This window comes from Lagenorhynchus albirostris, chromosome 15, assembly GCF_949774975.1.
Source record: "Lagenorhynchus albirostris chromosome 15, mLagAlb1.1, whole genome shotgun sequence".
NCBI classification, from domain to species: domain Eukaryota; kingdom Metazoa; phylum Chordata; class Mammalia; order Artiodactyla; family Delphinidae; genus Lagenorhynchus; species Lagenorhynchus albirostris.
In genome coordinates, this window is record NC_083109.1 from 304,551 (window position 1) to 373,126 (window position 68,576).

At 47.3% G+C, this 68,576-nt stretch overlaps 1 protein-coding gene across 4 annotated transcripts; it reads right to left on the reverse strand.

The window, feature by feature from the left end:
- Positions 1–24,387: 24,387 nt before the first annotated feature.
- On the reverse strand, positions 24,388–48,418 carry PCMTD2 (protein-L-isoaspartate (D-aspartate) O-methyltransferase domain containing 2). Of its 4 annotated transcripts, none has more exons than XM_060123211.1 (6): positions 48,300–48,418; positions 44,548–44,884; positions 39,939–40,041; positions 38,393–38,564; positions 36,502–36,620; positions 24,388–24,971 (listed from the first exon to the last, which is right to left on the reverse strand). In XM_060123211.1, exons 2-6 carry the CDS (start codon positions 44,852–44,854, stop codon positions 24,863–24,865), a joined length of 810 nt encoding a protein of 269 aa, XP_059979194.1. In that variant the 5' UTR covers positions 44,855–44,884; positions 48,300–48,418; the 3' UTR covers positions 24,388–24,862. The 4 variants fall into 4 exon arrangements, with proteins under 4 accessions (XP_059979194.1, XP_059979196.1, XP_059979193.1 ...); XM_060123213.1 differs by having other exon boundaries at positions 24,389–24,971; positions 36,497–36,620; XM_060123210.1 differs by lacking the exon at positions 24,388–24,971 and adding an exon at positions 32,930–33,809 and having other exon boundaries at positions 36,497–36,620.
- Positions 48,419–68,576: the final 20,158 nt, after the last annotated feature.

The window sequence follows — 68,576 nt, forward strand, 5'->3', positions numbered from 1 at the left end:
TGGAGAAGTGTATGGTGTTTCCTGAAACCTCTAAAAAACAAAGCTACAGAGACTCGGGCACTTCCACCTATGGCCCTATAGCTTAGGAAAATTAAAATCAACAAGACACAGCCACCCCAAAGTTTAGGGCTGCTGTGTTTACAAGAACCTCGACAACGGAACAACTTAAATATCCCAGAAAGAGAAAAATGGATAAAGAAGTTGTGGTACTTACATACAATGGAATATCACTCCACAATGAAATCAATGTCATCAGGCCCATAGCAGCATAATGAGTGGATTTAGGTACGATGATTCTGAGTGAAATAAGTCACACAGAAAAAGAAACTAGTCATAAGATAACACTTATAGAGGGAATGTAAACTTGGCTACACAGGAACTGAATTACAAAACAGAACAGAGTCTCACATTTAGAAAACAAACTTTTGCTTGCTTAAGGGGAAAGGTGAGTTGGGGTGCTGCATAAAACCAGAGATTGAAATTAGCACAGATACCGTTCCATAAGCCAGTAATAGACAAGACCTACTCCTTGCTCAACGAAGTGGACTCAACACCCCCTATTCACCGCAGAGGAATACATCTGACTAGTAAGAATCTTAAAACCTATGTATTTATAGGTCTCCGTAAGAGGATCAAGTGTGCATCGAGCGGCATAAACACAGCAGTGTAAATCAGCTAAACCCCATTATAAAAATAAATTTCAAAATCAAAACACAAAGACAGTGAAAGAGAGAGAAATTCTTAAATAATTCGTTCAGGGCTTGTGATGAAACCTGGATTTACCACATCTACACCCACAGCTGGGTGAGACATAAGGCTGGACACTTGGGGCTGTGAGGATTGGTGAGGTTCGGTGAGCAAATGCAGACCCTTTGAAGTAGTACTACGTGCTACCCATTCCATGGGTCCCAACTCTCCAGGTTTAAGGGATTCTTCCTACAGCTAAAACATGCGTGGGAAACCCAGAGGATGGTCCACAGTGTGATCGGGCAAGGTTTCTAAAACGCATCTCATTATTCGTCCTCTGGTACTCGGGTTCGCCATTCCAGACGCTTTACTAACAATCTCCCCACTTGGAGAGTCAGTGCTTGTAACCTCCTGTTTGGCACACTCTGCAACTTCTGCGGAGGATGAACGGGAATAGGGAGAACCAATGAGAGACTAGCTGTAGGTGTTTGGACGGGCACATTTCACTCTAATTTCCCACCAGGATGTAGAATTAACCAAAGACTCAGCGTGCCATGCCGGAACCAGAATAGGGCCTGAAGCAATCCTGTTGATTTGCGGCCAGCTCACAGAAAGCGAGTTGAAAAAAGGAGCTCAGGGTCACTGCAATTCACAAACCTGCAGAGTTATAAAGGACAACTATCGTCCAAAAATATATTGAGGTAAGGCTGCCAAGAGGACTTGAAAGCAAGGCACAATTGCAGGAAACAGATTTCAGGAGGTAGATTGGAATTGCATTTAAAGCATATGAAAAGCGGCAGATCTTCGGCAACGATGCACTTGGCCAAAAAGGGCGTATGCGTTTTTTCCTGAATATATTCAGGATAAAACGCATACGCCCTTTTTGGCCAACGAAGCAAGCAGGAAATTCAAATCTGCACTACAAAGAAGTCTCATCCTAACACGTACCCTAACCCTATCCCGCTACCGTACCCTAACCTGTACCTGAGACCATACCCGTTCCCTAACCCTAACCCTCACCCTAAGCTGTACACGAACACTAACCCGTACGCTAACATGTACCCTAACAGTAACACATAGCCATACACTAAACTTTATCCTAACCCTACCCCGTATCCTAACCCTTTCCCTAAACCGTACCATAACCCGTACCCTAATCCTAACCCATCCCCTAGCACTAACCCATAACCTAACCCGTACCCTAATCCTAACCCATACACTAACACGTACCCTAACCCTAACCCGTTGTCATACCCTAACCTGTAACCTAATCCGTACCCATTCCCTAACCCTAACCCTAACCCTTACACTATCCCGTACCATAATCCTAACCTGTACACTAACACTAAACCGTACCCTAACACTTACCCTACTCCTAACCCGTGGTCATACCCTAAACTGTACCCCAAACCATACCCGTTCCCTAACCGTAACCCTAAACCTTACCCTAAACCATACCTTAATCCTAACCCGTACACTAACACTAAACTGTACCCTAACACGTACCCTAACCCTAACCCTTTGTTGTTCCCTATACTGTACCCTAAACTGTACCCCTTCCTTAACACTAAACCTAACCCTAACCCTTACCCTAACCCGTACCTAACACTAACCCATACACTAAACCTAACCATAACCCTGAACGTAAACCGTACCCTAATCCTAACCCATACCCTAACACTAACCCATACCTTAACCCGTACCCTAACACTAAACCATAGCCATACCCTAAACTGTACCCTAACACTAACCCGTACCATAACCCTAACCCTAAACCAAACTCTAAGCCGTACAATAATCCTAACCCGTATCCTAACCCTAAACCTTACCCTAAACCCTAATCCTTATCCCTAGCTTAATTTTGTTTTTTTGTATTTAAAAAAATATTTTCTTGGGTTAAAACAAACTAGCAGAACAACAAAATAGGGGGCTTCGCTGGTGGTGCGGTGGTTAGAATCTGCCTGCTAATGCAGGGGACACAGGTTCGAGCCCTGGTCTGGGAGGATCCCACATGCCATGGAGCAACTAGGCCCATAAGCCACAACCAGTGAGCCCTCGCATCTGGAGCCTGTGCTCTGCAACAAGAGAGGCCGCAATAGTGAGAGGCCCGCGCACCGAGATGAAGAGTGGCCCCCCACTTGCCACAACTAGAGAAAGCCCTCACACGGAAACTCAGACCCAACACAACAAAAATAAATAAATAAATAATAAACTCCTACCCCCCCCCAAAAAAAGAACAACAAAATAAAACAGAAAGTAACCTGAGTGTCCCTCAAAAAGCTAAGTCTGAAATAGTTGGTACTTCTGTTCTATGGACTGTTATGTAGCCTATAAAAAGTGTGAGAGCTAAATCTGTTTTTCTACAGTGAGAAGCATGATATTCCAGATGTATAGAACACCTGGATAAAATGAGAAATTTACACATTATGCTGGTCGTTTCAGTAAATGGGAAAGGATGGCAAGTGGTAAAATATTATCTTTTCCTTTAATTTTTTAAATTTCACTTGTTACAAAGAACTTCAATTATAATTGTACTTTAAAAAAGTAACAATGGAAATTTAAAAGAAAAAATATATATTGTGTGTTCAGTTACGTTTCATAGAATTATGAAATGCTCCACCCTCTGGCCATTACCTGAAAAAGCAGCTTTAAAACTTATGCTAATTGTCACTTCATATGAACAAGTCCTGCAGGGCTGTAAAGGACACCTGCCTTCATCATGTCTTGCGGGAGGTAAAGGCCAAAGTATTTCAAAATGTGGCACATATTTCAAGAAAACCATTTGAAGAACTAAGCTGTAATAACCGTTTGAAAAATAAAAGGACATGCCTGAAAGCTCAATTTCAAAGGATTATGAGACACATGCAAATCCAACCACACAGAGGTATCAGCTCACACCATTCAGAATAACCATCAGGAAAGAAACTACAAACGATCAATGCTGAAGAGGTTGTGGAGAAATGCGTACCCTTAATTTGAAGTGGGACGTAACCTGGTAAGAGTCACTAATGGGAACAGGGTGGAGGTGCCTTTAAAAGGTAAACATTGAGCTACTATATGATCCAGCAGGCCCACTCCTGGGCCTATAACATAAGAAGACATAATTGGAAAGACACAGGCAGGCAAATCTGCACTGCAGCAGTATTACAATAGCCAAGACATGGAAGCAACCAAAAGTCCATCAACAGATGGGTGAACAAAGAGGAACTGTTACATGTAGAGATGGAATATTAGCTCGGGAAAAAAATGAAACAATGCCATTTGCAGCACCATAGATGAGTCTAGAGGTAACCATGCAACTTGTAGTAAGTGAGAAAGTGAAAGACACCTAACGTATATCACTTATAGGTGTTACCTGAAAATTGATAACAATGAAGATATTTCCACAGAGAAAGGCAATCACAGATTCATTGAACAAACTTATGGTTCCCCAAATCGAAAGGTGTGAGGATTGGATACATTACGATATTGGGGTTAACATAGATATAGAAACACATGTGAAATATATAATCACCAAAGACCTACGGAATGCCAAGAGAAGACTACTCAACATTGTGTCATAACCTACCTGGGAAAAGGTTCCAAAGAAGAAGAGATATATGTATGTGTGTGAAAGAACCACATCTTGCACACCTAGAACAACAACAAAAAAAAAGATTGTAATCAAATTTGCTGCGATAAAAAATAAAAAATTAAATTAAAAATATGAACAAGAAATAATGAGACATAAACTGAAAGGAATTTTTCCTGGCACATCCCATTCTAATTTTCAACCTAGAACAGGACTTCCATTAAGGCTCTGTTGCCCTGGTAACCAGATTTGGTAAAGGAGAAATGCTGCCGCCTTGTGGCTGTTTCACACAACAGCAGCTTTAAACCAAGAGGTAATGGTCACTTAATATTCAAAATATGTGCAGCACTGTAAAGGACATCGGGCCTCAAAAAATGTCCTGGGGTCGTAATCGACCAGAAAATTCAAAAGACGTCAACATTTCAAGAAGACAATGTCAAGAGGCATATTTTACGCACATTTTGTCTTTTCTTTTTTTTTCTCTTTAAAATAAAAGGGAATTGAAAAATGCGCAACATCAGCAATGAATAAAGCCATGCGAATCCAATTACAGAAATGTTCACCTCACAGCCGTCAGAATGTTCTTCAGCAAAAAGTCTACAAAGAATAAATGCTGAAGGAGTTTCAGAGAACTGTGTACCCTCCAGCTGCTGGGGGGATGTAAACTGGTAACAGCCAGTAGTGAGAACATAATGGAGGTGCGTTTAAGGGTAAAAATTGAGCTACCATGTGATCTGGTAGGTCCTTTGATGTGCCTATCACCTGAGCAGAGCAGAATGGAAAAGACACAGGCTGGCAATCCTGCACTGCAGGAATATTTAACATAGCCAAGACTTGGAAGAAACCAAAATGTCCATCAACAGAAAAATGCACAAAGAGGAAGTGGTCCATGTAAACAATGGAATATTAGCCATGGAAAACAATGAAACAGTGCCGTTTGCACCACCATATAAGGACCTAGAGATAATCACTCAAATTAAAGAAAGAAAGTGAAAGACAGATATCCTATGACATCACTTCTAGGTGTTACCTAAAAGTTGATACTCATGAACTTATTTCCAAGAGAAGGAAACGCATGGATTAAGAAAAAAAAATTATGTTTAACCAAATGGAAAAGTGTAAGGAATGTGTGAATTAGGATATGAGGGTTAACAGACATGTACTAATACATATGAAATATATAATCACAAAATACCTATGGAATACCAAGAGAGGTCTAGGCAACACTCTGTAATAACCTACACGGTAAAGAATGCAAAGATAAATGACAGATACATTGATATAATGAACCAGATTCTGTACACCTAGGAGAAACAAAATATTTTTATCAAGTTTGCTCTGATAATTAATAAAAATTAACTTTATAAAACAAACAAGAAGTCAGGAGATGTAAGCTCTTGGGGATGTGCCCTGGCACATTCCACGCTAATTTGCCGCCTACTAACACGACTTCCAGGAAGGCTCTGCTGCCCAAAAACCCAGAGTTGGAAATGTAGAAATGCTGCCGCCTTGTGGCCGTTTTCCGCAAGAGCGGCGTTAAGCCCACAGCTAAAGTTCTCTTAACATTCACAAGGACTCAGGGCTGCAAAGGACAGCTGCCCTAAACAACTGTGCTGAGGTAGGGAATGGACAATAAAATTCAAAACTGGCAAAATTTTCAAGACGATAGTATGAAGAGGTAAGCTTGACTCACTCTCTTGTTTAAAAAAAGGAAAATGGGTGAAAGCTCAACCTCAGGAATTATTAGACTCATGCAAATCTAATGTACAAAAAGGTTTCAACTCACACCGGTCGACTGACCATCAGCAAAAGGTCTACAAACAATAAATTCTGAGGAGGTTTTAGAGAACTGTGTACCCTCTAGCTGCTGGTGAGATGTAACGTGGTAAGAGCCAATAATGAGAACAGAAAGGAGCTACGATTAAAAGTAAAGCTGAGATACCATTCGATGCAGCGGTCACACCACTGGGCCTCTCACCTGAGAAGACCAGAATCGAGAAGACGCGGGCTGCAAAAGCTGCACTGCAGCCTTATTCACAATAGCCAAGACAGTGAAGCCACCAAAATGCCCATCAACAGATGTATGGGTGAAGAAGAAGTGGTCCACGTTCACAATAGAATATTAGCCATGGAAAACAATGAAACACTGCTATTTGAGGTGCCATAGATGAGCTTGGAGATAATCACAGAATATGAGGTAAGTCAGAAAGCAAAAGACCTATATCCTATGATATCACTTATAGGCGTTATCTAATAACTAACACAAATGAACATATTTCCACAGAGAAAGACACTCACAGACTTAGAAATTAAGTATGCTTATCTAAAAGGAAAGGTGGGCAGAATGGATAAATTAAGATTAACGTTACCATACATATACAAATACATATAATAAACATATATCAAAAAGACGGACCATATAGCAAGGGAGGTCTATGGAACACTGTAATATTTTACATGGGAAGAGGATCTGAACATGAATAGACATACATATTGTACAAATGAACCAGATTGTGTACATCTTGACAAACAATATCTAATCATTACCCCGATTAAATAAATTTTAAAAACCAAGATGTAATGACACATAAACTTATGGGCGTTCCTCCTGGCACATTCCATTCTAACTTAAAACCTAGGACCACGACTTCCAGAAAGGCTCTGCTGCCCTATTACCCAGATTTGGGAAAGGACAAATGCTGCCTCCTTGTGGCCGTTTCCCACAACAGCAGCTTTAAACCCAGTGCTAATGGTCACTAAATATTCACCAAACTTGCAGTTCTGTAATGACATCCGCCCTCCAAAAAAATTCTGGGGTCGAATATCCACCAAAAATTCAAAAGAGGGCAACCTTCCAAGAAGACAGCTTCAAGAGATATATTGTACTCACACTTGATTTTTAACAGAAAGGAAAAAGGCGTGGAAAATGATGAATTTTAGGAATTTTTAAAGTCATGCAAACCCAAATTACAAAAACCTATCAGGTCACAGCAGTCAGATTGGCCATTAGCAAAAATGCTGCAAACTATAAATGCTGAAGGGATTGTGGAGAAGTTCGTACCCTCGGATCTAAGGGAGACATGGTAAAAGCCACTAATGAAAACACAATGGAGGTGCTTTGAAAAGGTCAACATTGAGCTACTAGTCAATCAGTCACACCCACTACTGGGCCTATCACCTGAGAAAATGAGAATCAAAAAGTCACAGGCTGGCAATCTTGCACTCCAGCAATCTTTAATATAGCCAACACTTGGAAGCAACGAAAATGTCCCTCAACAGAGCAATGCACCAAGAAGTGATCCATATACACAATGGAATATTACTCCGATAAAAATATAAATTAAATTAAAAAAACAAACAAAAGTAAGGAGACATCAGCCTTTGGGGGTTTATCCGGGCACATTCCACTCTAATTTATAACCGAGGAAGACCACTGGCCGGAAGCTCTGTTTCCCTAGTACCAGCATGGGGAACAAAGAAAGGCTGCCGCAATCTGGCCGTTACCTGCAAAAGCAGCTTTAAAGCCTGTGCTAATGGTCACTTCATGTGAAGAAGTACTGTAGGGCTGTAAATGAAACATGCCCTCAAAATGTTTTGAGGGAGGTAATGGCCAATAAATTTCAAAATGTAACACATACTTTAGAAAACACTTTGAAGAGCTAAGCTGTAATCACAGTTTGAAAAATAAAAAGGACATGCCTTAAAGCTCAATTTCAAAGGATTATGAGTCATATGCAAATTCAACCACAAAGAGGTATCAGCTCACACCAGTCAGAATATCCATCAGCAAGAAAACTACAAACAATAAATGCTGAAGCCATAAAAAGAAACGAAACTGAGCTATTTGTAATGAGGTGGATAGACCTAGAGTCTGTCATACACAGTGAAGTAAGTCAGAAAGAGAGAGACAAATACCGTATGCTAACACATATACCTGGAATTTAAGGGAAAAAAATGTCATGAAGAACCTAGGGGTAAAACAGGAATAAAGACAGAGACCTACTAGAGAATGGACTTGAGGATATGGGGAGGGGGAAGGGTAAGCTGTGACAAAGGGAGAGAGAGGCATGAACGTATATACACTACCAAACGTAAGGTAGATAGCTAGTGGGAAGCAGCAGCATGGCACAGGGAGATCAGCTCGGTGCTTTGTGACCGCCTGGAGGGGTGGGCTAGGGAGGGTGGGAGGGAGGGAGATGCAAGAGGGAAGTGATATGGAAACATAAGTATATGTATAACTGATTCATTTTGTTGTAAAGCACAAGCTAGCACACCATTGTAAAGCAATTATACTCCAATAAAGATGTTAAAAATAAATAAATAAATAAATAAATGCTGAAGGTGTTGTGGAGAAATGCATACCCTCAACTTTAAGTGGGATGTAACCTGGAAAGAGCCACTAATGAGCACAGAATCGTGGTGCATTTAAACGGTAAACCCCGAGATACCATATGATACAGGAGGCCCACTCCTGGGCCTATAACATAAGAAGACAGAATTGTAAAGACACAGGCAGGCAAATGTGCAGTGCAGCAGTATTACAATAGCCAAGACATGGAGGCAACCAAAAAGTCCATCAAGAGGTGAGTGGACAAAGAAGAACTGGTACATGTACAGATGGAATGTTAGCTAGGGAAAAAAATGAAACAATGCCATTTGCAGCACCGTAGATGATTCTAGAGGTAATCAGGCAAATTGTACTAAGTCAGACAGCAAAAGACACATATCCTATAATATCACTTATAGGTGTTAGCTAAAAATTGATACCAATGAAGATATTTCCACAGAGAAAGGCAATCACAGATTCATTAAACAAACTTATGGTTCCCCAAATCGAAAGGTGTGAGGACTGGATACATTAGGATATTGGGGTTAACATAGATATAGAAACACATGTGAAATATATAATCACCAAAGACCTACGGAATACCAAGAGAAGACTACTCAACATTGTGTCATAACTTACATGAGAAAACGATCTGAAGAAGTATAGATACACGTATATGTGTAAAAGAACCACATCTTACACACCTAGAACAAACAAAACATTTTAATCAAATTTGCTCTGATAAAAAATAAAAATTAAAAAAAGAACAAGAAAAAAAAAGAGAGAAAAAAGAAAAAAAAAGAACAAGAAGTAATGAGACATACACTTAAGGGGCTTTTTGCTGGCACATTGCATTCTAGTTTACAACCAGAACACGACTTCCCTTAAAGCTCTGTCATCACTAATAAAGCAGCTTTATAAGCAATGTTGAAGGTAGCTTAAAAGAATTCTCACTAATTATTGACAGTAACAAGAAAACAAACAAAAGTAAAAATCTCACGGCAAAAAGTATACATAGAGTAAGGGTAGTAGATCAAACACTTATTAAACTTCTGTAAAGAATAAAAGACAACAGTAGTATTTTTTTTTTAAGAGAGGGCCCAAATAAATCAGAACTGAAAGAGATGATGTTACAAGAGCCACCACAGAAATACAAAGTATCCTAAGATACACACAGGGTAACTCAGGGCTCAGACTGGACAGAGCCCACTCTCCATTCCCCTGTACATGACTTACAGGAGCCTCAGGAACTGAGGAGGGGGTCCTTGAGGAGAGGCACAAGATAGAAGATGTTAGGCATTAACATGACTGCATTCATTTTAAACGTGCCTGAACTACATTCACATGAGATGATTTTGTCCTGTTTGAACATCAGCACCTCTAGTCGGAACTGCAGGTCTTTGGCTTCACCACCTCTATGACAGCATTAGCTTCACCTGCTGTGGACCGTCTCCTATAGGATTTCTAGAACCACAAAACATCGAAGCTTCACAGGACCCAGAGTCTGTGCGACTCCACTCAGAATCTCAACTGCACTCAGAGACTCAGAGTCTCAACAGAGACTCCACTCTTGGAGGACACACACAAAGTAGTGTGCACATCAGGACCCAGGGGAAGGAGCAGTCACCCCGTAGGTGAATGATCATACCTAGCTGCTAGTTTTAGAGGGTCTCCTGCAGAGGTGGGGTGTGGCTGCGGCTCACCATGGGGACAACGACACTGACAGCAGAAGTTCTGGGAAATACTCCTTGGCGTGAACTCTCCCAGAGTCCACCATTAGCCCCACCAAGAGCAAGGTAGGCTCCAGTGCTGGGTCGCTTCAGTCCAAACAACCAACAGGGAGGGAACCCAGCCCCATGCATCAGCAGACAAGCGGATTAAACTTTTTATTAAACTTTTATTTAATCCACAGACAAGCAGATTAAAGCTCTGCCCACCAGAGCAACACCCAGCTCTACCCACCACCAGTCCCTCGCATAAGGAAGCTTGCACAAGCCTCTCAGATAGACTCAATCACTGGAGAGCAGACAGCAGAAGCAAGAAGAACTATAATTCTGCAGCCTGTGGAAGGAAAACCACATTCACAGAAAGATAGAGAAAATGAAAAGGCAGAGGACTTTATACCAGATCAAGGAACAAGATAAATCCTCAGAAAAACAACGAAATGAAGTGGGGATAGGTAACCTTCCAGTAAAAGAATTCAGAATAATGATAGTGAAGATGATCCAAGACCTTAGAAAAATAATGGAGGCAAAGATCGAGAAGATGCAAGAAATGCTTAACAAAGACCTAGAAGAATTAAGGAACAAACACCTAGAAGAATTAAAGAACAAACAAACAGAGATGAACAATACAATAACTGAAATGAAAAATACACTAGAAGGAATCAGTAGCAGAATAACTGTGACAGAAGAACGGATAAGTGACCTGGAAGACAGAAAGGTGGAAATCACTGCCATGGAACAGAATAAAGAAAAAGAATGAAAATAAATGAAGACAACCTAAGAGACTTCTGGGACAACATTAAATGCAACAACATTCGCATTATAGGGGTCCCAGATGGAGAACAGAGAGAGAAAGGACTCGAGAAAATATCTGAAGAGATTATAGTTGAAAACTTCCCTAGCATGGGAAAAGAAATAGCCACCGAAGTCCACGAAGCGCAGAGAGTCCCAGGCAGGATAAACCAAAGGAGAAAAATGCCGAGACACACAGTAATCAAATTGAAAAAATTAAAGACAAAGAAAAATTATTGAAAGCAACAAGGGAAAAATGACAACATACAACGGAACTCCCATAAGGTTAACAGCTGATTTCTCAGCAGAAAATCTACAAGCCAGAAGGGAGTGGCATGATAAATTTAACGTGATGAAAGGGAAGAACCTACCACCAAGAGTACTCCACCCAGCAAGTATCTCATTCAGATTTGATGGAGAAATCAAAAGCTTTACAGACAAGCAAAAGCTGAGAGAATTCAGCACCACCAAACCAGCTCTACAACAAATGCTAAAGGAACTTCTCTAAGTGGGAAACACAAGAGAAGAAAAGGACCCACTAAGACAAACCCATAACAATTAAGAAAATAATAATAGGAACATACATATTGATAATTACCTTAAATGTGAATGGATTAAATGCTCCAACCAAATGACACAGGCTCACTGAATGGATACAAAAACAAGACCCATATATATGCTGTCTACAAGAGACCCATTTCAGACCTAGGGACACATACAGACTGAAAGTGAGGGGATGGAAAAATATATTCCATGCAAATGAAAATCAAAAGAAAGCTGGAGTAGCAATACTCATATCAGATAAAATAGATTTTAAAATAAAGAATGTTACAAGAGACAAGGAAGGACACTACATAATGATCAAGGGATCAATCCAAGATATAACAATTATAAATATATATGTACCCAACACAGGAACACCTCAATATATAAGGCAACTGCTAACAGCTATAAAAGAGGAAATCAACAGTAACACAATAATAGCAAGGGGCTTTAACACCTCACTTACACCAATGGAGATCATCCAGACAGAAAATTAATAAGGAAACACAAGCTTTAAATGACACAATAGACCAGATAGATTTAATGGATATTTATAGGACATTCCATCCAAAAACAGCAGACTACAAGTTCTTCTCAATGGCACACGGAACATTCTCTGGGATAGATCACATCTTGGGTCACAAATAAAGCCTCAGTAAATTTAAGAAAACTGAAATCATATCAAGCAGCTGTTCCGACCACAATGCTATGAGATTAGAAATCAATTACAGGGAAGATAACGTAAAAAACAAACACATGGAGGCTAACCAATACATTTCTAAATAACCAAGAGATCACTGAAGAAATAAAAGAGGAAATCAAAAACTACCTAGAGACAAATGACAACAAAAACACGATGATCCAAAACCTATGGGATGCAGCAAAAACAGTTCTAAGAAGGAAGTTTATAGCAATAAAAGCCTACCTCAAGAAACCAGAAAAATCTCAAATAAACAATCTAACCCTACACCTAAAGGAACTAGAGAACGAAGAACAAAACCCAAAGTTAATAGAAGAAAAGAAATCATAAAGATCAGAGCAGAAATAAATGAAATAAAAACAATAGCAAAGATCAATAAAACTAAAAGCTGGTTCTTTGAGAAGATAAACAAAAATGATAAACCTTTAGCCAGACTCAAGTAAAAGAGGGAGAGGACTCAAATCAATAAAATTAGAAATGAAAAAGGAGAAGTTGTAACAGACACCACAGAAATACAAAGCATCCTAAGAGACCTCTACAAGCAACTCTATGCCAATCAAATGGACAACCTGGAAGAAATGGACAAATTCTTAGAAAGGTATAACCTTCCAAGACTGAACCAGGAAGAAATAGAAAATATGAACAGACCGATCACAAGTAACGGAATTGAAAGTGTGATTAAAAATCTTCCAACAAACAAAAGTCCAGAACTAGATGGCATCAGAGGTGAATTCTATCAAACATTTAGACAAGAGTTAACACCCAATCTTCTCAAACTCTTCAGAACTTTTCAGGGGAAGGAACACTCCCAAACTCATTCTATGAGGCCACCATCACCCTGATACCAAAACCAGACAAAGATACTACAGAAAAAGAAAACTAGAGACCAATATCACTGATTAATATAGATGTAAAAATCCTCAACAAAATACTAGGAAACAGAATTGAACAACACATTAAAAGGATCATGCACCATGATCAGGTGGGGTTTATCCCAGGGATGCAAGAATTCTTCAATATACACAAATCAATCAATGTGATACACCATATTAACAAATTGTAGAATAAAAATATGATCATCCCAATAGATGCAGGAAAAGCTTTCGACAAAATTCAACACGATTTATGATTAAAAGTCTCCAAAAAGTGGGCATAGAGGGAATCTACCTCAACATAATAAAGGCAGTATATGACAAACCCACAGCAAACATCATTCTCAATAGTGAAAAACTAAAAGCATTTCCTCTAAGATCAGGAACAAGACAAGGATGTCCACTCTCACCACTATTACTCAACATAGTTTTGGAAGTCCTAGGCACAGTAATCAGAGAAGAAAAAGAAATAAAAGGAATACAAGTTGGAAAAGAAGAAGTAAAATTGTCACTGTTTGCAAATGACACGATACTACACATAGTGAATCCTAAAGATGCCACCAGAAAACTACTAGAGCTAATCAATGAATTTGATAAAGTTGCAGGATACAAAATTAATGCACAGAAATCTCTTGCATTCCTATACACTAACAATGAAAGATCAGAAAGAGAAATTAAGGAAACAATCTCATTCACCATTGCAACAAAAAGAATAAAATACATAAGAATGAACCTACATAAGGAGGTAAAAGACCTGCACTCAGAAAAGTATAAGACACTGCTGAAAGAAATCAAAGATGATATAAACAGATGGAGAGATATACCATGTTCTTGGGTTGGAAGAATCAATATTGTGAAAATGACTATAGTACCCAAAGCAAGCTACAGATTCAATGCAATCCCTATCAAATTACCACTGGCATTTTCTACAGAACTAGAACAAAAAAATCTTAAAATTTGTATGGAGACACAAAAGACCCCGAATAGCCAAAGCAGTCTTGAGGGAAATTAAAAGAGCTGGAGGAATCAGACTCCCTGACTTCAGACTATACTACAAAGCTACAGTAATCAAGACTGTATGGTACTGGCACAAAAACAGAAATATAGATCAATGGAACAAGATAGAAAGCCCAGAGATAAACCTACGTACCTATGCTAACTCATCTATGACAAAGGAGGCAAAGATATACAATGAAGAAAAGACAGTCTCTTCAGTAAGTGGTGCTGGGAAAACTGGACAACTACACGTAAAAGAATGAAATTAGAACACTCCATAACATCATACACAAAAATAAACTCAAAATGGATTAGAGATCTAAATGTTAGACCAGACACTATAAAATTATTAGAGGAAAACAGGCAGAACACTCTATGACATAAATCACAGCAAGATCCTTTTTGACCCACCTCCTAGAGAAGTGGAAATAAAAACAAAAACTAAACATATGGGACCTAATGAAACTTCAAAGCTTTTGCACAGCAAAGGAAAACATAAACAAGATGAAAAGACAACGCTCAGAATGGGAGAAAATGTTTTCAAATGAAGCAAATGACAAAAGATTAATCTCCAAAATTTACAAGCAGCTCATGTAGCTCAATATCACAAAAACAAACAACACAATCCAAAAATGGGCAGAAGACCTAAATAGACATTTCTCCACAGAAGATATGCAGATTGCCAACAAACACATGAAAGGATGCTGAATATCACTAATCATTAGAGAAATGCAAATCAAAACTACAGTGAGGTATCACCTCCCAGCAGTCAGAATGGCAATCATCAAAACATCTACAAACAATAAATGCTGGAGAGGCATTTACTGGAGAAAAGGGAACGCTCTTGCACTGTTGCTGGGAATGTAAATTGCTATAGCCACTAGGGATAACAGTATAGAGGTTCCTTAAAAAACTAAAAATAGAACTACCATACGACCCAGCAATCCAACTACTGGGCATTTGCCCTGAGAAAACCATAATTCAAAAAGAGTTATATACAACAATGTTCACTGCAGTTCTACTTACAATAGCCAGGACATGGAAGCAACCTAAGTGTCCATCGACAGATGAATGGATAAAGAATATCTGGCACATACTTACAATGGAGTATTCCTCAGCCATAAAAAGAAACAAAACTGAGTTATTTGTAGTGAGGGGGATGGACTTAGAGTCTGTCCTACACAGTGAAGTAAGTCAGAAAGAGAAAAATAAATACTGTATGCTAACAGAGATATATGGAATCTAAAGAAAAAAAGTTTATGAAGAACCTAGGGGCAGGACAGGATTAAGGACACAGACATAGAGAAAGGACTTGAGGACACGGGGAGGGGGAAGGGTAAGCTGGGACGAAGTGAGAGAGTGGCACTGACATATATACACTACCAAATGTAAAATAGATAGCTACTGGGAAGCAGCCACATAGCACAGGGAGATCAGCTCGGTGCTTTGTGACCACCTAAAGGGGTGGGATATGGAGGGTGGGAGGGAGATGCAAGAGGGAGGGGATATGGTGATATATGTATATGTATAATTGATTCACTTTGTTATAGAGCAGAAACTAACACTCCATTGTAAAGCAATTATACTCCAATAAAGGTGTAAAAGGAAAAAAAAAAAAGAAAGAAAGAAAGCCCAGAGATAAACCTACACACCTATGGTCAACTAATCTATGACAAAGTAGGCAAGACTATACAATGGAGAAAAGACAGTGTCTTCAATCAGTGGTGCTGGGAAAAATGGACAGCTACATGTAAAAGAATGAAATTAGAACACCCCCTAACACCATACACAAAAATAAACTCAAAATGGATTAGAGACCTTAATGTAAGACCGGACAGTATAAAACTCTTAGAGGAAAACATAGGAAGAATACTCTAACATAAATCACAGAAAGATCTTTTTTGATCCACCTCCTAGAGTAATGCCATAAAAAAGAAAACTAAACAAATGGGACCAAATGAAACGTAAAAGCTTTTGCAAAACAATGGAAACTACAAACAAGACAAAAAGACAACCCTCAGAATGGGAGAATATATTTGCAAATGAATCAATGGACAAAGGATTAATCTCCAATATATATAAACAGCTCATGCAGCTCAATATTAAAAAAAAAAACAACCCAATACAAAAATGGGCAGAAGATCTAAATAGACATTTCTTCCAAGAAGACATAGAGATGGCCAAGGAGCATATGAAAAGCTGCTCTACATCACTAATTATTAGAGAAATGCAAATCAAAACTACAATGAGGTATCACCTCACACCTATTAGAATGGGCATCATCAGAAAATCTACAAACAACAAATGCTGGAGAGGGTGTGGAGAAAAGGAACCCTTTTCCACGATTGGTGGGAATGTAAATTGATACACTCACTATGGAAACAGTATGGAGGCTCCTTAAAAAACTAAAAATAGAATTACCATATGATCCAGCAACCCACTACTGGGCATATACCCAGAGAAAACCATAAATCAAAAAGACACATTCACCACAATGTTCATTGCAGCACTATTTACAATAGCCAGGTCATGGAAGCAACCTAAATGCCCACAGACAGACGAATGGATAAAGATGTGGTACATATATAAACTGGAATATTACTCAGCCATAAAAAGGAATGAAATTGGGTCATTTGTAGAGACGTCGATGGATCTAGAGACTATCCTACAGAGTGAAGTCAGAAAGAGGAAAACAAATATTGTATATTAATGCATATATGTGGAACCTAGAAAAATGGTACAGACGAACCGGTTTGAAGGGCAGAAATAGAGACACAGATGTAGAGAACAAATGTATGGACACCAAGAGGGGAAAGCCGTGGAGGGGTGGCGGTGGGAGGAGTTGGGAGATTGGGATTGACATGTATACATTTATATGTATAAAATAGATAACCAATAAGAACCTGCTGTATAAAAAATAAATAAAATAAAATGAAAAATAAAATTTTTTAAAAAACGGAAAAAAGTTGTTCCCTTCACATACATGTATTTATATGAATGAATTATTTCCATGCTTATATCTATAAGTACAAAAAAGAGGAATAAAACCTACCTTGAACCAAAAAAGAAAAAAAAAGCAGAACCCACCAGTTATACAGATGAAAACCCTATCAGGGCACTTGCTCCAGTGGTAAACAATTCTGAAGTTGGTCAGAGGTGGGGAATCGTCTCGCATGCAACCAGCAGCCCCCCCGCAAGTAGTGTCCTCATCGCAAGGCTGGGGGGCGGTGCCGAGGCGTCTGTGAGTAAACGTGAGCTGAGCCCCAGGCCAGCTGCTGCTGAACTGTTCCCACCCTTCCCGGGTAAAACACCTGAATATATACAAGGACTTGGAAGCCTAGAGGAAGGGCCATGGAGCCACACGAGCGACAGCATGCTGGCCGACTTGGTGCCTGCAGGCCAGCCAGGATGGTCCAGGCCCCGGGCGCTCTTCTGGAAGCTTTCCATTTCCCTGCCTGAGGCACCCCTCCTGTCCCGGCCCCCACTGCTTTTCTCCTTCCTCACCTCTGCCTGGGGAGAAATTCCAGCGGCAGTTACGGGTGACACATCCTCTTCTTTAGCAGGTAGCAGCTTGGCAACTCCTGCAGAAAGTCCAGCAGAGCCCACTCACACCGGGCCACCCACAGAGCCGTGGCCCCTCACCCCCACCCACCAGCCCAGCCCCGACACTGCTGACGGGGCAGAGAATATGGCGTCAGGCACAGCTGCAGGGGCTCTTGCTGCCTGGAGCGCTGTTTATATTGACCTCAACCCAGGCACACCTGAGGAGGGCTGGCCGGCACGGTAAGGCTGCCCAGGTCAGCCAATCATCACCCCTCAGGGACTCACAGTTGCAGAAAATGGACCTTGCTGAACCGGCCAGGTCCAAGGAACAGGTGTGGGCTCCTGCCAGTCAGGATAGACAAGGGGCTGCAGCTCTGGCTTGTTTTCTAATCATTTTATCTGGCCCGTGAGTGGGAGACAACTTCAAGAAGACCCTCTCCTAATGAGAGGAACCCAGGAGTCAGGGAGAGGAGGGGTGGTGGGTGGAGACAGAGGCCTGGTGCCCCGGCTGCAGTGGAAGCCTCTGGAAGACCAGGCGGAAGGAGACCACACAGAGTGAAGCCCAGGGTCACAGACGTGACCCGGAGCTGCTGTTTGTTAGTTCAGGTCCTGCTCTGAGGTGCTCTGTGTCAGCTCTGACCGACAGGTGGGCTGGGGGTGCTCTGCAATGAGGGCTACGTGCACGGTTCCTGTGGGTCCAGCCCTGCCAGGGTACCTGCCCAGGGGAGCTCCGTATCCTGGGAGGGGCCGGACCACGAGGGCCCCGGGGGCTGCTGGGGGACCTGCTCAGATGAGCTCCATATCCTGGGAGGGGCCTGACCACGAGGGCCCGGGGTGGGGGGGGCGGGCTGCTGGGGACCTGCTCAGGTGAGCTCCACATCCTGGGAGGGGCCTGGCCACGAGAGCCCTGTGTGCTGGGGTGGGAGGGGGTGCGTGTGTATGAGCGTCCTCTCTGTGCAGCCGGTACAGAGTTGCTTAGCAACTTCCCTGTGGGCAGTGCTGGGATGAAATGAGAACCGGGAGATGCCACGGGCCCCCTGAACCCCTGTCCATCTAGAGTGATGAGGTCAGTAGGCAGGTGCTGGCCACTGTGCTGCATGAGGGAGGCCCCACGGGTACCTCTTGTGTCTTCCACCTGACACCACGGAGGCTTCCCCAGGACAGAGCAGACAGCCTGTCTGGGGCAGGTGGGAGCTCCTGGTGACGCTGCAGGGGACATGAGAGGGACGGACCAGGCAGGAGGGGGTGGGAGCCCAGGCAGAGCCATGGGGCTCGGGGCCGAGGGGGCCTTTCTGGGTCTGAGCTGGGAGTGGACGTGCAGGTGGTGAGTGTGATCCAGGAAAGCTGCCCTGGTGACGTGAGGCTGATCGTGCTTCGGTGACAAGCTTCCAGGTGATCCCAGAACAGGATAGTGAGACGGATCCTGTTAGAAGACGGTAAGTGAATCCCCCCGAGAGGAGGCTCTGTGAGCTGGCCCCGGGAGGGGGTGAAGGGAGCAGGCGTGGAAGCTGTGGGGAGTGGGCAGTCCCCCTGGGCGGGCGGCGGGTGCAGACCCCACCCCGTGTCCCACAGCTGTGCTTCCGGCCGGATTACCTGGCTTCTCGGAGCCTCAGCTTCCTGGTCTGCTCCTGGGGTGATGGTAGCATGGACTGACTAGTAATTCACTCAGAACAGGGTAGGAAGGGGTCTAGTGGAAATTCAACAGAACACCGTCAGTATGGGAATCGCAGGCCCTGTTTCCCGCAGGTCTGTCTTCAGGATGGGGAGAGCAAAGCCGAGCAGACTTGCAGCAGAGCCTGGGGACGGGCTCCGTTTGGTGGGTCCCCCTGTTTCCTGAGTCTTGGAAGAGGCAGCTCCAGCGGGCAGTGGCAGGTTCACCCCACACCTGGGAGCATCCAGACCTCAAGGCCCAGCAGCCCCCGAGCCCTGTGTCTGGGCCCCCGGGAGGCAGACGGGACAGGCCGGCGTCCTCCTCAGCCCTTTTCCTGCCCAGAACATTCGGGGTCCAGGCCCTCATTAGGGAGAAGCAGGGATGGGGGTGTCCCATGCGGGAACAGGACACGGGGCAGCTTGTGCACGTGGACGTCCACACCGGGAATGTGGGTCGGTGGGACGCGGGCACCGGGAGGGGCAGGCGGGGGCCTGAGGAAGTAGGGCGGGGCTGGGGGTCCCGGGGGGGGGCGGTACGAGCTTCGCCTGTGCCGGGCCTCAGACTCCACGGGGCTTCCCTCCCCTGGACACTGGGCAGGAGGGGCCGAGCAGCGTTGGTGGAGGGACCCCTCGCGTCCCCAGGCCCTGGCAGCATCAGCCCTCCAGGTTCTGGGTCGGGGAGCCTGAGGGGCGCAGGCCCAGCTGTGCCCACAGGGAGGCCTGGAGGGGTCGGGCAGGAAGCACGGGTGTGGTCTCGCCTGTGCGGAAGCTCCCGAGCCAGTGTCCAGTGGGAGCCCTCACCGCACACGTGGGTTTCAAGTCCACGGCTCAGATCACCTTCTGGCCGCTTGGTTTGTTTTCTAGACACAAAGTCCTAATATCTCCTATGTCCCCTGCCCGTGAAAAGGCACGTCTCACCTGGCACCAGGTGCTGCCTCTGGTCCCCCCTGACTGGACGCCCAGCAGCCAGTGTCACCACGTCACGACTGTCAGGGGTGTGAGGCGTGGGGGGTCGAGAGCACACGGTCCAGGCCCACGAGGGGCCGTGCCGTCCACGGAGCCGGTGCTGTGGCTGTAGGTGTTCCCTCCCCCACCCCGCGGGCAGAGACCACCGTCCCCTTACAGACTGTTACCAGGTGAAGTCATGTGGACCCTGCTCGGGCCCCAGCCTGCGAGGCACTCTGCCTCAGCGGGGGAGGTTTCCTTTTCCCACGTGGGTTCCAGTAGGCAAAGAACAGAACCAAAGCCGAGACCAACACAGCACAGGCTCTACCCAGTGGCCAAAGAATGGAGAAGCGGGAACTGAGTTCACAGATCACCTTCTCGCCCTCCTGGAGAGAGTGGTTTAATTTTAAAGAGTAAAGACAAAGGGAGGAGGAGGGAGGCTAGTGATGGGATGAAGAGGCCTTCCGGGGAAGGGGCGGGGCTTCTTCCAAGGCGCTGGGGTACCACCTCCTTTTACCCGTTTCTGGTCCTTCATGTCCAGCCATGGCCGCCGGTGGGTGTGTCACCTAATATGCCGATATAGTAAACACGTGATGAGACTCGGGGTCGGTTGGAGGTCACACTCATTGCCATCTTGGTACCAGCTGGTTCCATCTGTTTGTTTGTAGTTTCCTTTCTAATCTCTGGACCCCTTCACTTAAATACTTAGGTGAACTCCTGCTGAAGGTGGGGGTGGAGGACAGCCCTGTGAAAGGTGGGTGCACGGCGCTTGAGCAGGGCCTGGAGCAGCTCTGACAACAACAGGAGGCTGAGACGGGTGGTCAGTCTGACGCCCACACTGGGGCCTGTGGTCGACATGTGGAGGTGGTCAGCCGGGGGCACGTGTCAGGGAAGGTTCTCGGTGTTTACACAGAAGATGTGAACGTGGGCCCAGATGCAGAGCTGCCTGCAGACGCTGCTACAGAAACCCGATTCTTTCCTGAGAAAACTGGTGGGTGGTCATTCAGGCAACAGGGCAAACTGCTTGCTCTGGAGGCTCTTGTGGGGAAGTGGGGAGTAGCAACAGGGGCTCAGCCTGCATAACCCCAGAAGCCCTCCCGGGACAGCTCCAGAACCGCTTCTGGAATGGCAAGGAGAAGTGGGTCTTCCACCTACTAGGCGTGCAGGAGAGGGCTGGGGTCTGCAGGGCCGCCCTCACCTTCAGGGACCGGCTGGGAGGCTCACAGGACACACCACATGCTTGTGACTTGTGTCCTCACAGCTGAGATGGGTCACAGCACACAGTAGGGATGCCCGGGGGGGAGGGCCCCTGCTCCGGTCACCTCGTGACCCTTCATGCCCCCTCCTTCCCTCGAGGGTCTCTAGGGTGTCTCTTCCCCCAGCAACAAGGGCAGAACCATTACAGTTACCCTCACCCCCGTCCCCCCAGGGAAGCTCATTAGCGGCTTGGTACCCGGCTGGGGGCTGGTCACGTGGTGTGCTCTGCCCTCACCCTCCAAAATGCCGGTGCCCAGAAGGGGAGCCGGGGTTCAGCACGAGCCACATGGTTTGTGCAAACAGCACAGGCGCAGCGGGCTGCCCCTAACGGGAGGCGGGAGGGTTTAGATCAGGCCAGGGAGCTGCTCACCAGCTGCATTAGCTTCCCGGGGCAGCTGTGACAAACGACCACAGAGGCTCAGAGCAACAGAAACCTGTCCTCTCTCAGTCCCGGAGACCAGACGTCTGAGGTCAAGGTGTCCCAGGCCCGCGCTCCCTCCGGAGGCTCCAGGGGAGGGTCCTTCCCGCCTCTTCCAGCTTCTGGGGGCTCCAGGCGTCCCTGGGCTTGTGGCCTCATCCTTCCTGTCTCTGCCTCCATCTTCACATGGTGTCTCCTGTGTGTCTGTGTCTCTCCTCTAGTGTCTTAGAAGGACACTGTCACTGATTCAGGGCCACCCGGATCCAGGATGACCTCATCTCCAGATCCGTAACTAATTATACCTGCTGAGACCCTACTTCCAAATAAGGTTCTTTTCTCAGATTCTGGGAGCCATGACATGGACATAACTTTTGGGGGGACCTCCCCATTCAACCCACCATAGCACCCAGTTCCCAGATGCCAGCCGACCTTCCTCAGGACAGCATCAGGCTGGTGATGTTCTGTCTTTCTGCACGGAGTTGTCTCTTGTTTCTTGTGGTAACAGTGAAGTTGGGTGGGGGGCACTTCTGGCTGACCTCCCGGTCATTCCAGAGACCACGCTGACGTGTCCTTCCCGGGAGGGTGCGAGCACGGCCAGGCCTCCCTGGGAATACTCCACACAGACCGCTCGGTGGTCAGACACCTGCATGGGCTGGACCGGTCCCTGGCACCTTCTACCACATCCACAGCCTGGTGGACTCTGTGCGGGCCTATGACCAGGAGGTGTGGACCGGCAGGATCGGTGGGAGCCTGCCTGCCTGCCATGTGACCTCCAGCCCACCACAGACCCTCCAGTCCTGCCATGGACACCCCCGTCGCATTAACCTCCAAGAGGCCTTCTGGGAGGGGTGAGAACTTGGCCATGAAGAAGACAGGGCAGGCCCTAACTGCAGCAGGTGGAGGCAAGGACTGGGGGTGCTTGGCCATTTGTCCCCCAAAGACCCAGGATGTGGGCTCTGACTTGACGGGTCCACCTCCACCTGGGCTCACCTGGGGGGTCGCTGCAGGGAGAGTGCATCCTTGGGTGATTTTCCAAGTCTCCCCACATCAGCCTCACTCCCTGGGCCCCCCTCCCCCATTAATAGTCTTTAAATAGTACCTCTCACCCAACAGGCCTGGGTGGGAGATTTTAATATTGTGCGGGAGTCCAGCGACCAGCGCCCATGTGTCCTATGTGTCCTGTGTGTCCTGGGAGGGGAGAGAGCCTTGCTCTCACATTCCTGCCCCAGTGCACCTGGGGTCGGGCGCAGCAGACCCAGGCTCTGTTCCGGCAGAAGCTCCCTTTCTGTGAACAGGTCTTCCCCCACTCCCATTATCCTCACTGGGGGCTCAGGAGGCCACAGCATCGGGGCACCTCCAGCACCAGGACCCCACCCTAGGGAATCTCTCAAGAGCAGGGACCAGGCCTGCAGGTGGAGGGGAGGAGGGAGCCGGCCTCTTCAGGATCCCCGGGGCTAGGAAGCCTCCTACGCAGGAGGGCCTTGGACTCAGCTTAACTGCCACCCAGGGTCTCCTACCCCTCCCCTGGTAGGGGGGCCCTTCAGATTCCAGGGCCCCAAGATCCTCCCCACCGACTTCTGCCCCCAACTGCAGGGCTGGGGACCCAGACACCCCCTCCCCGGCTTCTTTTTTCTTGCTCCCAGAATTCCCTGAAGCTGTTATACCCAGGGTTTATTATGGTGAAGGATGCAAGTTAAAATCCGCGAGGACAGGGGGACGAGCGGGGTCCAGCCTCCTCGGCTGTGGCAGCCCAGGGAAGCCCACCTGAGTCCTGAAGTGCAGGGCTTATTGGGGTCTGTCACGTCAATGTGGGGACCGCCATGTGCCTGACCTTAGCCTCCAGCCCCCCGGGGGGGGGGGGAACCCAGGAAGCCCCACCGTGTATCACGCCATCAGCACAGACCAGCCTGGAGCGAGGCCCATGGAGCACGGACACTCCCGTCAGACTCAAGGTGACCTCTGGAGCCAGGACAGAGGCCCGGCCTCTCTGTGCGCAGGTGAACCCACACCGCACATGCCCTGGTGCAGTGCCCATTCCGTGGGGTCAGCATGGGTGCCCGCGGGTCAGCCAGTGTCTGTGTGTCTCAGCCTGTGACCACAGACCACACTGTCCTGCTCTGCTCACAAAAGCGAGGCCAATGGAGGGACTACGGGGGTGGGAACAAAGCCGGGTCATGGTCCGGCTGGGTGAGAAAGGGTCCAAGGAGCGAGAACCCGGCTGCCCTTGCCTGGTAAGCCGAGAGCTGACGTCCACCCTGTGGGCAGCCCCTCTCCCCACGTCCCGAGGTAAGGCTGCCTTTCCTGCACCCTGGGCAGGGTCATGCCTGTGTATACAGCAGGACGCACAGCAGTGCACGCAGCAGGCCTGATGGCTGCCCTTGCCATGTACTTGGGGGCTTGCTGAGGGTGGAACATCCCGACAGGACACGGGCCGACCCCGGGGAGGATGTAGGGGGTGAAGCGTTTGGGAGCCTCTGGAGGGGATCCTCACCTGTCTGCACAGGTGGACTGAGGACACCGACCAAGGGTGGGCAGGCGGGGAGCCCAGGAAGGGTCCTGGGTCATCCCTGAGGCTGGAGGAGGGCTGTGGAGCTGGGGGTGATGGCGGTGGGGACGAGGGGCTGATCACAGGACAGCGAGGAGACAGAGCATCCGAGGCAGCGGGAAAGGTGAAGACTGTGCCCAGTGGGAGGACGGAGAGACCAGCAGGCGGCACTGTAGCCGCGGGTAGCAGGGCTGCTCCCTGCAGGGCGGCGCCAGAGCCCCGCACCGCTGGAAACCCCACCGTGTCCGGATGGGGGATGGGGGCCCGGATGGGTGGGAAGAGTTTGGAAAAGTCACCTGATCTCCACATGTCCTGGGGGAGGGGTTCCCTGCTCTTTCCTTAGAGTCTCCCCACCTGGGGAAGTCAGCACACTCAACAGCGGGTCGCGCACGGCTTGGAATCTGTCGGGAGGATGAAAGGGAAGGGGGGGGAAGGAATGAGAAACAAGCTCTACGTGTTTGGACAGCACATGCCACTCTAATTTCCAATAAGGAAGAGGAATTTCCCAAAGGCTCAGGGTGCCCCTGTAACCAGAATGGGGCTTGAAGCAATCCTGCCACCTTGTGGCCGGTTCCAAAAACAAGTTGAAGACAGTTGCTCAGGGGCAAGGTTGTAAATGACAACTATCGTAGAAAAATGTCTTGGGGTAAGTAACAGAAAAGGACTTGAAAACAAGGCAGAATTGCAGGAACCGGATTGCAAGAGGTAGCTTGGACTCGCCGTTAAAGCACATGAAAGCTGCTCAACATTGCCTACGAGTCAGTTGGCCAAAACGGGTGTACAGGCTGAAACCCACATGACCTTGTGGCCAACCAAACATGCGGGAAATACAAATCAACACTACAGAGATGTAGCACTTTGCCCCAGTCAGAATGGCCAACCTCACAAAGTGTAAAAACCAGAAATGGAGGAGAGGATGTGGAGAAAACGGAACCCTGCTGTGCTGATGGTGGGAATGTCAACTGCTAACAGCCACGCTGGAGAAGGGTATGATGTTTCCTAAAAATTCTAAGAAACAGAGTTACAGGGACTTCCTGGTGGCGCAGACATTAAGAATCCAACTGCCAAGGCAGAGGACACGGGGTCGAGCCCTAGTCGGGAAAGATAACACATGCCGCGGAGCAACTAAGCCCGTGCGCCACAACTACTGAGCCTGTGCTCTAGAGCCCGTGAGCCACAACTACGGAGCCTGGGTGCCACAACTACTGAAGCCTGACACCTAAAGCCAGTGCTCTGCAAGAAGAGAAGCCACTGCAATGAGAAGCCTGCGCACTTCAACGAAGAGTAGCCCCAACTTCCTGCAAACAGAGAAACCCGACGTGCAATAACAGAGACCCAACACAGGCAAAAACAATTACCTAATTAATTAAAACACAACAGAGCTACAGAGCATAGGGCACTACCACTCCTGGGTGTATATCTCGGGATAACCATAAATCCATAGGACACAGGAACTTCAACTATTAGTGCAGCCCTTTTGCAGGAGCCTCGACTTGGAAACAATATACATGTCCTTGGAAGGAAAAAATGGATAAAGAAGATATGGTACTTATGTACAAGGGATTAGTACTCAGACATGAAATCAACGAAATAAGGCCAGTTGCAGCCACTCGGGTGGACTTAGATACGATCATTCTAAGTGACAAAATTCAGACACAAAATGACACAGCATAAGATATCATTTATAGGTGGAATCTAAAAATGGTTACACAGGAACTAAATTACAAAACAGAAACAGGGTCACACATTCAGAAAACACACTTATGGCTGATAAAGGGAAAAAGTGGGGGTGGGGTGAGACATAAACCAGAGGGTTGAAATTAACACAGATACTGTTCCAAAGACCAAATAGGTAATCGACAAGACCTACTCTATAGCTCAAGAACTGGACTCAGCACACTCTAGTCAGGAGAAAAGAGTATATATGACTGGTAAGAATCTTAAAAGAATTTATGGATGTCTCTCTGCAAGTGAAACAAGTGGACGTGCAGCAGCCAGAAAGACAGCATGGAAAATCAGCTACACTCCATTATAAAAATAAATTTTAAAAAAAGACACAGAAAGAAAACGTTACAAAATTCGTTCAGGGCCTGTGATGCAACCTGGATTGACCACATCTAGACCCACAGCTGCATGGGCCCCAAGGCTGGACACTCGTGGGGCTGAGAGGCTGGGTGAGGAGTCAGCAAATGCAGCCCCTTTCGAGTAATCCTGCCTGGTCCCCATTCCATGGATCCCAAACCTCCAAGTGCAGGGGACCCTTCGTACAGCTAAAACATGCATGGGACACCCTGACGATGGTACACCGTCGCATCGGGAAGAGTCTGGAAAAGGCGCCTCATCTCCCCATCTCCTGGTGCTCGGGTTCCCCCCTCCAGCCTCTTTCCTAACAATCTCCCCACTAGGGGAAGTCAGCACCATCAACACCCTGTTTCGCACACTTTGGAATCTGTCCGCAAGATGAACCGGAAGGTGGGGAAGAATGAGAGACAACACCTAGGTGTTTGGACAGGCACATGCCACTCTAATTTCCGAAGAGGAAGTGACGAAAGGCTCAGCTAGCCTTCGGAACTAGAATAAGGCTTGAAGCAATCCTGCTGTAGGGTGGCCAGTGCCCAAAGAAACAAGTTGAAAAGTGGGGCTCAGGGGCACTGCAATTCACAATCGTGCAGGACCGTAAACGATCCCTAACGTGGAAAAATGCCTTGAGGTAAGTCACGAAAGAGGACTTGAAAGCAAGGCAGAATTGCAGGAACAGAATTTCAAGAGGGACATTGGTCTCGCCTCGAAAGCACATGGAAAGGGGCAGAACTTCTTCAACAATGCCGTTGGCCAAAAAGGGCGTACGCGGTTTTCCTGAATATTTTCAGGAAAACCGCGTACGCCCTTTTTGGCCAACCAAGCAGGCGCGCGGTGCAAACCAACACTACAAAGAGGTACAACTTCGCATCAGTCCGAAGGGCCATCCTCACAAAGTGTAAAAACCAGAAATGCAGGCTAGGGCGTGGAGAAAAGCGAGCCTTTTTTCGCTAACTGTGGGACGGTAAATTGCCAACGGCACTCTGGAGAAGTGAAGTTTATTTCCCAAAACATCTAAGAAACGAAGCTACAGAGCATACGGCACTTCCACTCAACGGGCGCGTATCTTGGGAAAACCGAAACTCGACAGGACACAGGCACCACAACGTTTAGTGCTGGTCTGTTTACAAGAGCCTCGACTTGGATACAACCAAAATCTCCCTGGAAGGAAAACATGGATAAAGATGATGTGATACTTATGTACAATGGAATATTACTCAGCCATGAAATCAACGAAATAAGGCCAGTTGCAACAACTCGGGTGTACTCGGGTACGATCATTCTAAGTGACGTAAGTCAGACAGAAAAAAGAGACTTATCCTCAGGTATCAAGTTATAGGTGGAGTATCAAAATTGCTATACACGAACTACATGCCAAGAGACACAGAATCACACATTTGGAAAACGTACTTACGACTGCTAGGGTGCAAAGGTCGGCTGAGGTGAGGCATAAACCAGGAGTTTAAAATGAGCACAGATACCGTTCCATAGACCAAATAGGCAATCAACAAGGCTTACTCTCAAGCTCAAAGGACTAGACTCAGCACACCCTACACACCGGACCCGGACCCGGACCCTGACCCTGACCCTGACCCTAACCCTACCCTAACCCTAACCCTAACTTATAGGTGGCATCTAAACATGGATACAAATGAACAAACTTACAAAACACAAACAGCAACACACATTTAGAAAACACAACTGTGGCTACGAAAGGGGTGGACGGAGGGATAGACCAGGAGGTTGAAATTAGCATACATACCCTTCATGGACAATATAGGTAATCGACAAGGACCTAGTGTATAGCACATAGAACTCAACACGTTGAAATCTCCGGAAGAGAATACGTAAGACTGCTAAGAATATGGAAAAAAATATGTAGATGTTTCTCTTTATGTGAATCAAGTGGATGTACACCAGAAAGGGACACAGCATTGTAAATCAGCTATAATCCACTATATAAAAATGATAAATTACAAAGAGAGAGAGAGAGAAATTCTTAGTAAATTCTTTCAGCAGCGGTGACCCAAACTGGAGTCACATGATGTAGACCCAGAGCTGGCTAGGGCCCTAAGGCTGGACACTCCTGGCGCTGAGAGACACCTGGTGAGGATGTGCCAGGAAATGGAGCCCCACTGCAGTCGTACTGCCTGGTCCCCACTCCATGGGCCCCGTATCTCCAGGTGCAGGGGAGCCAACCTACAGCTAGCCTAACCCTCTAACCCTGAACCTCTAACCTAGATCCTTTAACTCTGATCCCTCAAAACCTCATCCTCTTAATGGACCTTCTAATACTGTCCCTAAGCCTCTAGCCCTGACCCTGACCCTATCTTCTCACCCTGAGCACTGAGCCCGAATTTTTTTAATGAAATGTACAAGTCTTTTATTTTTTTTATTATTTATGACTGCGTTGGGTCTGCATTGCTGCACGTAGGCTTTCTCTAGTTGCAGCGAGCGGGGGCTGCTCTTCGTTGCGGTGCGCAGGCTTTCATCGCAGTGGCTTCTCTCGTTGCGGAGCATGGCCTCCAGGCGCGCGGACTTCAGTAGTCGCAGCATGCAGGCTTAGTAGTTGTGACACGTGGGCCCTGGAGCACGCAGGCTTCAGTAGTTGCGGCGTGTGGGCTCAGCAGTTGTGGCTTGTGGGCTCTAGAGCGCAGGCTCAGTAGTTGTGGCACACGGGCTTAGTTGCTCCGTGGCACGTGGGATCTTCCCGGCCCAGGGTTCGAACCCGTGTCCCCTGCATTGGCAGGTGGATCCTCAACCACTGCGCCACCAGGGAAGTCCCTGAGCCTGAATTTCAATCCTTAATCCTGACCCTCTAACTCTGAACCATACACTACTCCCTAACCCTAACCTCTGACCTGACCATGATCCTACACCACCTTTAACCCTTAACTATAGGCTCGTATCAGAACAGACTAAAAATTTGAACCCTACTCCAATCCCTTGAAGTCGCATGAAGAAGCAGGTAACTCAGATACACTCGTGCGTCACCTGTTCCCTACCTCCCATCTCCTTTCCCCACACCTAAGACCACCTTGCTTCCTTATCCCGTAAGTATCTCAAGCCCCTTGCCTCTGGGGAGGTGGATTTGATATCATACTTGGCTGCCTTGCAACCTCGGCATCTAAGCATTTGGCTTGCTGCATGACAAAGGAGCCTGGTTCCAAACACCATGAGTCCCTAAGCCTTAAGGCAGGGAAGCTTCTATAAAACACATCCTGCTGAAATAACTCCCAGAGACAGTTAGGGTTAACCATGTGACAAAGTCCAGAAAACAAGGGCTCTGTGCTCGCAGTGGGAAGACAACCGTCCCTGCGGAGCCCGCCACACGCCTCCCACCACTCACTCAGGGCTACTGACTGCAGCGGCCTCCTGGCTTTGCTCTCACCACCCCAAACTGTGCTCTAATGGGCTTACAGAAAAACGGCCTGTTGAAGTAAAAGCAGCACGGGCTGTCTGTAATATACTCTGCCACCAGAAAGGGCACCCTCACCCAACCGTGCTGGTGCCCTGATCTCAGACTTCCAGCCTCCAGAACTGTGAGAAATACACTTTTATTGTTCATAAGCCAACTAAAATACCCAATTGGTGTTTTGTTACAGCAGCCCAGATGGATTAAAACAATCAGCAACGGTGTTTAGGAAAAACTGGAATTTTCAATGAAAAAGAAAAACAAAGCTCATTTACGATAGCACCTCAATACTTTTGAGTCTGGACCACGACCCTCTGACCCTGACACTAAATCCTGACCCTGGCCCTGGCCTGACCCCAACGCCGACCCTGAACCCTCATCCTCACCCGCTGCTGCCCCACAAGGTATGATGCCATTACCCAGTATCATTTATTTAACATTTTGACGATATTATAAAACATTCTAACATTTTGACGATTTTCTGTCAGAAATCGTGCCAGGAAACTAACCAGACTCTCTCCAGACGCCTCTGCGCTCATGTAGCCAGACTCTGTCTAGTCCAACTTCCTGTGTTTAATCACATATCACGCCTCCCCTAGGTGTGCTAGAATGGTACAGACTTCAGCAATAATGCAAACGGTGAAAGAAAGCACAGGATTCTAATTTTTTTTTTTTTTTTTTTTTGCGGTACGCGGGCCTCTCACCACTGTGGCCTCTCCCGTCGCGGAGCACAGGCTCCGGACGCGCAGGCTCAGCGGCCATGGCTCACGGGCCCAGCCGCTCCGCGGCATGTGGGATCCTCCCGGACCGGGGCACGAACCCGTGTCCCCTGCATCGGCAGGCGGACTCCCAACCACTGCGCCACCAGGGAAGCCCTGATTCTAATTTTTTAAAGTTTATTTTAAAACATTTTTGAAAAGAAAAATGTAGCCAAGAATTTTAATTCCACACAGGAAACAGAAGCAATGCCAAGAAGGCTAAAGTGCCGTAACTACCTTTATTGGTATCTTTTGTATATCAGTTCATTAAAACCTTTGTTTCATATTTCTTGCATTAATCCCCTGAAAGTTCCAGATGGGCAAAAATATTTTTAAATACACAGCTATTTCTGTATTATATACTTAATATTTATAAATTTGTTATTTGTTTTGCACATGTCTATGGCTGTACTACTTTCAAGACGAAAGTCACATGTAAAAATACAGACTAATCAAAACATAAAAGTCAGCCATTGTCTAGAATGTGGTTTACAATATAGAGCTTGCAGACAACACAGACTATATATATATATAATTCATCTGTCTGAAAACAGAAAGTAGTGTCTCAGACTGACTCTGGAGAAAGGTGCTGACACACAGGGAAACTCACTGATGATTCTCCTTTATGTTTATTAGATAGATCAATACCAAATTATTTCACATATATTATATTCAATATCTATATATATATATCTTGTAACCAAATTCTGGTTTAAAAGTCACAAACCAACATGTAAATACAAAATGTTAGGCAAGGTTTAACATACATAGGGGAAAACATGTCTTATGCCTCGTAAAGACTGTTTACAATCTAGCATAAAGGCAAATGTGGTTGAAACAAAACGAAATCCATACACAATTACAGAAAAACATTTAGTCAAGCCACCTAATATAAAATATTTCAGATATCATGTCCAAAAATGTCCACGTGTTGCAGAGGTCTCTACAAATCAATTAGAATGACGTCAACAAGATCTGCAAACCGAAGTCTTAGCAAGTAAACGTGACTCATGCTTTTCTCTCTGAGACAACGAGGCTTGACGTTCAGTTAAAGGCAGGTAAACACGACTATGAAGAAACCCTTCTTTACAACAGCTTAACGGTACCCATTTAGGGCAATATACCCGCTTTCCCAGCTATGTGTGCACGCAGTGTTCTGTGATAAAATGACTCAGTTACTTTAAAAAAGCATAAATGGCAAAACAAAATAACCAGAACTCCGCGAAGCTGGTAAAACCACAAAGACACTGAAATCCAGCAACACCTGAGAGGCTGAGAGATCAAATGAATCATAAAATCTGGATGACTCTGATTTGGGGTTTAACTTTGGTTAAAACTGAAAAGTCTGAAAAGAACCAATGTTCTGGAAGAAGCAGTGTCACTTGTAAACATCCTGCCACCTAACTAAAAGGACGGCCTCTTCTTCTAGACCCACGACTTGATAAGACAGGAAGCTCTCAACACACAGCGCTGGAGAAGATGGATTCCACAAGTCAAACTTAAGTGAAACTGTTCTAATGCAATGTACCAAACACGCGTTTGTTCTTAGGAAAAATTACAAAACTAACAAATATTTTTCTCCAGAATTATAAAAGATAAAATCTATGAATCAGTACTGTTATGTGATTACAGAACAATAGCCAACTGAAAGAAAAAACAAAACACCAACCCACAGGCCGTCTACATCGTCCCCAATCCATTTCCTGCAGCCAGTACTTCCCACCTGCTCTGAGGACTGAGCCTTAGACACCGTTGACTGTATTTAAAGTTGAGTCAACAGTACTCTCTGTCTCTGGGGCAAAAGTAATGTAGCTCATTACTTACACACAACACTTGTTTCATTCTTCAGGACTTTCTTTGAGGGGATTACTCCATGTTGGTTACTTTAAAGGTAACAAAAGGTGTCAGAAAAAAATGCCTTGGAATTCTTTTGCAATTCCACAAAGACACCTGGCAATCTGATACGTTCATTCCTCTCCCCATCACAATTTTTGTTTTTTAAAATTACAATTGACAACTCACGTAAGATGTAATTAATTTACTTAAAATAAGAGAGGGCTTTTCAATCAAGTATCCACGTTCCAAATAACTAAAACATTTAGTTAAATCTTTTAAATTAATCTTTTAATAAATCTTTAATTACTCGCTGCCAGTAATTAAGAGGTTGATACCGTAAAATTCAAACTTGCACATAGGCATGTCCCACTCAGAAAAGATTTTATACATTTAGCAACTTGTGCTTTTTTTCTCACCTTTTATAAGAAACACAGGTTAATTTCAACTTCAGTTTTCCTTTCTGATGCAGACACGTGTACCTTGTGTAAGAAACGGTCTCCAGGCCACCTCCACGTGTAGACCTCAGCATTTCCTGAGAGTGTGAAGTCAACCCCTCCTCCAGGAGACTCTCGCCCTTTTGAGACATTCCCCCTTGCACCTTATGTTTGTCAGACTGTGTTTACAGAAATCAGATGACTGGATGAAAACTCTACAGGACAGTCAAGGACAGACGAGAAGACGAGATGCAGAGCAGGAGCCCCTTCCTCCTCCAGTGCACCTGCTGTGGGCAGCCCTCCAGGAAGGCTTGGCCTCCTCCCCTGGACCACAGACTTACTTTTCTCTGTAATAAAGCAGGTAGTACTTCAGGGGATCTGGCAGAGGGAGGCTCAGGACCTTCTCACGCAGGAAGTTCACCGGGGGCTCGGGCTTGGTGTCCGGCGGGGTTGTCACCTCTTCTTCTTGCCGCTCGTCTTCCAGGTCTCCGCAGCTGGTGTCATCAGAGGGGTTGGCGATCCGACTGGCAAACACCTCTTTGTCCAAAAAGACAATCGTTTCCATTCGGCGGCGGCGAACTCTCCTCCGTTTAAACCTGGGAGTGTTCTTCAGTCCGTTCCCGTTTTTGTTCACAGCTTCCTGGTGGATGACCTTCTTAATGGTGCCCCGGATGGCAATGCGCGCCAGGTCCTGGAGGCTGCGAACCGCCAGGGGTGCTGTGCAGACAGCGAGACTGTCAGCCTCACCCTCGTGACACCACAAGGTCTAGACACCTGAGAAAATTCTAACCACATTTTCATTTACTGGCATATTTACAAACACATTACAAGAATAGGACAGTGCTGTAGGCAAATGTTAATTATACTCTAATTTGCATTCATATGGTATTTTTCAAAAGATATTTTCAAATGCACTGACCTTTAAATCAGATAAGAAAAGGAAGCAGTACTGCTTGGCTAATCAATCAATGGAAGAATAAGAACCAGGGTTACAGCGTTTGGTTCTTTGACAACCGGCTTCATTTCCCTATTTGCCGTGTTCAGTGATGCATTGTCTCATCCAGTAGAAATACAGTGACCACATGGCTCTACAATTCTTTTATCTGTTTTAATATTTTCACAGTATTTCAGAAATTTAAGAATTTGTTCCTTTTTTATTAAAGTAGAGAAAAAGCAGTTCCAAAACATTTTTAAGAACAAAAGTCCCAAAGCACATCAAGGAAAACTAAAATCTGGTAATGAAAGCTCAAGTTGGGCAAATGTGTAGGCAATACACACATGGCAACACAAGGGCTCTTCTGAGGTAAGAGAATCACTAGGGGCCATGTGCTTACATGCATGACACTGAAAGTCAGCACCACTTCTTACCCCCCGAACCTAACTTCTCCAAAAAGTAACAACGCAAACTATTCGAAGGGCTCCTCTGTTGCCCACATCTCTGACCAGAATCACAGAGGCCCGAGCAGAACCTGCACAGCGCCCAATGCCCTGGAGGCGCCCCCGGCTCGCAGCACCCTCCTCCCCTTTGTCAGGACACTGCACTCGCCCGGCCCTCACACCCCGCCACGCCGAGCAGGAGGTGGTGGCAGCACTCCTCCCCCGCCACTCCACTTGCTGTTGCCCCCTTCTCAGACCTCCCACGGGCCAGCTCTGGCCTCTCCAGCTCACCCCGAGGCGCCGTCGGTGGGGGCCGCCTCATCCCCTGGCCTCCTCCTCTTCCACCCAGCCCGGCGAGCTCCTCTCCGCTTATCCTATTAGTCCTTGGTTTGACATCCATCCCGTGGCTTCAAATAACACAGGGCAGCCAAAGGCTCCCCAGGTTCTAACCCAGTCCTGCTGGGGTCAGGGCCTCCTGCAGACCCGCCTCCATAACATGCCAGCCACCTCAGGCCCATCTCCCTCCTCAGACAGGCCCTACACGCCTCCTGAGCCCCTGCCGCTGGAGCCCCGTGTCTTAGCTTCAGTCTTTATCTCTTGCCCAGAAAATCCCAGCGGCCTCCTGACCAGCTCAGCCTGCACTCTGGTCACTCACCCGTCCATCCGAGAGCTGACCCCATCCCCTGTGCAGCACACGACCACATCCTCACGGCCTCCGTGCGCACTGCCCTCATCGACGTGACTCTACTCGTCTAAGAACCTCTGGTCCGGGAGACAAGATCACAAGTTCCCTTCAGGAGCCCGAAATAGCATCGACATTGTTCATTGTGCCACGTCTGCTTTGAAGCCTCAAAACCCACATCTCGGGGTACCCTCCACGTCTTCATGATTCTTACCCAGGCATGATCAAGACACTTGTCGTAGATCCCACCTGTGACCTCACCTTCTGAAATTCTGCAGGGGCTCTGGAAGGCCGTGCCCTCCCCACCCACGGGCAGTGCCTGCCTACCCATTCCGGTGGGATTTTCAGGGAGCACACATTTGACAAATTCACCCTCCCCTGACCACCAGGGAATCCAGAATACAGAGGTGCCACATCTTCTATTTAGAGTTTTTTTGGGGGGGGGTTGTTTTTTATTTTTTGGCTGCGTTGGGTCTTCGTTGCTGCGCGCGGGCTTTCTCTAGTTGCGGCGAGCAGAGGCTACTCTTCATTGCAGTGCTCAGGATTCTCATCGCGATGGCTTCTCTTATTACAGAGCACGGGCTCTAGGTGCGCGGGCTTCAATAGTTGTGGCACATGGGCTCCGTAGTTGTGGCTCGAGGGCTCTAGAGCGCAGGCTCAGTAGTTGTGGCGCACGGGCTTAGTTGCTCCGCGGCATGTGGGATCTTCCCAGGCCAGGGCTCGAACCTGTGTCCCCTGCACTGGCAGGTGGATTCTTAACCACTGTGTCACCAGGGAAGTCCCCACATCTTCTATTTAAAACATGGGACGGACTCTACCACCTACATGATAAACTCGGGTCTAACCCACCTGCCCACCTCACATTCCCACGACCCCCACTCTGGCGAGCTCCTCTCCGCTTACGCCTATTAGTCCTTGGTTTGACATCCATCCCGTGGCTTCAAATAACACAGGGCAGCCAAACACTGCTAACCCTAACCCTGACCCTGACCCTGACCCTGACCCTAACCCGGACGTCCCCGGCACACGTGCCCCGCACACCAGCGACGTCCAGCTCACGGCCAGTGTGCCTCTGCTCATGCTTCTCTTCCCTTCTCTTTCTTTCTAGGGGTTCCTTTTCATCCTTGAATAGCAAGCACAAACATCCTAAAATAACCCGAAATAGGCTAAACGTAGACTATAATTTTTTGAGTGACTTTTTAAACATCACTTGTAAAACTTTAAAGGCTTCAATGGGTGGAAAAGTGTTCTTTAACATTAAAAGGTTTCTTATGAATTTTATTTCTCTTCAAATTCTAATGACAGTGAAAAGATCTAAACAGTAAGCAAGAATCTTCATACTCACGTAACTGGACAAGTCTTGATTCTCCTGACTCCGACTGGCAGGGCTGGACGAGTGGAGCAAAAGACACAGCCAGAATCTTTTTGGTTTCCCAGGCGGAAGGACCCGTCCGAGTTATCTTAGTCAACTATCCCAAAGACAAAACGAGGAGATTCAAAAGGTCTGACTACTGGTAGTGTCGATTTAAATATAATCATTCCTATACACAACCTGAAAAAACACAGACACTAAAAATGAAAAACCCTGACAATACGGGCCTGCAATGTGCCCATAATGCGATGTGACAAGAATTACACGTAACTTAATGATATTCTTGCAAATATACTCAAGCTGCTAGTACAGAAAATATATCTAACAGGGAAAGAAGTTAACGGGTGACAAGAGGAAACAATCAGAGAAGGAATGTGGGGATTCTGATGAGACAACCTTCTTGGACTCTACAGAAAAAGTGCACGTGGCGGGGGAAACGTAAGGAGATGGGGCGATTCTCAAGTACAAGTCGTTAGAGACCCTCACAACCAGCTGCGATGCTTCAGCCTAACGGAGTCCTGGGCTGTGGTTTCTGGAGGGTGGGAACTGGAAAGAGACCATCTCGCCCCCACTAAACAGCAGCGGGAACCTCTCGAAGGCAAATGGCCTGATTGCTTCAACAAATAAATTGCAAGAAAGAAGGAAAACTTGGAGATTAACAACACCAAAGAGGTAATCCACCAAGTGCAGGACACAGCCCTAAATGGGGTCCCATTCAAGTAAGCTGTTCAGCCTGGTTTTGAGACAATCCGGAAAACCTGAATGCTAGCTGGACGCTTCAAGATATTAAGGAATTACTATTAACTTTTTTAGGCTGATAACGGTTTTGTTATGAAGTTTAAAAACACAGAGCCCTTATCTTTTGCAGATACAAACTGAAATATTGAAGAATATTTTCTTTCTTTCTTTTTTTTTTATTAAGGACGTTCACTACAGGCTTTACATAACAGTAAATAACAATAAAAACGACATACAACCTAATGTCTGATTATAGGAGCCAGATAATTAACTGGTCAATGGTTCAGCCGGCTACCACATAAGCACTAAAAAACGATGGTGTGGACTATTAAGTAACTTAAAATCATATTCACAAACTCTGTTAAGTAAAACACCTTAGTGTACAATAACCTTTTTGAAAGGATACAGACGAAGAGGAGAGGGCTACAAGAATCACACGCTAACAGTCTTTAGGGACTGTGAATAGTTTTTCTTAATGTTCACATCTTCTGGATTTTCTAAAATAAATAATTACTTTTCAAACAAAATGAATTGAATGCTAATATTTTAAAACTGAAGAGAATTTCACCAAAGCGCACAGTCTCCTAACATTTGTCACTTCTGTTTTTCCTAGTTGTTTGGGACGGATAGGTTGCTCACTTATTGCAATCTGTTTTCCCAATGAAACACAGTATCTAAAACATACAGAAACATGCGTAGCCAAGTAGACCTGGACGAGATTCCCACTCAGCAAGGGGTTCTGTACAGTACCCGCCACCATGGAATTTAACGACTAGACGAGCTACCAAAATAGAATTACTCTAATATTTTTTTTTATGTGTACTGTAATTCCAATACTAGAAAAAGCATAAAAGAATAGCTAAGGGGGGGCGGGGGGAGGAGGGGGAGAGGACAGAAAAGACGAGGAGGGAGGAGAGAGAGGGCGGCAGGTCAGCCTTGCAGTGCAGGCTCTGGGATGCCCGCCTGAGTCAGGACCTGCCCCGCCTTGGCTGCCTCTACGGCCTGTCTCCTCCTCAGTGAAATGGAGGACATTGTTACAAGAGTTACGAAGGAAAGTGCACGTCAGATCCCCGGAACCGACGCTGGCAGGCAGCTAAGTGTGCAAAACCGTGGGTTACGTGGGGACCTGACCTTCTCTTCCAGCGGCATGACCAGGACGCCCCCGACTTTGAGGAGGCTCTTCATGTACCCCTCGTGCTGCTTCTGCACGCCTGCCCCGCAGTACACCCGGTCGTACTGAGAGCAGCCTGGAGAGATCTCCAGGCAATTGCCGGTGACGAAGGAGGGCTCGCAGAAGTCAAACCTGAAGCAAACAATGTTTTCCGCAACTAAATATATCACATTAGAACAAGCCTATATAGTAAATCTACACTAAACACGGGTATGTTTTCATTGCACAATCCCACAGCAACATAGCAAAATCAGAGGCAGAAGCTGGACACCAGACTTCAGGAAGAATTACGCTAGTAATAAGCAGAACCCTAGAAATTCCAAACCAAATATTGTGAAAGTCAATATCATAGGCGCAATCCAAGCTTAAATCACCCAAGCTCCAAGCATCACTACTGGCTATTTTTATTACCTTATTTTATTATCTTCTATCTTTATTATCTTATTCAAGATCTACTAACCGAGTAAAAAGAGGGAAAATTATATTTGGTTTTTCTAAAAATTTTAATCCCTAAAATAAGAACTTTAACGCTTTGTTTTAAAATGCAAGAGCCAGCTACATGGCGCCATTTAAAGACAAATGTGGGGCTTCCCTGGGGGTCCAGTGGTTAAGATTCCGCGCTCCCAACGCAGGGGACCCAGGTTCGAGCCCTGGTCAGGGAACTAAGGTCCCACATACTGCAACTAAGCCCATGCACCACAACTAGAGAAGCCCGCACGCCGCAACTAGAAAGCCTGCACAGCCAAAATAAATAAATAAATTTAAAATAAAAAAATAAAGACAAACGCAACAATTCCATTTTGCAAACAAGTAGGCGATAAAATGTTGTCTCTACTGGAAACACGAAAATTGGGAAAAATGAACATTCTATTTGTTCTCTTATACTGGTGAGAAATTACCTTCAGGTATCATAATTAAAAAACTTGGGCTGCCCTGGTGGCGCAGTGGTTAAGAATCCATCTGCCAACGCAGGGGACACGGGTTCGAGCCCTGGTCTGGGAAGATCTCACATGCCGCGGAGCAACTAAGCCCGTGCACCACAACTACTGAGCCTGCGCTCTAAAGCCCGTGTGCCACAACTACTGAGCCAGCGTGTCATAACTTCTGAGCCCACGTGCCACACCTTCTGAAGCCGTGCGCCTAGAGCCCGTGCTCCACAACAAGAGAAGCCACCACAGTGAGAAGCCCGCACTCCGCAACAAAGAGTAGCCCCTGCTCACCGCAACTAGAGAAAGCCTGTGCACAGCAACGAAGACCCAACGCAGCCATAAATAAATAAATTTGTAAAGAAAATAAAAATTAATAAATAAACAAAAAACGTAAGGCCCTTAAAAACACAAAATATTTTAAGAATAATTAGAACAGATACACACATATCCCTGACTCTCCTGCCACAGTTTAATCATGTTTCCTGGAACACGAACAGTAATAAACTGATTTCTTTCCATTTAATCCAAAGTTTAAGTTATAACTGACACCCAGAACCACAGACAGATTTGATCTTACTTGTCGAAGCTGTCACTTGTCCTGATGAAAAAGTCCAGCTTCTGCTTCGCATACTCTGTCACATCTGAATGGAGTTCCACCCCGTGGTTCACACCAAAAGGACCTAAAAGGTTTCAGGATAAGAAAACATGTAGAATTAGGGCGAGAACCCCTACTCTTTATTTGTTTCATAGACTACAACACATTTGATTTGGCATGTATAATTACAGAAATACACGTTATTGGGCCTAAATCACCCAGCCCAATATTAAAATACGCAGGCTGGCCTCTGCTCACCACATCACCAATACTCTTTCCCACAGCTTCCTAAAGCCTGGACCTCCCTGTCCTCAAACTTCCACGGAATCATTTGAAAATGTAAAAAAGCCAAGGCCTGTAACCAAGAGTTCAAAGTGCCACTAATGAATTAAAGAAGAAACATGTATTTGCAAATGAAAGTGGACACAGGCCTGTTTTCCATCAAAGGTCTCCCCAAACACTCAGATATGGTGTTTAAGTCTCACAAAATAGGTTTTAATCATCATTAAAATAAAACTATAATTCCAAAATCAAAATGAAACTTTTTTAATCCAAAGAAATTTATCAGTAACTGGAAATAAAGCTGTGAGAAAAGTTAGGAGCCCACTTGATGAAAGCGCTTCCTCCACATACAAACGCCTCTGGGTTAAATCTCGGTGAGAACTATTGACACAAACAGCTTCGTTAAATCTCTGTGTTGTAAGAATCCATTTGTATGAAGGTCGGACTTCCCTGGTGGCGCAGTGGTTAAGAATCCGCCTGCCAACGCAGGGGACACGGGTTCGAGCCCTGGTCCGGGAAGATCCCACGTGTCGCAGAGCAACTAAGCCCGTGTGCCACAGCTGCTGAGCCTGCGCTCTAGAGCCCGCAAGCCACAACTACCGAGCCCACGTGCCACAACTACTGAAGCCCATGCGCCTAGAGCCCGTGCTCTGCAACAAGAGAAGCCACCGCAATGAGAAGCCCACGCACCACAATGAAGAGTAGCCCCCGCTCACCACAACTAGAGAAAGCCACGTGCAGCAATGAAAACCCAATACAGCCAAAAATTTTTTTAAAATAAAAAATAAAAATAGGGCTTCCCTGGTGGCACAGTGGTTGGGAGTCCGCCTGCCAGTGCAGGGTACACAGCTTCGAGCCCTGGTCCGGAAGGATCCCACATGCCGCGGAGCAGCTGGGCCCGTGTGCCACAGCTGCTGAGCCTGCGCTCTGGAGCCCGCGAGCCACGGGTGCTGAGCTCGCCTGCCGCAACTGCTGGGGCCCGCATGCCTGGAGCCCGTGCTCCGCAGCAGGACAGGCCGCCACGGTGAGAGGCCCGCGCACCGCAACGAGGAGCAGCCCCCGCTCGCCGCAGCTGGAGAGGGCCCTCGTGCAGTGGCGAAGACGCAATGCAGCCAAAAATAAATTTAAAAAAAAATGCAAAAAAGAAATTAAAAAATAAATTAAATTGAATTAAATTAAAATAAAAACATTTGTATGAACGTCAAAACAGGTAACGCTCATCTGTGTGATGGAGGTGAGCATCTTCCCCCTTCTGGAGGGGTGGGGTCCTGCTATGGGGCGGGGCCATGAGGACCTCTGGGGCACAGACTCTACTCTGCATCTTGTTCTGGGTGATGCTTACATGGAGGTGGATGTAAAACTCACCAAGTTCCACGCTTCACACTTGTTACTTTACTACGGGTAAGTTATACCTCAATTTAAAAAAATCTGCATGTGAAAATGAACAGGGCACATAGGGTTTTATTTAAAAGACATACAGGGACTTCCCTGGCGGTCCAGTGGTTAAGACTTCGCCTTCCAATGCAGGGGGTGCGGGTTCGATCCCTAGTTGGGGAACTAAGATCCCACACGCCTCGGGGCCAAGAAACCAAAACATAAAACAGAAGCAATTCTGTAACAAGTTCAATAAAGACTTTAAAAATGGTCCACATCAAAAACATCTTATAAAAAAATAAATAAAAGACATACATATAAAGTCACAGTGCAGCATTCAACCCTACAGTCCAACAGAAATCCTGGTAAATGCAACCCTCTGTGCGCCCACAGCTTTGCACTCTGCCACTTGGTTCATCTGGCCCCTTCCTGGTGCAGCAGCCTGGCCCCAGGCCCAGGCCTCCCTGCCTCTGCTGGATGACTCACGCACTCTCCTTTCTCAACACCTGTCACGTACAGAGCTGCTGCTATAACATTCTCTCATCAAAACACAGCCTACAGGCATCCTTGGTGGCTCAGTGGTTAAGAATCCGCCTGCCAATGCAGGGGACACGGGTTCGAGCCCTGGTCCAGGAAGATCCCACATACCGCAGAGCAACTAAGCCCGTGCGCCACAACTACTGAGCCTGCGCTCTACAGCTCGCGAGCCACAACTACTTAGCCCACGTGCCACACCTACTGAAGTCCACTCACCTAGAGTCCACACTCTGCAACAAGATAAGCCACTGCAATGAGAAGTCCGCACACCGCAACAAAGAGTAGCCCTCGCTCACTGCAACTAGAGAAAGCCCGTGCACAGCAAGAATAAATAAAAACTAACTAAATAAATAAATAACCCAACGCTGCCAAAAATAAATTAAATAAATAAATAAAATATCATTAAAGAAGAATAAACATAGTTATAAAAAGAAAAACCACAGCCTACCTGAGAAGTCACATTTCCAGTGTTTATATCACATCCACATTACTCCGTTTCCATCCCCACTGCTCTCTTGGTCACAACTTGCCTTCTTTCCCCCACTCATCATGTTCTCACCAGCCCCTCACCTTTGTTAGGCACTTATTGAGGACACACCTCCTATTCCCAAGAAGCTTCACACCAGACTAAAAACACATATCCCCTGACCCACCCCAATAAAAAGAACTAAAAGCGGAGGGAGTACAGGGGGCAGGCAGAATGGTGGCACCAAAGACACAACACTGAAACTAGTCCCACAAGGCCCCCCAAGCAGGGCATCACACGACACTTTCAGGTTAAGCTGACAAGTGCTGCGTCCTCCCCACCGCCAACTGGGACCTCACGAAGGGAGCGCCCTCAGCAAAGGGGTGGAGCCGCAGAATGAGCACAGGAATGTGGCAGAAAGGCTGCGGTCAGAGAGTAAGAACCCCTAAGTCAAACGAAACACTTCAAGCCTCACATCTGCAGGCACTGGGAGGCCAGCAAGGTTTTCACCTCTGCAGTGATCTGCACGAAGCACCGTCGCGGCTGAATGAACCAGACAGGGAGGCCCAGGACACACAGCATCCAGACGGTGAGAACGGTCCAGTGCGCACAGCTTTCTCCCTGCAGATCCAAGATGGCTACCCGCGAATGCAAACTCTCAAGTTACCTCCTTCAAATACATCAGAGCACCACGCAGTGTCCACTGCGGCCGAAAACACAGCTTTCCTTCCTTCAGAACTCTCCTCCCCTAATAACTAGTGAAATTCCCAAGAAAGAGGGGACTCAGAAAAGACAAACAACAACATCAATTGTAAGCCATTTCTTTATAACTTCTACACAACATCAAGTGCAGCAGGTCAGCTGAGGTTTACTTTAAGTCACCTTTTCCTGAGCATTTCATTTCTTTTCAATAGCATTTCTAATCTAACCAGTTTGATAACCTGACCACCTTATCCTTAGCTCCTCCAATTTTTCAGCTCCAACAGAGGGAATTATAATTCACTAATTCCGGAATGATGAATAACCCGGGCTCCCTTTGCAAAGCAGTTTCAATCCAAATTAAGTTCAAAAAGCATTTAGCTTAAAAAAAAAAAAAACTTCACATTTAATAATCTGAGGGTAGCAACTTATAGCCTAAAGTCAGATGATCAGAATCTCAAAACTTCAGCAAATTCTAAAGTATATGAACTTATAAAGAAACCAAAAGTTTCACTCCGTATCCACAAAAAGCAACTGTTACTGCTAAGATTTTCTTAAGTGCCTGTATCAACCACAAAGAAACAATATTGTGATGGATCGCTAATGGTTTAAACATGACTTTAAAGCCGTTATTACTTGAAATCGCCGATATTCGGAATCTTGGAACACTGACCCGGTAACGATGTTAAGATACTTAAGCCGAAAGCTTTGATATTTAGCAAACCTGGGAAAACAGGCTAAATGGCTTCGAATGAGATAACTTGTGAAATCCTTCCCATCCCTGGAATATATTTAAAAACAAACAACTTAAAGTATTAACTTTTTTAGTATTAAAACAACAAAAACAAAAACTGCTTGGAAGAACTTTAACTTCCAGGGGACTTTAAAGTTAACTATTCCCAGTTTAGAGACCATGACAGGGCAGACTGAGTGACTGTATTAATTGAGAAATGACCATGAGGTCCAGATTTATACCATGTCTAGGTCCTCCGTCGTCCAAAAGGAGGGTGTGCCGATCAGATGTTGGAGGTGCAGGCTGGGGGGACAGGAAAGCTTCAGAAGGACCCCTCTGTTCCTTATGGGGATTTCTCGATTAACACAATCACCCCCCACCCAGGGACTGTGTGGACACCACGACGGCCGGGAAGGCCGAGGGCAGTTACAACTCGGTCTCCACAAAAGGACACGCTGCCGGCAGGCTCTCCCTCCTACGTGGGACAGAGCCAGACTCACCGAGGATGAGCCCCACCATGGAGCTGAGGTAGCCGGTGCCGCTGCCCAGGTTCAGGAAGGAAAGGCCAGGCTGCAGGTCCAGGGCCTCCATCACCTCCGAATAGATGCACGGAGCGGAGAGGTGGATGTTCCCGTGCTTCCACGCCAAGTCCTTGTACGCGTTCTCCTTAAACTCCTCGAGGTAATAGTCGGCGCGGTCAACAGCTCGGAAGGCCTGCTCCACCAGCTCGGAGCGGATGTACTGCGCCGCCTTCAGATGGTCTATCAGCTCGTCGTTGTCTTCACCAGCACTCACCGCGCCTCCCATCTTCGGGACCGCGCTTACGGAAAGCTGCCGCTTTAAGATTTTTAAAAGGGCAATTCATACTAAAGGTTAGAGCGGAGCAATAAAAGTTCTAAACACATACCAATTTCAGATTCTGAGTTCTGAAAGTAATACAGATGGAATATATTTAGTCATCACCCACCCCTCCCACCTTACCCTCCTCCACTCCCAAGAATGCCAGATTCAAAAAAAAAAAGTTAAATTTGAAATTCAATTATATCCATCCAAAAATAAGTTTGTAATTTATAGTATGGACTGAATACAGATGAACATGCAATACCTAAAACATAGCTGACGACTTAAAAACATCATTAAAGTATGAATTCAAAACTTTACTAAAAGTCATCATTCTAGAAAGTCAAGCATTTAGGATTAAAATCATCTTGAATATACACCTATCTCTTTTTTTTTTTTTTTTTTTTTTTTTTGGTCGGGTCTTAGTTGCGGTATGTGGGCTCTTTCATTGCGGCATGCGGGCTTCTCTCTAGTTGTGGCATGTGGGTTTTCTCTCTCTAGTTGTGGCGCGCAGGCTCCAGGGCACGTGGGCTCTGTAGTTTGCAGCACTCAGGCTCTCTAGTTGAGGCACACGAGCTCAGTGGTTATGGTGCCGGGCTTAGTTGCCCCGCTGCATGTGGCATCTTAGTTCCCCGACCAGGGATCAAACCTGCGTCCCTTGTATTGTAAGGCAGATTCTTTACCACTGGACCACCAGGGAAATCCCGAATATGTATCTATCTTAACAGGTATATATCCACATATGGAAAAATCATTGAATGTAAACATAAAAAGAGAGCAGATATGTCTACTAGAAAATCATTCTAATATCAACCTCTTTGAATATTTCAAGTGCAGCAACGAAAACCCAACACAGCCAAAAATAAAAAATTTTTATTTAATTTAAAAAATAAAAATATATAAAATAAATTAAAGATTTTAGAGCTGAATATTAGACTTCCAAATCACTAGGATCTTCCAATTATTAGATTCTCACCCCCACTCTAAATTGTTTCACAGTCCTTCCTGGTTACACTCCACGGCCAGTTAACTCTGCCAGATGGGATAAAGCGCTAATGAGGTCAAGTTTAATCCTGGGCGAGCCACTTAGTTCTGAGGCTAAGGCCTATAGCCCTAGTCTTGGACAGTCATCTTAAAATTGGGGTCACTAGTTAAAAGTCGGGTCATGTTTGCTTGCTTCAGGGAAATGTCTGGCACCCACACATCCTCCAGGACGGACCTGAAAGCCACCTCTTCACCCAGAAGCCTGCAAAGTATAATGTTCTATCCTCAGAAAGCAAACACGAAGTATATGTTGGGTATGTTTCATTGTCTATTAAGTATTTATCCCTTATTTTCAACTTTGCCTCACTTTGAAAGTTTATTCCACGTGCAAAGGCTAGGTTTTTAGTAAAACTAGCAACTAACTACAACCTTTTTACAGGCACCACCTGCCCGTCACGACCTCATTTTGGCTTTACGACATTATTAGGCATATTGGGACTGAGAAGTTATTCTCGTGATCACACACCAGTGTGAAAGGACAGGGCTGCCATTCAACGCCGGGCCTATGTTCTTTACCCCACACCAAATACAGCTTTAAAAAATCCTCAAGGGAGCAAAATTCTTTACCAATGAACACACTGGTAATCTCTACCCAAAATGACAGACGAAATAACTACGTGGTAACCCTATCTGCTGCCACTGGTAGGCTGCACGCGATAACCTGTAGGATCTGATATTTACTATTAACTTTCCCTGGCAATCTAACACTCCCTCACACTGCAAACAATCACTGCTTATTACTGACCACGAATGTGATCAGTCCTAACGCCACCAAAAACACGAACAACAGGTTAAGAGGTGTCCTTGCCAAACCAAATCTGGACCTACAAGCCACTCAAATTCAATTTTTCAAAATAATGGCAAGTCATTTTTCGGATGCTGCACTCGACTATACTTTGCAACCCTGAATTCACCGCTCCGCAGTAACCGGGCACCACCCAACAAGAAAGCCTTACTCTAATGCTGCTTCTTCCAAAACCAGCCGTAAGGGCACAGGGAGGAGACAGCGCTCATCCATCTGGAGCAGGACCAGGCATCGGAAGGTCTCAGGTGGACAATCGAGGAGGCTGTGACAGTGGCCAGGCTAACGGAGCATGCAGCTCTGATAGCCGGGGCCAAGATTCAAGTCGACGGTGGGTTTATTAGGCTACTTATTAAGTGCAACATGGACAAAGTAACTCAGCTGGATGAGCTGGGGAGAAGGAACCAAAACCACACCTCCTGCCGCAGGAATAATGGAAGAAATGGAGACTTCTTTCATTTTGAAAACCAAAACTCTCACAAGGAATGCAGAGGGATTTTTTTTTCCAAGTACTCGAAAGGCTGCCATATACACACTATACACGAGCCTGATAAAAGCCAAGCCAGTGGAACACGTGTCGGATGGAGATAATTTCTGCTAAACACACAAAAAAATGCTTTCTAAAACTGGAACTGAAAATACTGACACGTTGTCCGAACGAGGAGTCTCTCCCCGCCAGGGATGTCCCGCGCCAAGTACAAGCAGGGAGGGGGCCCAGGCGCTGGTCTCAGGAGCCGAAACCCACCATCTCCAAGGGCCCCTCCCACCCTAGCGTATGGCTCTATTTCCCCCCAGCAGAGCCACAAGTTCCGACTTGTTTATACAGGAACCTGCCGGTCTACCCAACACTGAGAATGCAGTTGTTTACTTCAGCCCCTCCTTGGTCAAAAAGAACGAAGAAAACGTTGACAAGCACATGAGCGAAGGGGGGAGATAAAGGACTTCTCTGATGTGCAAACATCAACTTGGGAGACACAGGCCCTCGCAAACACAAACAAAACACACGCACCAAAGCCCGGCGAGCTCTCCTTTCCCAACGGAAGGCGTCTTTCAGGTCTTGCCTGAAGCTAAGTCCCCAAGGCTTGAAGGGCCAATACTTCCTTAACAGACTGTCACCTTCTGAAAAGGTACAACCTGTTTCAAACCTTGGTAACTCTCCACTTGCCGTGCTAATTGCAAATGTTTCCTACTTAGTAAGTCAGGGACGAGCTACGCGTCTGGAGAATTAAGTCAACCCAAGGGGTGTAAGCAATGCGCACCTGGAGAGACCTCGGGAACCCCCGGAACGCTGGAGGGCGGACCCCCGGGGAGGGGGGAGGGGCGACGGGAGACGCCTGGGACGCGGAGGGGTGTTTATGCTTGGGGGTGGGGAACGAGAGGACAGCGGAAGAGGACAGGAAGACGGGGAGAGGAGAATGCGGCCCTGGGGGAGGGTCCGGGAGCCCGGGACCACGGGAAGGGGAGGGGTGGAGAGGAGGGAGAGAGGGGGAGGGGGCCGAGGGGCCGCACCGCCCCCATACCCCGCTGCAGGCCGGGCCGAGGGCGGCGGCGGCGGCGGCTCAGTACCTCCTGGCTCGGCGGGCCCGCGGAATCGGCCGCTGGGCCGCACCTGCAGCTCTTCTGGCGCCCCTCGCCAGTCCGCCTCCCACTACGCAGCCCCGACCTCCGCCGCCGTCAACATCCACCGCGCCACTGCGCCTGCGCGCCCGAACGCCCTACTGCGCGTGCGCCCGGGTCCAGCGTTTAAAGGGGCAACGGCGCAGCGGAGGGCCCCATCCAGACGCCCCGGCCGGCCACGCGCTCCGCTGGGAGGCGGAAGTCAAAGGGCAGCCGCAGGTGAGCGTTAACTGTTCCGCGCCCCACCGCAAGCCAGGACTCAGCTGTGACCACGACAGGCAGGGCTCACTCCTTGGAAGTGACCTTCCAGGAGGGGACCGACCGGTGAGGAAGAAATGAAAACACAGGGGATGGACAGCAACTGGCGGCGGCGGCGGCGGTGGCTACTGTGGCTTGGATGACACGGAAGGGACATTCCAGCGAAGATCTGCAGGACCGGAAGGATCCAGCTGTGCCAAGAGAGGGTCCAATGGCTGCAGGCCAGGGAGAGCTGAAGTGGGCAGGAGCCCCTACCATGCCCACCCCTGCGAGGGGTCCACACAGCCCCGACTTGCACACCCCCCCTCACTGGCTTCACCGCCGCCTCCCACGCCGCATCCTGATCAGCCCTTCCTGTCATTCTGCGTCTCAGAAGTGGCCTGCCCCTGCATCCTGGCCCACTGGCAGATCCTCGGTGTTACTTCCCCGGCCACCCACCGACGCGGGGGGGGCCTTTTGCCCCGATGCCACACATCCCTTGTGGGCCACCTGCCCGGCCTACCCAGTAAACTTTGTGAAATCTGCCCGAACCTCCTTTTGCTCAGCCCAAACCTCACATAGGTTTTCCAACTGAGTCTTTAGCAGCAGAACCCTTTCTTTAGACACAGTCCTATAAGGGAGCCCTTATACTTCACAGGTGCAAGCACTGCTGCCTGGGGCCCTCCTGCCCCCACATTCCTCCCCAGACTTGAGCTCCACTTGGGGGCATAGTTTTCACCACTTTCCATGTTCCAGGGAAGGCTTGCTTCTCCTGGTGGTCCACAGCCCCGAATCAGTGGCCCTGTGGTTGCCGCCAACCTAGTGATGGTCACACTGGTTCTCAGAGCCCTTCCTACCTGATTGCCTGCGATAGTCTGTGACCGTTTCAAATTACAGAGGTCCTGGAACCATCCTTGACCCTCTCCCTGCTGTGAGGGGATACGCCCTCCATCCACCCCACCCTGCCTAGGCCTTGCTTCCCTCCTCTCTATGCGGCCAGGCATCTCACCACCCCTCCCTCTGCTCTGTGGAGTGGTCTTCCTAATATAAATAATAGACAACATACCATCAGTATTGGTCTTTGTAGAGCATCATGCTAAGCGCTTTACAGAGATTATTTCCTTGGAGTAGATAGTAGCATGCTCTCCAGGAAGAAGGGCAGCCCTGACGATGGGAGTTGGCCTGGGCTCACGGCAAGGTTGTCCTGCTGGACACAGACATCTGGCAGAAAAGCTGCACTGTGACAAAGGCCACATCTTAACTGTGTCCAGGTAGAAGCCAAAACCAGGTCTCTGTGCCACCAGCGTGCCCTCTCCCAGCCCACAGCAGTGAGGCCTGCTCCTGCCTCAGCACAGCTGAGCCTCCCTCTGCCCTGCCCCTCACAGGTATCACTCATTTAGATACCCCTGCTTCCTGACAGCATCCAGCCCATGCAGAATTTGTCCGTCTGTAAAAGAGATGCCAGTGCCCTGCCAAGGCCACCAGACACACTGTAGTTGGGTGAGCTGGGATTATTCCCTGTCCCAGGGAGTGGGGGTCACAGCATGGGGAGCTGTGGGGTGTCTCTCACAGGTATTGGGAAAGCTCACTGAAAGAGGTAGGCTTGGTTGGGTGATCTGTGGGCCACTCATGGTGGCTGTATCTGGAGGAGGGGTCCCCAGGCACAGGGGTGGTCATGCATAGGCCTGAGGCAGGAGCATACCCGAGGCTGGGGCCACATGCGGGGTTGTGTTGTCATCTTCAAAGAACAGTACTAGGACTTCCCTTTGTTCAGGTAGCCCTTTTTTTTAAGGTGTCTTTTTTGTGTGTGGTAATATACAGATAACATAAAATTTACCATTTTAACCATTTTTAAGTGAACAGGGGCATCAAGTACATTCTAATTGTTGTGCAACCATCACCACTAAAGATCTCCAGAATTTTTTCGTAATTCCAAACTGAAACTCTACTAAGAAACTCTGAAGCTCTGACCAAGATGCAGTGACAGGAGTTGGACTTGCCCCCATTCGTGAAACAACAAAGAAATGGACAAAATACGTGATGCAACAGTTCTCGGGACACTAGACATTGTGCAACAAAGCTCAGTGACTCCTGAGAGATGAAGAACCGATGGGCTGAGCCCTGCAATTGCCCCATCTTGCCTCTGTGAGAACCTCCAGGCTGCGGTGCAGAGAAAGGGAACCCAAGCAGGGCCAGAAGGACTCCCTGAGTCGAGGAGATAAAACTGAGGATTCAGGGAAGCCAAGGCAGGTAGAGGCCACAGCTGGTGAGGAGAAAGCGACATTGAGGAGGAACTTGGGGATCTGCAGGAGACCCCCCCACACACACCAAATTAGCAGAGAACTAATCAGCACACGCATGTCAGTAAACAACCCAAGTCTGGGCGAAGAACCGCCCAAAAGGATTCAAGGTAACGCCCCGCACCCTAACAAGGCAGGAAGTAGTGCGGGTTCCCACCAGCCAGACTGGAAAACCTCTTGGTTCACTGGACATTGGTTAGAGGACGGAGAAGGCTCTTGCCTCAGTAGTGAGGAATAATTAGCCCCAGACTGGTCACTGCACAGACCCCACCTAACAAATCAAAGAAAGATTTGGAAGAATCAAACTATTTGCTTCTAACTGTATCCCAAAACAAAGCTCAAGAATTTTTTTTTTTTTTTTTTTTTTTTTTGCGGTACGCGGGCCTTTCACTGTTGTGGCCTCTCCCGTTGCGGAGCACAGGCTCCGGACGCGCAGGCTCAGCGCCCATGGCTCACGGGCCCAGCCGCTCCGCGGCATGTGGGAACTTCCCGGACCGGGGCACGAACCCGTGTCCCCTGCATCGGCAGGCGGACTCTCAACCACTGCGCCACCAGGGAAGCCCAAGAATATTTTCAAGAACACAAAATATCGAACCCTCAACAAGGTAAACTTCACAGTGTCTGGCACCCAATCTAAAATTGTCAGGTACACAAAGGGGGAAAATACAACTCATAATGAGGAGAAAAATCAAGCAATTGAAACTGGCCCAGAGCTGACGCAGATCTTATTATCAGTAGACAAAGACACTAACACGGGTGCTACAATGAATATCAAGTACTGAAAACAGCTAAGTAGAGACATAGAGGTTACAAAAAAAGACTCAAAAATAACTTCTAGAAATGAAAATTATAATGTCTGAGTTGAAAACTATGCAGATATTATTAGCAGCAGATTGGACATTGCTGCAGGAAGGTTTGAAGAGGTAGCAATAGGAACTGTCCCAAATAAGACATGGAGAGAAAGGAGAATAAAAAGTTAACAGCCTCAATGACAACTGTGGGACAACCTCAAGTGACCTAATATACATGTAATTAGTGTCCCAGAAAGAAGGAAAGACAAGTTGGGAGAGAAAAAATTATTTGAAAAAACGAAGGCTGAAAATTTTCCAAATTTGATGAAAACTACAAACCTCAAGGTACCTCCAGCTCAGAAACATGAAGGAAACTACACCAAGGTGTAACACAATCGAGTTGCTCAACCAGTGATAAAGAGAAAAAACTTTTAAACACCCAGAGAAAAAAAGACACATTATGTACAAAGGAATAAAAATAAGGCTGACAGCAGATCTCCTGATGGAAACAATACAAGCAAGAAGACAGTGAAGTAACATATTTAAAATACTAAAAGGAAGAACAAAACCCTGCCACCCTAGAATTCTAGCTTTCAAAAACAAAGGGGAGGGGCTTCCCCAGTGGTGCAATGGATAAGAATCTGCCTGCCAATGCAGGGGACACAGGTTTGATCCCTGCTCTGGGAAGATCCCACATGCCACGGAGCAGCTAAGCCCGTGCACCACAACTACTGAGCCCACATGCTGCAACCACTGAAGCCCACACGCCTAGAGCCCATGCTCTGCAACAAGAGAAGCCACCACAAGTAGAAGCCTGCGCACCGCAAGGAAGAGTCGCCCCCACTCGCCACAACTAGAGAAAGCCCGCGTGCAGTGACGAAGACCCAACACAGCCAAAAATAAATACATTTAAAAACAAAAACAAAGGGGAGAAGAGTGTAGTGTAAGTGCCTGGCGGGAAGCTTTGATTACCGAGGCATCCATGTCAGATGACATGGCTCGTGAATAAACATATCACCAGCTGTATGACACGACTACTAGCAAAACGATCAGGTAGGGAATTCCCCTCCCGCCTCGCATGGCGTTCCCATTTCAGAAAACCCTGGGAGACCTAGAAAACTGAGCACCTGAATGACCCTGCCTACACCCTAATTCCTGCCCTTATGCTCCAGGCTTGCCAGTAATGAGTGACCCCATGATCCTAGACACGCCACCCTCAGACCCTAATAAAGGCAAAGCCCCAGGCTCTCTTTCTCCCCCTCTGACCTTGCTGTGTGGCCCTGAGCTGTGCCATGTACCCTCCAGCACCTGTGAGTAATAAATCTTGTTCCTCAGAGTTCCCTCACGGTTTTTGCTAGAGTGCATCCAGTGATCATAATAAGAACCACAAGAGCCAGTCCAGCCACAACATTGCCCCAGTAGCAGGGTTGGGGGGGGATGTCTCCGGGGCTCACTACAAGTAATACAGGCCCAGAAAGTGCCTCAGGCATTCCTAGCTGAGAGCATCACCATCAACAAGCTGGGACTGACACAGCAAAGAGCAAATTACATCCAAAGTGAGCAGAAGAAAAGAAATAATAAAAATTTGAGCAGAAATCAATGAAACAGAAAACAAGAAATCAATAGGGGGAATTAGTGAAACCAGCAGGTGGTTCTCTGAAAAGATTGATAAACCTCCAGCCAGGCTAACCAAGAAAAATAGAAGATACAAATTATTAATTATCAGAAATGAAATAAGGGCCATCACTATGGATCCCATGAATATTAAAAGCAAATAAAAATATTGTGGGGACTTCCCTGGTGGCGCAGTGATTAAGAATCCACCTGCCAGTGCAGGGGACACGGGTTCGAGCCCTGGTCCATGAAGATTCTACATGCTGCGGAGCAACTAAGCCTGTGCACCACAACTACTGAACCCATGTGCTGCACCTACTGAAGCCCACACGCCAAGAGCCCGTGCTCCGCAACAAGAGAAACCGCTGCAATGAGAAGCCCGCACACCACAGTGAAGAGTAGCCCGCGCTCACCACAACTAGAGAAAGCCTGCACACGGCAATGATGAACCAGTGCAGCCAAATAAATAATTAATTTAAAAAATATATATATTGTGAACAACTCTAGCTCACAAATATGATAATCTAAAAAATGAACCAGTTCCTTTTAAGACGCAATTTACCAAACTCATACAAGGATATGTAGATCATGTGAATAGTCCTACATCTATTAAAGAAATCAATAATTAATGACCTTCCAAAACAGAAAGCACCAGGCACAGATGGGTTTACTGGTGAATTCTACCAAATACTTAAGGAAGAAATGATACCAGTTATCCGATCTCTTCCACAAAACAGAAGCTAGGGAACACTTCCTAACTCATTCTACGAGACCAGAATTTCCCTAATACCAAAACTAGACAGAGACATTACAAGAAAGGGAAAGTATTAGGTTGACCAAAAGTTTCATTTGCCTTTTTCTGTAAGATGCTCGAGTAGCACTTAGCTGTCTTTAACTTCATTCGAAGCAATTTTGTTAGATTGTATGTGACAGCTGTCACATCAGCGTGCATTTAAAACAAGACTTATCAAAATTGGTGAATTTTTGTGTAACCATTTTAATATTGAAGATGGAAGGGAAAAAAGCAACATTTTCAGCATATTATGCTTTATTATTTCAAGAAAGGTAAAAATGCAACGAAACGCAAAAACAGATTTGTGCAGTGTATGGAGAAGGTGCTGTGACTAATTGACTATGTCAAAAGTGCTTTGCGAAGTTTCGTGCTGGAGATTTCTCACTGGACGATGCTCCACAGTCAGGTAGAGCAGTTGAAGTGGACAGGGATCAAATCGAGACATTGACTGAGAACAGTCAGTGTTATACCACTCGGGAGATAGCTGACATACTCAAAACATCCAAGTCAAGCATTGAAAATCATTTGCACCAGCTTGGTTATGGTAATCGCTTTGATGTTTGGGTTCCACATAAGTTAAGTGAAAAAAAAAACCTTCTTGACCGTATTTCCGCATGCAATTCTCTACTTAAACGCAACAAAAACGTTCCATTTTAGAACAAATTGTGACAGGCGATGAAAAGTGGATACTGTACAATAATGTGGAACAGAAGAAATCGTGGGGCAAGCAAAATGAACCACCACCAACCACACCAAAGGCTGGTCTTCATCCAAAGAATGTGATGTTCTTTATATGGTAGGATTAGAAGGGAGTCCTCTATTCTGAGCTCCTTCCAGAAAACCAAACGATTAATTCCAACAAGTATTGCTCCCAATTAGGCCAACTGAAAGCAGCACTCAACAGAAAGCGAAAAGCGTCCACAATTAGTCAACAGAAAATGCATAATATTCCACCAAGATAATGCAAGACCACATGTTTCTTTGATGACCAGGCAAAACTGTTACAGCTTGGCTGGGAAGTTCTGATTCATCTGCCGTATTCCCCACATATTGCACCTTTGGATTTCCATTTATTTAGGTCTTTACAAAATCTCTTAATGGAAAAAATTTCAATTCCTGGAAGACTGTAAAAAGCACCTGGAACAGTTCTTTGCTCAAAAAGACAAAAAGTTTTGGGAAGATGGAATGATGAAGTTGCCTGAAAAATGGCAGAAGGTAGTGGAACAAAAGAGTGAATACATTATTCAATGAAGGTCTTTTGGAAAATGAAAAATATGTCTTTTATTTTTACTTAAAAACTGAAGGCACTTTTTGGCCAACCCAATACAAACCAATATCTCTCATGAGCATAGACACAAAAATCCAATATGTACAAACTGAATCCAATAATATATAGAATGAATTACACACCACGACCAAGTGCAGTTTACTCCAGGGATACATTTAACATTTCAAAGTAATCCGTCACATCAACAGGCTAAAGAAGAAAAATCTTATGATCGTATCAGTTTTGGATATGAAATTGGATTTTGTCAGATGCAGAAAAAGCATCTGACAAAATCTAATACCCATTCATTATAAAGACTCTCAGCAAACTAGGATTAGAAGGGAACTTTCTCAACTTAGTAAAGAACATCTACAGAAAACCCACAACAAACATCATACTGGATGAGAAAATAGATACTTTCCCATAACATTGTGAATAAGGCAAGAATGTTCTCACCACTTCTCTTCAACATTGTACTAGAAGCTCTAGCTAATCCAATAAGACATGAAAAGGAGAGAAAAGGTGTGCAGATTTGGAAGGAAGAAATAACTGTCTTTGTTCACAGATGACAAGATTGTTTACATAGAATATACCCCCAATACCTATTAAAATAAACAAACAAAAACCTCCTGAACTAATAAATGATTATAGCAAGGTTTCAGCATACAATGTTAATATACAAAAATCTATCGCGTTCCTACTTACCGGCAATGGACAACTGGAATTTGAAATAAAAAACACAACGTTTACATTAGCACCAAAACAAACAACAACAAAAAAAACCTTAAGTATAAATCTAACCCAAAAAAGTACAAGATGGATAAGAGGAAAACTACAATACTCTGATTAAAGAAATCAAGGAAAACCTAAATAAATGAATAGATATTCCATGTTCACAGACAGGAAGACTCAATGTTGTTAAAATGTCGGTTCATCCCACATTGATCTGTAGATTCAATGCAATCCAGTCAAAATCCCAGCAAACTATTTTGTGGATATCAACAAACTGATTTAAAGTTTATGTGGAAAGGCAAAAAAAAAGAAAATCCGACACAATATTGAAGGAGAAGAATAAAATTGGAGACTGACAGTACTCGACTTCAAGACTTAATTTAAAGTTACAGTAATGAAGACAGTGTGGTATTGATGAAAGAATAGACAAATAGATCAACAGAACAGAATAGAGGGCCCGTAAAAAGACCTGCACAAATACAGTCAACTGTTCTTTGACAAAGGAGCAAGTCAATTCAATGGAGAAAGGATAGTGTTTTCAACAAATGATGCTAGAACAACTGGACATACAGATACACAAAAAAGGATCTAGACACAAACCTCACAATTATCACATAAAAGTTCTAGAAGATGATATAGAAGAAAACCTGGGTGACTTTTGGCTTGGCGATGATGTTTTACATACAACATCAAAGACAGTATTCATCAAAGAAACAATTGGTAAGGTTGATTTCTTTTTTTTTTTTTTTTTTTTTTTTTGGTTGCACTGGATCTTAGTTGAGGCAGGCGGGCTCTTTAGTTGCGGCTCGCCAGCTCCTTAGTTGTGGCATGCGAACTCTTAGTTGTGGCACGCATGTGGGATCTAGTTCCCGGACCAGGGATCGAACCCGGGCCCCCTGCATTGGGAGCACAGAGTCTTAACCACTGTGCCACCAGGGAAGTCCCAGTAAGGTGGATTTCATTACAATTCAAAACTTCTGCTCTGTGAAAGACACTATTAAGAGAATGAAAGGATAAGCCAAAGACTGAGAGAGACTATTTGCAAAACACATAACTTATAAAGGACTTGTACCCAAAATATATAAAGAACTCTTAAAACTCAACAACAACAGAAGCCAAATAATCCAATTTAAAAATGGGCCAAAGACCTGAATAGATGCCTCAGCAAAAAAGACATACAGATGGCAAATAAGCATATAAAAGGATGTTCAACACCCTATGCCATCAGGGAAATGCAAATTAAAACAACGAGACACACTACACACCTGCTACAACGGCTAAAGCCCAAAACGCTGACAACACCAGATGCTGGGAAGAATATGGAGTAACAGGAACTCTCATTCATTGCTTGTAGGAATGCAAACTAGTGCAGCCACTTTGGAAAACAGCGTGGCAGCTTCTCACAAAGCTAAACAGTCTCATCAGATACAGCAGTCTCCCTGGTATTTACCCAAAGGAGCTGACAACTTACGTCCACACAAAAACCTGCACACGAATGTTTACAGCAGCTTTATTCACAATTGCCAATTTTTGTGCACAACTGTGGTACATCCCAACTCTGGAATGTTATCATTCAGCACTAAAAAGAAATGAGCTGTCAAGCCATGAAAAGACAGGGAGGAACCTTATGCTATTTCTAAATAAATGAAGGAAACCAGTCTCAAAAGGCTACAGACTGTGTGATTACGTACATACTGTATGATACGACATTTTGGAAAGGGCGAAACTGTAGAAATAGTAGAAAGATTAGTGGTTGCCAGGGATGGGGTTGGGGGAAGGGGGGACAAATAAACAAAGCACATAGGGTTTTTAGGGCAGTGAACCTATTCTGTGTGATACTGTAATGGTGGCTATATGACATATGCATTGTCAAAACTCACAGAATGTACAACCCCAAGAGTGAACCCTGATGTAACTTATGGTCTTTAATAGTGTATCAATATTGGTACATCAGTTGTAACAATGTACCACATTAATGCAAGATGTTAATAATAGGGGAAACCGTGTGCAGGGGAGAGAGGGTATACGGGAAGTCTCTGTACTATCCCCTATTTTCTGTAAACATAAAACTACTCGCAAAAAAAAAAAAAAAAAAAAAACTACTCGCAAAAATGAAGTCTATTAATTTTTTTTAAAAGGAGATGAAATTTTTTTCAGACATACAAAAGCTAGAAGCAGCAGCAGACCCACACAACATGTGTCAACAACAAATCAGCCCTTGCCATGGGCACTTGCCAGCTGCCTCTACAAAGATTAAATCATGTGCTGCTCCTGTTGCTGCAGCTGCTGACTTTCAACACCCCTTGAAAGGAGTTCAGGGTGGAGAGCAGAAATGAGGGACTCTGTGCTCCGGGAAAAAGTGGCAGAACAGGTCTTCAGATAGTTAGATATTTCCAGGAGCCATTCTTAAGAGCCCACTTCTTGTATCTCCTCATATCTAGAAAAGCACTAAAATCCTTCATGGTGACCTCTGTTCCTCGTGACTAGCAGAAACCTTCTGCAAAAAGATATGTGTTTGACTGCATGTGCTCCCCCTTCGCCAAAATCACATCTATACTGACCTTCCCCCCACCTCTTTGGAGCGGTTTCTCAGAGATATCTGGGATACTGTCTCCTGGGCTGCAGTCCTCATTTTGCCCCAAATAAAACTTAACTCGCAACTCTCACGTTGTGCATTTTTTTAAGTTGACACATGAAATGATAAAGTGAGTTTTTCATGCAGAAAGCAAACAATAACAGATGGAAATACAGATCTACACAAAAGAATGAAGAGCCCTGGAAGTGCTAACTGTGTGGGTAAATATATAAGATTATTTTTTAGTGTGCCTCGGTCCTGGACAAGACGTCACTTCTCACTTTACCTACTTCAGTGCTGTTTTTACTATGGACAAGAATTGCCTTTGCAATTACAGTAACTAAAACATGCCTCCCCCACCCCACCCCACCCCCAGCCCCGCTTCCAACGTCTCCTCCAACTGAGGGGGAAGGGCTCACGTCCACTCTCCGCATCTGGGGCCTCGGAGTGAGATTACTGCCCACAGACGCATCAGACTCCACTGGGGGGGGGTCAAGGAGGGGGCCTCAGAGCAAGTGAATGCTGTTACACCTGGACCTTCTCTCCTGCCTCTGGCCATCTGTGAAGTGAGGCAGGACGGATCGCATCCCAGGGCCAGGCCATAGCAATGACGAGACCCGATATTGACCACAAGGCGTCGCCGCTGCACTGTTGTGTTGAGAGCGTCCAAACTAGGTCATCTGAAAAGAGAAAAAAGTTTGTTCTTCTTCATTTTAAGCCATTCGTAGCCCTTTGTGGTGGAATTAGCCACAGTTTCAGACATGAGTTGAGGCTTCTCTGCTATTTGTACTATGTTTGATGTTGATCTGGAAATATTGGTGAACTCAAATGTATTCACATAAGTAAAATGACTGGGAAGGGATTCTGAAAAATAACTTCTCATCTTAAAACAAACCACCTTAATAAAAGGTTAGCAATGCCCGGGCTCAGGAATCTTCAATGATTACTTTTATGTGGCCACTTGACTAGGTTATGGTGCCCAGATATTTGGTCAAATACCAGTTAGGTGTTGCCGTGAGGGTATCTTTTAAACGTGGTTCACATTTACATCAGTAAACTTTGAATAAAGCAGATTACCCATCAGAATGGAGGGCCTCAGCCATGCAGCTGAGGAGGTCCCACTCACCACCCTCTCACTGCCACCCACCTCCAGACATCAGGTCTTCTGGGTCTCCAGGCTGTTGGCCTGCCCTACAGATTGCAGACTTGCCCCCCCCCCCCACATTGTGTGAGCCAGTTCCTGGAAATAAACCGCTCTCCATACATAGATATAGATGTACGGGCATAGACAGATACACATGACATGGATATAGATACGGATACGGATATAGATAATAGATATAGATATGGATACGGATATAGATATAGACATAGATATGGATACGGATATAGATATAGACATAGATATAGCTATGGATACGGATACGGATATAGATATAGATACGGATACGGGTACAGATACGGATATAGATACAGCTGATATAGGTATCTCCTCTTGGTTCTGCTTCTCTGGAGAACCCTGGCTAATACAGGGTCCTGACCCAGAAGTGGTAGCAAATCAGGGCCCAGAGGTCTGTCTACAGGACACCTGGGGCGGAAGCACCCTGAGGTGCTGATACCCGCATTTCTTAGTGTGCCGTTCCCAGGATTCGAGGGGCCCCTCCCCCTTAGCCAGCTCTCACTGTGTTTTATGACTTATGAGAGGGAAAGCTTGAGGGGACAGCGTGAGCGGGTAGCAGCCTTAGAGACATGGGGCCAGCCTGGGAAGAGCAAACTCCAGAACCTCTGGCTGCAGCTGTCAGTGGACAAGACCAGTTGCTAGTGCAGGCGGCAGCAGCAGTCGTATTGACCCTGCGGGCGCCAGGTGGGTGGCAGTTAGACTCTGCAGACAGGAGTGCCCTGGGGGGCGCCTGCAAACCCAGGGCTTAGCTGGCAGCTGTGCTCAGACATCAGGCGTCTGGTGACCCACGAGGGGCAGATCTTGGAGCCAGGAGTGATGGCTGGTGCTGCTGGGGGGTGCAAGAAGGAGAGGCGGCTAGAGGGGGTCCCCAGAGCGTCAGGGGTGGCATGTGGCCCGGGGCCTGCGCTCCCGCTCGCTCCCTCCCACTCTCCTTCAGCAGCATGTGCCATGGACCCCTTTACAGAGAAGGAAACTGAGGCACAGAGGCTGGAAGAGTCCTGCTCAAGGTTCCCGGGTATGAGACGGGCCTGGACTCAAACAAGAGAGCTGACACCTGTGCTAACGTATCAGAAACCAGGAGCGCCCGTGAGGGGCATCTCGGCATACTCCTAACTCATGTCCATGTGCTGCCCCTCACCACTGTCCAGACGTACTTCCTGGGCCCTCCTCCAACCCTACAAATCCCCCACCCTGCTGAGCATGAGTTCTGTGCTTGGCTGCCCACGGCCACACCAGTCTGACCCTCAGCCTCCGCCAGAGCAGCATGGGGGCTCCGGGTGACACTCCACTTAAAGGGTTTAGGTGACTGAACAATGTTTGAAGACCGCCAGTCCCGACACAGGGCTCCAACGTGCAGGGCAGCAGCAGCATCCCCTCCCCCACACCACTGGCCACCCAGAGGCACATAAACCTGTTGGGGGTACCCTAGGGCCCCTCTAGCATGAGTGCGGGCTGGGTGTGGATGGCCCCTGGGGCAGAGCTCTGTGGATGGGGGGGTGAGCCTTGAGGCCTGGAGCACATCACCACCACTGTGAACCCCTCTCACAGATGCCTCTGAGCTGGCTTCCCAGGGACATGCGATGGCAGGGGTGGGGTGTCCAGATGTCTCAGGGCAGCCTGCTCCCCACTGCAGTGCACGCACTTGTCTCAGCGTGTCTGCCCCCTGAACTGATGAGGAAACTGCCACAGAGGGTCGACCTGCCCAGGGCCTGGGCCGCTCTGAGTGCTGTGTTCACAGGACACGTGGGGACCGTGAGCTGGGAAGTATCCCTGCTGCACTAAAGAATTTGGGGCGGGCTGTGGACCAGGGAAAGAACCCCTCTGAACATGCACACATGATTTCTCAATTTAAAGTTGTCTGGACTCTAAAAGGCCCCTAGACTCAGCACTTTAAGAAGGAAACACGTTTGAGGGTCTGGTCGTGATCCCAGCCCCCAGCTTGGCAGGAATCACGTGGGACAGACCTTCCCCCACCCAGGGTCAGCACAGGGGATGAGGCCAGGAGGCCGCTGTAACCTCTGGGAACAGCATGAATGTGGAGGGGCCTCCAGGGAGGGTACAGTGTCAAGGTGGCTCCGGAATGATCAGGAAGGTTCTGGAAAACGTGGTCCCAGGGCAAGGACCATGTCTTACTCCTCTCTGCCTCTGACTGAAAATGTGTGCATCGGAGGAGACCGCCTTTAGGCGTCCAGAGAAGACGTCTTGGACAAGCCTGGCCGCCCTTGAGGGAAACCCATGGCTACCCCAGTGACAGTGAATCCTCACCGGACAACAACTGGAGAGGGGCCACTCTGACAGCAGGTCTGGCCTGCCTGGTGGCTGCCACCACCCCCAGCTCACAGTGAAGGAGGAGCCTCTCCAGGAGGCTCCAGAAAGAGGAGATCAGAACATGTGGCTGGTCCGTCCTCCTCCCGTCGGACGGCATGGGCTGTGAACCTGGCAGTAAAGCTGAGAAGGGAATCCCCCGGGCCTGGTGGCCCCAGACCCCTGACGTCCAGGTGGGGCCCCTGCGGCTACGTCACCCTCTTTGTCCAAGACACAGAGGCCAGCTTCCACCCGGCTCCTCCCACACTGCAGTGGGGCAGTGTACCTTGGGCCACACTACAGACAAGCTGATCTGCAAAGAGCCTTCTCATTCTGGAAAAAAAAGACCCCGTCTGTAATTAGCCCGAGGTGAAGGGAGACAAATACTTTCTCTCTGTGGCCCCTCCGTCATGTTTTAAAGCAAAGTTATTTATGAATCAGAAGCACTGATTGCTTTTCTCTCAGAGCTTAGCACCCTGGGAGGAGGGACCAGAGCTCCTCTGGAGTTCACCGTGGAGCCACCTGTCGGGGAGGGTTAGGCTCAGGGTCTCTCCCTTGACGGTCCAAGCAGGTCTGGGGACTTCTTAACTCCTGGGGCTCCTGCCAGGCGTGGCTCCCCCCTGTGGGCTGCTCCTAGCTGAGGTGTCCAGGGGCACAACTGGATCCTCCTAATTCAGAGCCAGGGCCCTGGGCCCACCTCCTGCCCCATGCAGCCACCCCTCTCCCCGCTCTGGCCTGATCTAGGGGGCACCCTGCTCTGCCTTCCTGTGGCAGGTGGGACATCCAAGTGGAGACCCAGAAGGTGCTAGAACTGGGAAAGGCAGGCCTGGGGAACAGTGTGGGCGTTCTCTGCACGTGGCACACTCTTGTGGGGATGGTGAGAAAGGGAGGGGAGAGGCCAGGAGGAGACCCAGGAGAGGCAGCTTCTGCGGGCCGCAAGGGGGACAGGCTGGAGGAGGGCACAGAGGGGAGGGATGAGGGAGCCATCAAAGGCGCTGGAAGGGTAGAGGCCAGGCTTCAGTGGCCCACACACCCTACACCAGACGGGACAGGGAGAGGGGCAAGGCTAGCAGGGGCGGGGTCTGGGGGGCAGAAGGGACCGCAGGGGCCTGTCCCTAGGGTCAGCTGCCAGCACTGGTGGTGTGCCCACAGTCGTGGGTCCCCTGGCACCCCTATGTTTTAACCTGACGGGCACCTGGCTGAGGTGGGGGCTGGGCTTCTCTCGGAGAAGCCACCTCCTATTTCAAGGAGGAGCAAAGAGAAAGGCAGCGTCATGACACCTGCAGACCCGTATGGCAAGGTGTGGCCCCGTATCGCCCAGTGTTAGGAAACCCTCCACACCCACAGCTGTAACAGCCTCTACGGAGCCATGAGCCTTAGGGGTGCAGTGGTCAAGGGGAAAGTCTCTCCTGCAGTCGTGGGGTGGCCTCAACACAGCCTCCACACACAGCCCGATGCTCACCCACTTGGGGCGTTACCTGTGGGTCCAGGTAAGGAGGGCAGGTGGACACGCCTATCTACATTGGCACCCTCTCAAAACCTGGCTAAAGTGACAGTTTTTAAGGTATAAACTGGCAGGCAACAAACACATGAAAGGATGCTCAACGTCACTAATCATTAGAGAAATGCAAATCAAAACCGCAGTGAGGTATCACCTCACACCAGTCAGAATGGCCATCATCAAAAAATCTACCAACAATAAATGCTGCAGAGGGTGTGGAGAAAAGGGAACCCTCTTGCACTGCTGGTGGGAATGTGAATTGATACAGCCACTATGGAGAACAGTATGGAGGTTCCTTAAAAAACTAAAAATAGAGCTACCATATGGCTCAGCAATCCCACTACTGGGCATCTACCCTGAGAAAACCGTAATTCAAAGAGTCATGTACCACGATGTTCACTGCAACACTATTTACAATAGCCAGGACATGGAAGTCCAAGCTATTAGGAGGGACAACCTAAGTGTCCATCGACAGATGAATGGATAAGGAAGATGTGGCACATACATACAATGGAATATTACTCAGCCATAAAAAGAAACGAAATTGAGCGATTTGCAGTGAGGTGGATGGACCTAGAGTCTGTCATACAGAGTGAAGTAAGTCAGAAAGAGAAAGACAAATACTGCATGCTAACACATATACATGGAACCAAAAACTATATATGGTTCTGAAGAACTTAGGGGCAGGACAGGAATAAAGACGCAGACATAGAGAATGGACTTGAGGACACAGGGAGGGGGAAGGGTAAGCTGGGACGAAGTGAGAGAGTGGCATGGACATATATACACTACCAAATGTAAAATAGCTAGCTAGTGGGAAGCAGCCGCATAGCACAGGGAGATCAGCTCGGTGCTTTGTGACCGCCTAGAGGTGGGATAGGGAGGGTGGGAGAGAGACTCAAGAGGGAGGAGATATGGGGACATATGTCTATGTATAGCTGATTCACTTTGTTATACAGCAGCAACTAACACACCAGTGCAAAGCAATTATACTCCAATAAAGATGTTTTTTTAAAAAAAGGTATAAACTGGCAGGAATGGGAAGATGGAAGAGGAGACAACACTGTGATTCAGAAGGCAGAAAAGACACCGATATGCAGTGGACGACTTAGCAGACCCCAAACCCGAATTATAGCTAGAGTGTGGGAAGCTCAGAACCAAGGCCATCCGCACCTCAGAACCCGGGTACCTGGCAGATTCAGGTGATGCTGGAGAAGGAAGAAAGGGCCTGTAACAAAGGTGGCTGGTGGCAAGTGTCTCTGAGAGCTGGGGAACGCTCCCCTCCCTCAGGATAAAGCCTTGAGTTTTATTCTCTGCAGGGTGTAAAAGAAGGGTCTGCAGGCTGGGAGAGGAGGCCTGGCTGTGGATGAGGTCCCCACCCCAAAAATAAATCCTAAGAGAGCATATGCCAATGACACCAAGACCCTCCCCCAACCCTGGACCCCAGGAGGCTGGTGGCTGAGGCAGACCCTCCAAGCAGGAGGTGGGATCAGCTTTTTGGGGGGTGAACAGCTAATGTCATCATCAGACTGTGGGACCATACAACCTTCTAGCATCACGGTGCTGCTGCATCTGCTTGAAGCCAGAGGGGCTGCCGTGGACCCTCTGCCCACAGCATCACACGCAGACACCAGCAGGTAGGTGCAGAGCCCCATTCAAGCCCAGGTCTGCTGACACCACAGCGGACAAAGCCCCAGAAGCCCAGGGTATCATCGCGGATGGAAGCCGAGAGACACTGAGGACCCAGAAGCCCGAGGCCAGGCTGCCTAGGACCTCCCAGAATCCTGCAGCCGGAGAACAGCTTGGAAAGCCCACAGGTCTTACAGGAGCAAAGCAGCCTCCTCAGTGCTGTGGTTCCTCAACGCCAGGGTCCTACACGCCAGCATCCGTGCCCACGGTGCTACCTCTCCAGGAAGCCCCCTCTCCTCCAATCCACCTGCCACATCCGGCACACGGCCTCTGAGAGGTCTTCCGAGATCCCACGCTCCAGGGGCACGCCCTTGGCCCACCCGGCCAGCCGTGGGCCTGAGCAGCCCTGAGGGCAAGGCTGAGTCCATCTTTGCTGGAGCCCAGGCCCAGGGCCAGTCCAGGGCTGGTTTGGAGCTGACCTCTCCCCAGGCTGTCCTTTCGCTGTGGCCCACCTGTCCCCCAACTATGCATACAGGACTTCACTGAGATGTGGCTCGTGGAGGGAGCCTCTGGCCCGCCCCTGCCCCCACCCTCCACAGCCCCTCTGTCCCCCCACATCTGTGCACTCACCTGCTCTGCACGCTGACCTCTGGGGCCCTCTTTCCAGCCGTGTTGTCTTTGTTGTCCTTTGGACCAACCAGGTTCTGCAGAGCCCACAGGCAGAGCTTACCGCGACGAAGCCAGCTGGAGACCTGCGTGGCAAGTGCGCCGGCACCCAACCGTCACCTCCACGGGCACCAGCGCTTCTCACGTTGCTGGAGCCCTTGGAAATCTGTGCTGAGGCCGTGCCGTGTGGCACTGGGGAGAGGTTCTGGCTGAACTGGTGCCAGGTCGGGGTGCGGTAAGCTGGGTCCCCCGAAGCACAACGTTTCAGAGTCAGGAGGCTAAGAGGCCCGCTAAACCCTCGGCAGGGAGCGGGCGAAGCCCGGGGAGAGGGTGGGAGCAGGGTGTCACGCGTGGGACGGACACGGCCCTTCGCCCGTTCTTCCGCAGTCCTGGCCTCTGCTCGTCTCCTGCCAAGTCTCACGCCTCCAGAACGCTGTCACCCCAGCATCTGCGTGCTGACACAGATGAGCACCAACCCGGACCACTGGTTCCCTGTGCCCCCCCGGGGAGCCCCTCCTCAAGGCTGCACAGGTTCCACACACTGTCACATGCTCTGGTCCCCACAGCCAGCAGCTGAGGCCCTCCAGACCCTCAACTGTCCAGCTGGGACGGGTCTTGGAAGTGAGGCCCAGCATTCCTAAGACTCTCCCTTCGTTCTCGATTCGGGTGGGAGCTCCAGTTTGCCCTCAAGGGCCAGATTCCCAGTGGGGTCAAAGTGTGTTGACAGTTCAGGCTGAATGTGACCAGAAGCCCCAAACCTAAGTCCTACCTGGGAGAGCCCCGCCTGACACAAAAGGGTAAAGCAGTGAGGAGCCACTACAGCCATCGCCGCCTTCAGGTATGGCTGAATCCAGGAGCTCTGTCTGCCTCCCCCTCCCACCTCCACCTTTCTCTCTCCCCCTCCCAGCTCTGCCTCCCTCCTAAATGTCCAAACTCCCTCCTCTGCAGATGGCTCTCTCCTGCAGCCAGGAGAGGTGGCCTTGGGCAGCCCCCATTTCACACCCCCAGTCTAGCCACCCCGGCAGGAAGACTGCTTCTGACCCTAAGAGAAAACTCTGATTTACACATGCAGGTCTGTGACTCAAACCTTGGGGGGGAGGGCGGTTCCACAAAGGAGATGTGGGTTCCACGTGTAGCATCAAGGAGAGCCCACCCACCACCCACTCCCCAGGAAGGTGACCCCTAGAGCTCTCGGGACAGAGACGGCACCCTCACCAGACACAGCTCCCACTCGCAGTCAGAGTGGACTTTTATTAGGAAATCACCCTGCAGACACACTGAGAAGTGCTGTGCTGTGGGCTCAGCGTTTCCTGAGGAAGGAGAATCACAGTATCAGAGCTGTCAGAGGGACGGGAGCCTAGGGCGGGCAGCTGCTCAGGGAGGCCTGCGGCCAGCACCCCTCACAGCGACAGGACTCACATCAAGAACCGGCACACAGACGCGACACAAGAAACACGCCAGAGCACACACATCTGCACTATGCTTAAATAAACAATAAATACAGAATTCCATCTGCTGTCGTCCATGCCTGAAACAAAAGGAGCCAAAAGGGATGAAGAAAACCAAAAAGTCGTCCTTTCCATTGGAGCGAGGGGCAAATATCCCCAAAGTATCAAAATTCCTGTTACAAAACACTTTTTTAAAATTCCATTATTAAAAGAATAAATAACAAAATATATAAAAAATAACTCAGTTGCATTAAAATCATAACTAGAAGTTATAGCAAGATTTTTTGTGTGGCCTATCTCATAGTGAAATCGTTAATTTCGCTTTGATTTCATTTATTTCCCTCTCGTGTGTCCTAGTGTGGGATCTAGGTAAAATAGTATAAAATTAATAAATAAAAATGTTAAATAAATAGCAAACGTCAACATAAGAGGTTGTGAATATAAATACTTACATTTTGACAAAATTAAATAATGTACAGAATAATTAAACTAACTACTTTCTTATTTCTTCCAGGAAGTGCAATTTCTCTACTTTTAAATACTAACTTGGAATCGCAGTCACAGCTGATTTGGACTCTATTTACACGTTAGGAACATTGTGTTTTTAACACATTAAATCAAAATTTCCCTTCTGTCGAATCTCGAATGGATCTAAAAAGAAGTGACACCTTGGTGGTCTCTAGTTAGGAACTTATCCCCTGACCTCGCTGCCACTGTCCCCGCCTCAGTAAAGCTCGCCATGACCCGGGTGGCGGGCGGGTCACGGGCCACGTGGGCACACAGAGAGCCAGAGGCCCCGGCCTCGACCCCAACATGGGCCTAAAGGCCACAGCCTCGAGGGAGCCAAGCCCTGAGCACAGGGTCTGCGGGCCCGGCCGGGGGTGCTTCCATGCGGAGCTGGCGCTGTCTTTCAGGGGGTCCCGGGCCAGCGTCCTCGAGGCCTACTCCTAACCCACCCTCTGGAACGCTGTTCTCTTCCACCCTTAACGTAAAAACTGAATTAAAGGACAACAGGAAACACACTTGCCACGCGGCCTCACCGCGCAGGCGCACTGGCCGCTCCCGCTGACTCATCACACGCACCACCGCCCGGCCGGGCTGCCCTCTCGGCCTTGACAGACAAAGGAGTACTGTGGTTGCAGCTCCAAAACTTCCCTGAGAACCTGGTCCTTGAGTTTCCCCTGGAGAC

Bases quoted from the DNA above. Each gene is read 5' to 3' on its own strand.
- PCMTD2 (XM_060123210.1), bottom strand. From the start codon at position 44,854: ATGGGAGGCGCGGTGAGTGCTGGTGAAGACAACGACGAGCTGATAGAC. The intron at 38,565-39,938 runs GTAAGATCAAAT...TGTTTGCTTCAG, and splicing joins ACAAGTGACAGCTTCGACAA to GTTTGACTTCTGCGAGCCCT. The intron at 36,621-38,392 runs GTCAGGTCCCCA...TCTTTGGGATAG, and splicing joins TCATGCCGCTGGAAGAGAAG to TTGACTAAGATAACTCGGAC.